The sequence below is a fragment of the Callospermophilus lateralis genome, chromosome 1, assembly GCF_048772815.1.
Source record: "Callospermophilus lateralis isolate mCalLat2 chromosome 1, mCalLat2.hap1, whole genome shotgun sequence".
Classification (NCBI taxonomy): domain Eukaryota; kingdom Metazoa; phylum Chordata; class Mammalia; order Rodentia; family Sciuridae; genus Callospermophilus; species Callospermophilus lateralis.
Genome location: NC_135305.1, coordinates 209,694,521 through 209,760,915, shown reverse-complemented (window position 1 = coordinate 209,760,915; position 66,395 = coordinate 209,694,521). Strand labels below are relative to the sequence as shown.

Here is a 66,395-nt window from a genome sequence, read left to right as displayed (position 1 = left end):
TTCTTTTGTCTTTTAGTATAGAGATGGACATGGGGCCGTGTGGTGCTGGGCAAGGGCTCTGCCGCCCAGCCCCCCCTCTGTATTGTATTTCACGCAGGATCTCACCAAGTGGCTGAGACTGGCCTCAAACTCACAATCCTCCTGCCTCAGCCTCCCAAGCCTCTGGGATCACAGTCGGGCGACCGCCCTGGCCCTGCTGCCCCATTTCTAATGCCCCTACACCGTGGCCCTGGGCGTTCTCACCAGGGGGGACACACACAGAACTGCCCCAGCTACTCCAGGGACCTCCCGGGGCACCCGATGCCAACCGCCGCCGCCGCCGAAACTGGCATTCCCGGGCTTCGTCCGTCTCCAGGGGACACAGGCAGGACTCTGGGGAGGGGCGCCACACAGGCCAGACGTCAGTCCCACGGGGTCACCCAGCGCTTGGCACTAGTCGCTTAGCTCTCGTGCACTTAGGAGCTCCAGCTGTGTACACAGCCGGGCACTGGACTCAGGGGACGGCAGGAGCGAGCCAGGCCCTGTCCCCTTGGGTTCCTGGGTATGTCCACCTAGCCCCTGCCCTAGGTGGGAGCTGGCCCACCTCCCCTGGGGATGGGACCTTGGCCAAGGGCTCCTCAGCGCCCCCCCCCAATCCCAGTCCTCGCTTTGTTTTTTCACTTGCAAAATGGAAACAATCCAACGTCGAATTAAGGGAGGGGGCGACGGCGCAAACCCCAAGGAAGGAGGCCTGGCCTACAGTAGGTGCTCAATTAAAGTCTCCCTGCAGCGGCTGCCTTTGCTGCTGTCATTACTGTCATTCTCACCTAGGCCCGAAGCATCCTGAGGTCCACAGTCGCCCTAGAGAGAGGCCACGTGACACAGTCTTTTTACACTTCGGTGCTGAAAACTTTAGCTATTTAAAAAGGAATTGAGGGGAGCACCAGGGATTGAACCCAGGGGCCCTCGACCCCGGAGCCACATCGCAGCCCTGTTTTCTATTTCATCTAGAGACAGGGTCTCACGGAGTTGCTGAGGCAGACTTTGAACTCGTGGTCCTCCTGCCTCAGCCTCCCCAGCTGCTGGCATGGCAGGCGTGCGCCACCGTGCCCGGCTGGGGCTGGGGCTCCCGCACGCTCAGCTTTGCCCTGCCTGGGTGGCAGCGGCCGGTGTTGGAGCCCTGCCTGGCCGGATGCTCAGGGGCCTTCCCGAAAGTGGTGGCCTGAGAGCGGAAAGCTGGAGGCTGTGTAGGCTCTGCCTGGGCTCAGGTGACAACGAGAAGGCCCAGGAACAGCAGGTGGGGAGCGCGGATCCTGGGCCTGAGGAACCCTGAGCCTGGCCAGAGGGGGGCGTGGAGAGCGGGCGGCACTCCTGAGGGTAATAGGGAGCCATGGTGGGCGTGTGAGCCGGGGAGGTGGCAGCCCGCGGGGGGAGTGTCGGAAGGACCTTGGGGGCTGACCTGGGCAGGGTGGAGGCCAGGGAGGGGCGCGGCTGTGGAGATGGTGAGACCCAGGGGAACTTGAGGGTCCCCGAGAGAGGCCTGGGTCCACTCTTGACCCGTGGAGGAAACTCACCCATTTCCACGAGCCGCTGGGTGTGCGGTGCCGGAGCTGCACCTCCGCCCTGTCCTGCTGGGCCTCGGCCTTCTCCTGCCGGGTCGCCCACTCCCACCGCGGCTGCCTGGACACACTGGACACCCTGATGTCGCCCCCCGGGGGAGGCTGGTATCGGACTGGAAGCAGAAGTGGAGGTTGGGAGGAGATGGCCCCACGTGTGTGGCTCCATGAGTCCCCCCTCTGCCCGTGGCTGGCCCTACCCGGGCCATCAATGGGTCCCCCGGTGAGAACCAGGGTTGCCCACGCCCCCTCCTCTGTCCGGCCCACAGGCCGCCTCCCCTGGGCTCACGACCTCAGGTGCCCTTTGGAGACAGGGGAAGCGAGAAGCAACCTAAGTGCCCAGCAAGAGGGGATTTTAGTGAGGGCACCGTGAAGACGGCCATGTCACCATGCTCCAGAGTTGGATGTCACCGCTGGCACTATCGTGTGACCCTGGGATCCCCCTCCAGGTCTAGGCTTGGAGGCTGGAGAGGGTCTGGGAAGAGAGCAGAGTGCTGACCCCACGTGGAGAGCGTCAGGGAAACGCTGGGCGACTTCTCCGACCGGTTCCCCGCCCGAGACTCCACCCAGAGCGTGACTTCCCGGAGCACAGGCACCCCGTCCTGGTCGGAGAACTGCAGCCTGGTGTCCCGGCCCGCGGGGAAGTAGCAGCAGCACCCCTCCTGCCGGCTGCAGGGAGGAGAGTGTCGGTGCCGAGTCTGGGGTCCTAGTGGACCTGGGCATCGCAGCCGCCGCGGCAGGCCCCGTGCACCAGCTCCTAGCACCCTTCCTGTCCCCCTGTAATTCCACTTCCCTCAGCCCCGGGGGTTATTTAGGGATCGACTTAGGACTGGGGGCTTAGGGGGACCCCAAAATCTCCCGGCATCTCACTACTGAGAGCAGGAATAGGGGCGGGGCAGTATCGGTGACGGGAGCAAGGGCTGGACATGGGCCAGGGTTTGGGGACCTTGGTGGAGTCCTCACCGGCACCACAGGAAGTGGCTGACGCCGTCTGTGGGACCCCTGTACCGCCAGGAGCACTCATAGACACTTTCGCTGTCCACCCGATAGCAGCTCAGGTCGGTGGGCCCCGAGGCAGAGCCTGCAAGAGACCCCGGGGTCTGGGAAGAACCGAGTAGGCGGCAGGGGGCGGAGCTTCCCCCCAGGACCCGCTCCCAGGCAATGAAACTCCGTCACAGTGTCATGGAGCAGACACTTCTGCCTAAACCTTCTGTGGCTCCCAGCACCCTCCCTGAGTCCTTCCCATCTCCCCACCTCAACCTGTCCCACCCCACTAGCCTCCTTTCTGGACCTCCAACATGCCAGGTTTGCTCCCACCTCAGGGCCTTTGCATATGCTGTGCCCTCTACCCGGAAAGCCCTTCCCCCAGATCTTTTTTTCATTAGCGGGGATGGATGAGACTCAGCCGCTGGCACATGCCAAGCAGATGCTCTACCAGGGAGCCACACCCTGCTCCTTCCTGCTCCTTCCCCAGATCTCAACAGTCCAATTGCTCATTTATGTCACCTCCTGGACCACCAGCTGGCCCACAGCAGCCTCTCCCTCCCTCAGCCGCCTGTTTTTCCAGTGTGTGCCATCCGTGCAGTACGTGCACTTGTTCACCTGTGCTCTGTCCTCCCCGAGGCTGTCCTGGGAGGACAACTTATTCCCTACATCTGGAACTGGGTCTGCACATAGTAGATGCTCAGTAAAAAAAAAAAAAAAATTGAGATGGAGTCTTGCTCTGCTGCCCAGACTGGCCTCAAACTCCTGGGCTCCAACGATCCTCCTGCCTCAGCCTCCTGAAGAACTGGGACTCCGCAGTGTGCCTCCACTGCCGGCCGAGCAGATAATCTTCAACAGTGGAATGGACGGTGTGCCCACGGGGCACCGGAGCCTTTGTGGGTACTTAGTGAGCCTGGGACAGCGACACCTACTCTGGGGACACTGCAGCTTCACCCGGGCACGCCTGATCCTCCCATGGGGACAGTCAGTGACCAGCCTGGTGACACAGACACCAGTCCTGCCACCCTGCTGGGGCGGGGGGAGATCAGGCTGAGGATGGGCCGGCGGGGGGTGGCCAGGGTCCCCGAGACCCCAGGTGGGGCTGCTGTGGCCGGGAGAGGCGGAGCCCAGCGCCACGCGGTCCTCAGGGACCCACGGCCTCGAACCTGAGTCGGTGTCCGGATCCGGCAGGTCCTGAACCGAGCACTCGGTGGCTCTGCAGGCAGCTGGGGGAACAAGAGAGGATGACACCTCTGGCCTTGCACGTTTGGGGACAGGGGCTCGGCTTGGGGGTCTACATCCGAGTGATCACCACCTGTCCATCCACCCCCGCCCACCCGCCTGTATCTGTCTAGCTACCCGCCAACCCACCCATCCATCTACCACCGTCTGCTGATGCTGAGTCTGGGGTCCTAGTGGACCCCCTTCATCCGTCAAGCACCGGCCATTCTGTCCACTCACCCCTCCGTCCACTCGTCCCTCTGCCCACCCCTCAGCCCTTGGTGGCTGGGTGGAAATTTCACAGTGGACACTAAGATACGCAGTTGGGGTCCGTGAGACCCAGAACCTGGCAGGCGGGACGTGTGGGGGGCGCCTGAGGCAAAGCTGGTCGGGAGGAAGGAGGGCTGGGGGGAGCCAAGCGGGGCTCCTGTCCCACCAGCAGTCAGGGCTGTGGTGTCCCTGGAGGTGGTGACCTCCTTCAGCGTCCGCCAGAGGTAGAACCGGACGAGACGGGCGGAGTCGGGGAGCCTGGCACCCACACCCTGACACAGACCCCCCACCACCACCCCCGCCCTCCCCGGGGCTGACCATCCAGGGCCACCACCAGTGAGCGAATCCCAAGGAATCCCGGCCCCGGGTCCTCCCCTGCCCAGTTCTCTGCTGACATCTGGCTCCTGAAGTCCCCGCGGGGCACATTCAGCACCTCAACCTTGAGTGCTGAGTCTGCACCCTGCTGATCCCCAGTTTACAGAGGAGGAAACGAAAGCCCAGAGAGGCACAGGATCTGCCCAGAGTCACACAGCAGCAGGAGCAGAGCGGGGCTCAGAGTCCGAACCCAGCCACCCCAGCGGCCCCTCCTCACCTGATACGTACATGACTGTGGGCACACTGCCACGCGCCTGCCCTGCGCGGGCTCGCTCTCCACCGCTCCCCTGGGTGTCCCCTCAGCGAACTCTGGGGGGTGGGGAGGGTCCAGTCCACAAAAGAGAAAAGCAAGGCCCGGGAGGAGTCTGAGCCCAGAGGCCAGGGTCACCAGGTCCCTCCCACTCAGGGCAGGACCCTCGAACCCGGGCCCGCAGCCTCCACCCACCAGTCCCAACCAGGAGCAGCGGGTGGCGCCTGGGGACCGTGACTCACCCCGGCTGGACAACAGGAGGAGGAGGACCCGCAGCACAGCCACCGGCCGTCCCATCGGGGCCACGAGGAGCCTCCGGTTCCAAGCCGCTTCTCAGCACCAAGGACGGTCACCACACTGTCCCCTCCCGGAACTCACTGAAGCAGATCCGTAAAAAAGAAAAGAAAAGAAAAAAAAAAAGCGTCACAGGCCCAGTCACACTGAAAGAGAAACCCAGGAAGTCACAGCGGTGACCTCACCCGCAGAAACCCACCTTGGGCACGTTGGGCCCTGAGGCTGGGCCCCGCCCTGCTAGCCCTGGGCCCCAGCTGGACACCCGGGGGGTGGCCCTGCGAGTCACCTGCAGCTCTGAGCCCCGACCCCGAGTCCTCTCTAACCCCCACCTCAGACCCCCGGGCTGGCCGGGGGCACAGGGTCCTGGGGCAGGTTTTTTTGTCTTTTTAATAATGGGGATCAAACCCAGGAGCATTCACCAGTGAGCTGCCTTCTCGGTCCTTTTATTTTTTGAGACAGGGTCTCTAAGTTGCCCAGGCTGGCCTCCCACTTGCCATCCTCCTGCCTCAGCCTCCCGAGTCCTTGAACATCTTGAATTCTTTCATCCAACACATAGCTGTCAGGCACTCGCGGTGCGCCACGTCCGGCAGAGCACCCGCTCCCCGCGTCCAGATTCCTGCCTCGGGTGCCCTGGGTCCGGGCTCCAGAAAAGTCACTTTACGTCTTTAATCTTTGGCTCGGCATGATGGTGCACCCCTGTCGTCCCAGCAGCTCGGGAGGCTGAGGCAGGAGGATGGCAAGTTGGAGGCCAGCCTCAGCAACTCAGTGAGACCCTGATTTACAACAACAACAACAACAAAAATCCTGGGGATGTGGCTCTGCTACTGGGAAGTGCCCAGAGCCGGCGGTCCCCAGAGCCACGGAGCAGGTGCGTTGCTGGGGGCTGAGGGCAGGGAGTGGGGCTCATGTGTGCAGTCTCCTTTGGGGGACGGGAATGTTCTAGAACCAGGTGGAGCTGCTGTTGCGCCCCCCTGAGAGCGAGCTCCACGTCAACCGCATCGTCCTTTCTGAAAAGGTGGATTTGGGTCGTGTGACCTCCCCTGAAGGGACATGTTCCCGGGGTCCCAGGGCACTGACGGGGGGAGGGCCCTTCCTGGGACGGGGCGTCTGGGGAGACCGAGGCCGGGAGAGGGCGCGGCCCAGCCCTGGCAAGGACGCCCCCCGGAGGAGGAGCCGGGGGAGGCAGGGCCGGCCGGGGTCAGGCGGCCCAGAGACGGTGAGGTCAGTGCCTCGGGGACAAAGAAGCAGTGTCCTGGTCCTGGCACAACGGGGACGGAGAGCCCGTGACCCCACACAGCAGCCTTCACTGGCCACAGGACCCGGCCAGGGCTGGGGGGGAGGGGCAGAGACAGAGACCCAGAGACACGGAGAGATAAGACCGAGAGACACAATGGACAGAGGGGTTCCAGCAGCGGCCTCCCAGGCCTGGTGTCCCCACCCTGCAGAGCCAGGCCTGAGGGGGGGACGGCGCCCACCCGCCAGCCAGGGACACTAGCCCTTGTCACTGGTGCCCCCCAGTGGCCTCTGTCCTGCTAAAATGTCTTTCTCATCCCAAAGTCAGAGCGGCCACTGGATAGGCAGGGAGGCAGGGAAAGAAGTGGAGGCAGGTTCCCCAGCCCCTGGGGCGGGGGCAGCCGAGTGCTGTAAGGTGGGGAGGGAGGGCTTCCTGGAGGCGGAGGACTGAGCTCAGAGGCCCTCGGCCACTGAGCCACACCCCAGCCCTATTTTGTGTTTTATTTAGAGACAGGGGCTCACTGAGTTGCTCAGGGCCTCGCTGTTGCTGAGGCTGACTTTGAACTCGCCATCCTCCTGCCTCAGCCTCCCGAGCTGCTGGGATGACAGGCGTGGGCCACCGTGCCCGCGAGGAGGGGGCTTGGAGCTGGGTTTCCAGGGGTAGATGGCACTCGGCCGAGGCCTCCTCCGGAGGAGACGCTTTGAGGAACAGCAGCCCGACACAGAGGGTCTGGGGCTCTGTGTGGGGAGGTGACACTGGAGGCCGCAGGGGCCTGGAGAGCCAGGTGGAGGGGGCTTGCCTTGCCCAAGGGCACTGGGGAGCCGTGGGGGGCTGTGAGCAAGGGGTCCCCAGCCGCATATGAGGTGGCATTTCTACCCTCATCGGGGTCACACTGAGCTCACGATCTCACCTTCCCGGTGCCACATCTGGGCACAACCCCCTCCCTCTCCCCCTCCTCCCCCCAGGGGCCCTTGCCAGCTGCAAGGGAAGAAGCTCCCAGGGACGCCCCACTTTCAGACGCCCCACAGACGGGGGGAGGGGAAGCAGGAAAGAATAGGTCACAGGAGCCGGAAATCATGACAAGAGGAACGGCAGAACGTCCCCACCCCCCTCTGTCTTCCTGGGGAAAGTGGCCTTAAGTCCCCTCCCTGTGGCCAAGAGACCAAGGTCCCTAAGGGTCATTAAAGAAGGGTGTTGAGGGGTGAGTAGGAGTTTGCCAGGAGAGAATCTACTCACTCACTAGCCACCACATTTATCGGTGCCCTCGTCCAAAGGAACAGCCCCTACCACCAACGGGGACTTCTCAGCCTCCAGAGCGACTTGGGGGAGGTCTTAAAGAGTAACAGGAGGGGCCGGTGGAGCTCATTGGTGGAGCGCATGCCCAAGGCCCCGGGTTCCATCCCAGCACCACATAAAAATAAATAAATAAAATAAAGGTATTGACATCTACAACCAAACAATAAATATTTTTAAAAAAGAAAGTACACAGAAGGTCACCAGAAAAAAATCCAGTCAACAAGCCCACTTCCTGGGGTTCCATGTGGAAATGTTTGAAGAGAACCTTTGTCTGTCTGTGTGAGTTCTGAGGAGTAAGCAGAAGGCGCTTAACCACCGAGGTCTGTGTTTTATTTAGAGACAGGGTCTCCCTGAGTTGCTTAGCGCCTCGCTGTTGCTGAGGCTGGCTTTGAACTCGAGATCCTCCTGCCTCAGCCTCCCGAGCTGTGGGGATGACAGGCGTGGCCACCGCCACCAGCTTTGAGGAGAGTCCTGATGACGCTCTGGTTTGGCTCTGGAGTGTCCCCAGGGCCCACGTGTCAAAGGCTTGATTCTCAACCGACAGCACAGTTGGGACCTTTAGGAACCAGGACCTCGGGAAGAAAGGTGTGGGGTGCATACTCTCGAAGGGGATCGTGGGACCCCAGATCTTGACACTCTTCTTTGCTTCCTGGCCACCAGGAGGAGAAGGGGCCCTGCCATGTGCTCCCACCACCGTGGAAATTGCTGCCAAGGCCCAGAGCCACGGGGCCCAGCAACCAAGGACTGAAATCTCTAAATCCATGAGCCAAAGGAGACCTCTCCCCCTTTAGGCTGATTGTCTCAGGCATTCTGCCACAGTAGGGAAGGCCGAGATGGCTGTGTGAAAGGCCACAAGGAAAATGTATTTTTTCACTCAAGAAATGCCCTCCATGGGCTGGGGATGTGGCTCAAGCGGTAGCGCGCTCGCCTGGCATGCGTGCGGCCTGGGTTCGATCCTCAGCACCACATACAGACAGAGATGTTGTGTCCGCCGAAAACTAAAAAAAAAATGTAAATAAATTTTTTTTTTAAATGCCCTCTGAAGGACCTAGAGAATTTGAGTGGATTTTAAGAACTCATAGGACTTCTTCAAAACGGAAAAATTGGGGCTGGGGTGGTTGGTGGCTCAGTGGTAGAGCGCTTGCCTAGCGCTCCGGAGGCACTGGGTTCAATCCTCAGCACCACATAAATATAAAATAAAGATACTGTGTCCACCCAAAGTAAAAAATAAATATGAAAAAAATGGAAAAAACCACATTCAATCAATCAGTCAATCAATGAACACTCCCTATTACCTCCTGGGACGTCATTTGGAAGAGGGCACTGGGTAGGAGTTCTCCAGATGAAGCAGGGGCTCCTAGGACCTCTCTGGTGACTCCCTGGGCAGGTCCCCATTTACTGCCCACCCCAACAACCTCTGGCTCCTGGACACACGCTCTCTCTCTTTCTCTCTCTCTCCTTTTAGCAGTGTGCTTTTTTAAAATGATTTTTTTTGGATGTTGGTGAATCTTTATTTTATTCATGTATTTATATGTGGTGCTGAGAATCAAACCCAGGGCCTCCCACAAGCGAGGTGAGCGCTCTACCCCTGAGCCCCAGGTCCAGCCCCAGGGAACCTCTCCTTTCCCAGGATTCCAACCAAAGTCTCAAGAAAGGCTGTGATTGGCTGAGCGTGGGGGTCACAAGCCCACCTTGAACCAATCACAGTGACTGATAAAGGATAAAAGGCTGGGGGGTCAGGTGGGGGTCCTGCTTGAACTAAAAGTGAACTGGGAGACAGAACCAGCCAGATCAGAGCAGTTGTCCCTTACAGGAGGAGAACTTCCAGTCCCTTGGAGTAAGCAGGCTGCAACCTGCACTTCACCTGTCCACGGCTGCTCAGTGAGGCACAGGACAGCCAGTTGAGCTAGAATTTCAACACGCAATGTTTTAGCGTAACTATGTCCCAGCTATTACAGGGGACATATTTATACCGAAAAATTATACACTGTTTGTTGAAATTCAAGTTTAACTGGGTGGCCGCTTTGGAAAACAGTCTGGCGGTTTGTCACAAATTTAAAACATAGAATCAACATATGGCCCAGAAAGTCCACCGCGAGGTACGAGCCCAAGAGGATTGAAACATACATCCTTACAAAGGCTTCTAGGCGAACACAGACGCGGCTCTATTCCAAAATTTAAAAAACCCTGATGACGGTCAAGGGATGAGCAGATGAACAAAATGTGCCCCAACCATACCACAAAATGGTATTTGAGCATAAAAGGGAATGAAGTACTGATTCCCCACAATGTGGATGAACTTGGAAAACATGATACCAAATGGAAGAAACCTTCCACTGTGGGGAGGACCACAGGGTCTACGACTGCATTCATACGAAGTGTCCAGAAATCCCCAGGCTACAGAACAGAAAGCTGACTGGTGTCCCAGCAGCTCGGGAGGCTGAGGCAGGAGGCTCAAAGCCAGCCTCAGCAACTTAGCAGAGATCCTGTCTTTAAATAAAATACAAAAAAAAAAAAAAAAAAGAGCTGGGGATGTGGCTCAGTGATTAATGCCTGTGGTTTCAATCCCCAGTACCAAAAAACAAATAAATGAGGGGAGAGAGAGAGAGAGAGAGAAGCATGGGAAGCCTCAGCTAATGAGGACAGGGCTTCTTCTGTGGATGGGGAAGCCGCCTGGATGAGATGGTGGTGGCGGTTGTGCAACTCTATGAATATGCTAAAAATCCCTGCATTGCACATTCTAAACGGGTGAACTGTCCTGCTCTACCACTAGGACACACCCCAGCCCAATTATGCCAATTTTAAGGAGAAAACTAAGTATTCCCAGCACCCCATGTTTTTATATGCTCCATCAGGATACCATAAATTGGTTGCAATCTTATAGCACCCTTGAGACATTGGGCCCAATGACACTTCCTAGGATCCCCTACAGCCTGAAAATATATTCCAGTGTCCAGTTTGAACAGGGGACTTGGGGAGGCAGAGACGGTGGTGGCAGGGAAAGAGACTGCAGGGGTTCTCTTGGGACTTGGGGCTGCTCGCAGGCTCAGTTTCTCCTTCTGCAAAGTGGAGAATTCCCGTGAAATGCCTGTGAGAGCCGATGTTCCTGAGGCAGGCAGGCAGGTGCTCCGGCAGCCATGACTAAGGCCACAACCTCAAAGAGAAGCTGGAGACCACAGTGGCCCTCTATCTGTGTATATAATTTGTTGGCTAGGGGTGGCAGGGTGGTACAAGGACACCTGTCTTTAAAATGTCGATGTTTTGTTCATCATGAACATCTTCATTTTGATTTTTAAAAAAGATCTCCAAATATTATTTCAATATTTTTTAGTTGCAGACGGACACAATATCTTTATATTTTTATTTATTCTTATGTGGTGCTGAGGATCGAACTCAGCGCCTCACGCATGCTAGGCGAGTGCTCTCCCACTGAGCCACATCCCCAGCCCCAATTCCAAATATTATTGATGAGTTTTGGGGGAAGGCTTAACTTTTGCGAGTGCCAGTCTTGCTGTGTGCTCTGGGCACATTGATTAACCTCTCTGAGTCTCAGTTTCCTATCTGCAAAATGGGAATGAATAATGCTCACTTACTTCGAAGAGGATTCATTACAAAATATTCACTTGGATGCTTTGTGGCTGGGCTGGGCCTGGAGGGGCGGGGCCGCTCGCCCGCTGGGGGCGGGACCCTTCCAGATGGGCTTCCCAGGGAGGGGTGGGGTCAGATCACGTCAGCTGACCGGCCTGGCCAATAGCGTCCGGGGGCGGGGTCTGGCAGGCCGGGGCGGGGCCGGGGGCGGGCCCCGCGGCTCGGACTCGCTGGCCATGGACGAGTCGAGCCTCCTGCGGCGCCGCGGGCTCCAGGTGAGGCCTTTGCGCGGGCGGGCGGAGGGCGAGGTGCGGCGGCCGCGGGTGGGTGCCGGGGCGGGGCCTCCGCCGGCTGCGGGGAAACTGAGGCAGAGGGCGGGGCGCTGCCGGGTCGCGCCCTCTGCCCGCCTGCATCTCAAAGTGCGTTTTGCCTGCTGGGAGGGGGCTGTCCCCATTGGATTCATGGGGAAACTGAGGCTCCAGGAGATGGCGTGGGAGGAGGGGACTGAGGGTTGTCCCCTCCCCACCAGATGCTCTAATAATAATAGGCTCCACAGCAGCCCGGGCGCCGAGCTCGCCATATGTTCACCGTTGTGTCAACCCCGTTACTACTGACATGCGACTGTCATTAGTATATATCGTACCTCTCTGGGTCGCGGCTGTGCCACTGTACCCCAGACTGAGGTCACGTCTAGAGCCGGTCGGGGAGGGGGGACTGTCCATTTATCAGGTAAGGAAACTGAGACCCAAGCCTGAGCCTGGCAAAGTCACTAACCAAGGTTTGCCCAGCCGGGATTCATTCCGCGCCCTTAAACAGCTCTCTCTGGGCACAGTCCAGACATTTGTGTGACCTGGGAGGACCCCGATTCTCCAGGCCTCAGTTTCCCTGTTCACCATAAGAGCCCTGCTTTCCCAGCCTTTGGCACCATGCCTGTGTTGGGTGGATGTGTGACCCGTGGTAAGAACAGGGCTGTCGGGACAGCAGAGCCCTAAGTTTGAACCCACCCTGGGGGTACATGACCCCAGGCGGCAACTCCTTTGACCTTTCTGAGCCTCAGTTTCCCTGTTTATACCATCTGTAAAACGGGGATTCAGATCTGGCTATTTCCCTCCTGGCTCAGACCAAACCCTTAAGAAGCCACCAGATTGCAGGCGAGGACCTGGCAGTTATCATTTACCAAGCCAACAGTTATTGAGCACCTACTGTGTGCCCAGCTCTGGCAAGGTGGCAACCTCCAGAGGTGCCCTCCTGGGCCACGCAGGCTGCTGGGAAGGTAGATGCCTGAGCAGCTCTGACCCCACAGAGTGGTCAGCTCTAATGGGGGACTTCCAGGCTGATACTGGGGTTGTGGGGTGACCTCAGAGCATTAGAGGCAGCTGCGGGTGGCAGGGTGTGGGGGTGGGTATTTGGGGAAATGAAAAAGGCTGAGGAAAGCTGGAACCAAGGGAAGACAGAGCAAGTGGCAGGAGCGTCCAGGGGCCAGTGTGGGAGCCAAGGCAGGCAGGTCCCCAGGCCTCCAGGCTTCAGGACTGGGAACTTGGCAGAAGGTAATGAGAAGCCACGTGGGGGGTGGGCCAGGAGGGGTGAAGCAGAGCTGGGGACAGAAACACTGCCCTCCCAGGGCATGGCGAGGAGGGTGCCGAAGGGGAAGGGAGGAGGCCAGGGAGACAGGACCTGGGGACCTGGACAGAAAGGAGGGGGCGGGGTGGGACTGGCCGGCAGTGGGGTGTTGTGGGGGTCGGGCAGGCCCTGCCTGGAGCTCAGTTAGATGCCAGCCCCGCCCTCGGCCTCTTAAAATAGAGAAACCGCCTCCGGGTAAGAGAATGGGGGCGCTGCTGACGTCAGGAAGTGGGACCAGTTCCATGGGGGGCAGACATTCCTGGGGGAGTCCTGCAGTTACCAAAGGAGAAACTGAGGCTTCGGGAAGAGTAGCTGCCATCCCAGTCTCCCAGTGTAGGTGACAGTCGGACTGGAACCCAGGCAGGTCCTGCTCCCCCTGCAGAACAACCCGGCATTGGCCTGCATCCAGGGAGGTGAGGCCGGGAGAGCAGGACGATCGCCTGGGTGCATGGGCATTCCTGACAGCGGGCACAGCATATGCAAAGGCCCAGAGGTCAGAAGGCAGTGCTGCTGTTGTGCGGGGAAATAAACTAGAAGTCATTTCCTAGCACTAGAACCAGAGGTGCGAGAGGGGGTGACTGACAGCAGCACTGATTCTTAAGAGGTTAGACTTTCCCTCTAGGGTAAGGGGACCATCGGAGGAGCTGGAGAAGGGGAGGACACAAATACATCTGGGGTCTGAAAAGACTCCTCTGGAGCCATGGGGGGGGCAAAAAGGGGAACAAAAGCCAGGAGTGAGACTGGCCAAAGTGGGAGAAAGTTAAAATAATGATAAAATAATGATAAAATACTAATAACTGTTCAAATTAACAGACTAAGCACTGTTCGTGCCTCTAATTCTCCTGAGAGCTGGAGTGGTTGATGCTATTATTAGTCACATCTTTCAAAAGGGGAAACTGAGACTCAAAAAGGGAAAATAACCCGTCTGGCGCGCGAGCCTGCCGGAGCTCAGGGGCTTTGCTTATTGATGCTGTCAATCTCCCTCCTTACCTGGAACCCCTCTTAAGGGCCAGGGTAACGTCTCAGCCAATCCGGCGGCAGGCTGCTGATGCGAGCCAATCAGATTTCTAGGAGGCCAAACATTGCCGAAGGTCAAAGAATCAATTCATAAAATCTACACGGGAAGTTCTGAGGACTCAAGTCGGGCGCTGATTGGCCAGATCAGACAATAGCGGTGGACATCCTGTCCAGTTAGATGGTGGCCAGGCGGGGGCACGAATGGTCCTATAAGCAGTTTCTGACCCGGCCCTCGGGAGCAGTGGGACAGGGCAGGAGGGGGACGGGTTCAGCTCAGCCAGTGAAACTCAGCAGTTATTGCTGCTGCTACTATTAGTATTTCGCCGGCTCCTCTGCGTCACACACGACAGAATTTCAAAACACCAGATCCCCAAACAGAGCATCCCCAGGACAGAAAATGTGGCCACGACCTGTAACTGGACTTTGTCTCCCTAGCTGCTGGGGAGACTCCCTAGCAGGTCCATCCTTCAGGGCGACTCTGCTCCCCCAGGCCCACAACACTGGCTCTCCTCCTCCAGGAAGCCCTCAGGCTGGAGCCACGTGAGCCTTGCCGAGTTTGCATTCATGCGCTTCATCCCCACAGCCACCCCCTTTTTGGGGGGATTGGTACTGGGGATTGAATTCAGGGGCCCTCGACCACTGAGCCACACCCCAGCCCTATTTTGTATTTTATTTAGAGACAGGGCCTCCCTGAGTTGCGTAGCACCTCGCCATTGCTAAGGCTGGCTTTGAACTCCAGATCCTCCTGCCCAGGCCTCCCCAGCCCCTGGGATTGCAGGCGTGGACCACCACCGCCACCCTTTTCACATGCACACCCAGCCCAATCCAAGATCACCCTGCTCCAGGAAGCCCCTTGGGTCCCCTCTCTGAATGCCTCCAAACCCTCCTCTCCCTCTGCCCCCCCTAGACCCTCCAGTATGGGATGCCCCAGTCCTGCTCCTTCTCCTCCAAATTGGGGGATCCTCAGGTGATGAGGCTTGAAGAAGCAGCATCACTCAGCCAAGCGGATACCCCAAATAATAAGTTTTAAGGGCAGTTCCAGGGTCGCGGTGGGAACCACGTTCGGCAGGAGCCATTCCGTCGGGGAACAGCCGGCTGGGAGGGGGCTGTGGGGAAGCAGACGGTGCGGGAGCGGAGGGCCCGGGGGAGGCGCCAGCGGAGCGGTGTGGGTCCAGCTTCCTGCTGAGCCTTCCAGGGGCTCCTTTCTCTCCGCCACTGCGCGTCTTTTTGTACCGGGGATGGCATTGAGGTGGTGATTATTATGAACGTCACCGATCACCCTCTGGGCGCTGCGGCATCCAGGTCTCTCCTCCCAGCGCAGACCCTGACTTGGCTGCTCCTGGATGCTTCCCAGACTCTACAAAGCGATGCCTCCCTTCTCTTTCTCGAGGACACTGAGGCACAGAGGGGTTAAGTTGCCTGGCGCAGGCCGCACAGTGCAGGAGTGAGGCGGCTGGCCTGGGGACCACAACTGTCAGAACTTTGGAAGGAAAAGGCTGAGATGGGGGTGGCAGCAGCTGGGACCCGGGGTTCAGATCCCTCGGTTTCAAGCCAGGCGGTGGGGGCGAGGTGGGATGAGGTCCCACAGCGACTGGAGGAGACAGGAAGGAGGTCTTGGTGGCATTGGCGGTGGCGATGGCTCCTGGATCTGGGACTGCCTGCCCTAACGGTAGTGAGCTCCGTCCTGAGGTTCGGGGAGACCTCCGAGGGGCAGCTCATTCTCCGGTTCTGAAAGGTTCGGTTTCGTGAGAGCAGCGTAGCTGGGAGCAGGCCTGAGGGGGACCGCGGGAACCCCGCACCCCTCCTCCCGTTCCCCCGCGGGAGACCCTGCCCCCCTCCCGGCCGGGTTGTCCAGCCCCTGGCAATTTCCGGCCCCCTCCAATTGGCTGCGGGGGCCGATGACGTCATTGGTTGCCATGGCGAACACCCCGCATCAGGACGTGGGCAGCCTGGAGCCCACCGAGGTAAAAATAGTCCTGTGTCCCCAAGCAGCCGCCCCAATGTGTGTGTTTGTGGGGGGGTGTCCCGAGACCCAGTTTCCCATCTCCCCCTCTCCCGAGACGTGGGCACCTGGCTTCCCTCAGTTTCCCAGCCTGTAAATCGGCCCCTGCACGGGCGGGGGGGGGGGGGCATAGTAGACGCTCAGTAAATGGGAGTCCGATTTCCCAGGATTGTGGTAGCTTCTGCGTAGGCCCTCGCTGAGCTCAACACACAACAAAAATGGTCATGTTACCCCAGAGTCCTGCTGATGTCACCTCCAAGTTACAGATGGGAAACTGAGGCACATCATCACAGATCACTCTCACCACCGGAAGGAAACACAACAGAACGGGAGGCAGGTCTGAATGTCCCTAGATTCTGAATTTGGGCCATCCAGCCTCCTTTTCAGAATAAAAAAAAAAAAAAAAAAAAGAAAAGAACTCTTGGGTAGGATCTCTCTGAAGGTGGACCCTGGAGTCACAGTGGACCCCAGACCCAGGGCTTTCTAGCTGCCTGTGGTAGAGGCACCCAGAGTTGGTGCAGGTCAGTTTGTTGAGCTCTAAAAGGGAAGGTGCAGCCGGTGTAAAAGCCCTGAGGCAGAAGTCTGAGTCCAGTGTGTGGCGTGAATGGAAAGGAGGCATTGGCTGAAGGGGAAATTGAAGGAATGACTTGGGGTGTCGCTGGATCAAGGGCCAGAGTTCAAAGTGCTTGCTTTCTAAGGATGATTCCCCCCCCCCCCTTTTTTTTATTTTTTGTCATTTCAGAAGGAGCTGAGCCTGCCTCGCCGAGGACGGGGGTGAGTTCATCTGGGGCCGGTGGTCCTGGGTACAGAGTGGTGAATTTAGGTAATAGTCACTCCAAGGCTTCTCACCGCCAGCCTGCCCCGGTGTTTGGAGTGCTTCCTGAGCACGTGGGAGGCTGGCCCGCAGCCCGGAGGCCCAGCCTGTATGCAAATGAGGGACCTGAAGCGGGGCGGAGCTTGGTCGCTGGGCCCCGGCGGAGCTCCGAACGCGAGACCCTGCTCTGGAATCCGGAGTCGGATCTGGGGCGCCCCAGCCCCGCACACCCAGAGCAGCCCGAACGCCCCCCGCGGCGGGCAGCTCCCCTGCGTTCAGGGATGCGCGTCGAACATTGTCTTCCTAAGGGTCACACCCGCGTTCCTGTAGGTTGGCAGTTTGGGATCCCCAAAGCTCAGGAGCCTCTTGTTCAAAGTCTCGCCCCACTTAAGGTGGGAGAACCGGAGCCCCGGAGCGGGGTCCTTGCGCTCCCGTCTGACGGCGTGTGAGCGCGGGCACGCCCTCTTGGCGGGAGGCCCTCGCCCCAGTCGGGGCTGGGAATCGCTCAACAGACATTGCTGGGGCACCTGCTGTATGCCGGGTCCTGTTTGGGGCACAGGGGACCCAGAAACGAGTGAACCGCAGACCTGCCCCCAGAGCTAGTGCTCTCGGGGAGGGAAAAGGGAAAGTGACGGTGCGGCAGAGAAAGAGACCGAGGGGCTGGCGGCAGCCTGAGATCTGGGGGCTTCTAGGAGGAGGTGGCCTTGACCCTCGATCTGGAAGGGGAGGAAAGGCGGCCCCTGGGAGGCTGGGGGAAGGGTAGAGGTGAGCGGTACGGGCAAAGGTCCTGAGGTGCGGAGCAGCTGGCGTTGGAAGACAGCCGGGGGCAGGGCGGCTGAACCGAGAGGCGAGGGGAGGTGGAGGGAGAGAAGGGGAGGCTCTGAGGACGGGGTCAGAGTGGCTCCCTAGGCCAGGCCATCTGCTCTTGTTGGAGTGGGGATGGCGCAGCTGGTGGGGAGGGGCCTTAGGGGCCCAGGAGGGGAGGGACTCGGACATTGCCCGGAGGGCGGGCACTGTCCCTGGCCTTTGCCCAAGCTGGAGGCAGGGTAGTGGGCAGTGAATCGACCGCGAAGGCCGAAGTCCGGGGCCCTAGGGCAGGACGGGGCCACAGACCCCCGAGGATTTGCCCCCTCCCTGCCCCCTGCCTGACAAGGTCCACCCTGGGATCAAGGGGTCGCGGGGCGAGACACCCATCCTCAGATCTGTGCGGTCGAGGCTGAGAGGAAGGGACAGCTTGGGCTGGGAGCGCCATAGGGGGGCGGTGCGGGGACAGCTTCGCGGAGTGGGGTGAACTCGGACGTGGATGCCGAGGAGGATGTTTCCAGCAGAGGCAGCCGCGCGAAGGAAAGGCCTGGAGGCGCGTCCGGGCCTCTGGTCTGCGTGGCGATGCTGAGAGCCGGGACGCGGGCGGGGGACGCGGTGACGGGGCTGGGCGGAGCGCGGGCATCCTGGGTGCCGGACACCGGGGCCAGGCGAGGGCGGAGCCGGCCGGGAGGAGGGGCGGGGTCGGGCGATGGGGCAATCGCGCCGCGCAGGCGGCAGTGACCGCCCTTCCTTTGGGGCCACGCAGCTGGGGACCTGGGGACCCCGCGGCCTCGGAGCCCTCCAGAGAAGGGGACGGCGCCCACCGCTTCCTTCTCCCCGCCGCGCGACCCCTCCTGCCCGCGGGGCTGGCGCGCAGGTGCCGCGCTCCGAGTCCCGCCCCGGGGCGGAGAGAACCGCCCCCGGCGCCCCGGGCGGCCCAGCCTCCGCGCCGGTCCGCCGCACCCGCCAGGCGCGCCGCCCCTCGGTCCGTGTCTGTCCGTGCGACCGATCGCGCCACGATCGGGGCTTGGGGGCCGCCAGGAGGACGTCGTGACCCGGCCGAGTAGACGCGGCCCCAGCCTCGGCATGAAGTCCCGCAGGGACAAGCTGCACATCCCGGCGCTGACCCTCGAGTGAGTGCCGCGCCGGGTGGGGAGGGGGACCGGCGAGGACAGGATGACAACCACCCTCCCAGCCACCCCGCGTCTCGGTTGGTGTCGCCGCCTCCGGGGAGCCTTCCTGGCCCCTCCCTCGCGGCCTTCGCTGAAACCCAGAATCCCCGGCCTGGGGCCCCTCCTCGCCCGGAGAACCACTGCCTTGGTCTGGTCTCCGGATCCCGCCACACTCAGGGGCAACCGCCAGGTTCACCGTCCCCGGCCTCTTTCTTTGCAGTCTGTCTCCGAGCAGCCAGAGCCCGTCGCTGCTGAGCCCCAGCAGCCCCTGCAGCCCCTGTAGCCCCTCCCTGGGCCTGCACCCCTGGAGGTAAGTGACCGCTGCCGGCACCCCAGAGCCTTGGAAGGCTCCAGACCCAGCTCTCCCCCCAGGGTACTGTAAGCTGGTGACATCACCTCTCAGGACCTCAGTTTACCCCTCTTTATAATGGCTGGGCCATGCACACTGGGGCCATGATGGGGAAATTCCATTTACAGGCCTGGCCAGCAGGTCCTCATCTGACAGGTGGCCAAGGCGGGCCAGAACTTGAGCTGTTGCCCAAGGACTTCCCCCAGACAGGTGCTGGATTCCCAGGCTGCTCTGGGCAGCGACCTCGGGGACCTACGTGGAACTCTCCTCCCTCTGAGCATACACACACACCCAAGCCCCAGAATCCACCACTAGAGCCCAGGCTTGGAGCCCTGTGCACCAGGCTGAACCAGACAGAGCGGTCAGGAGGAGTACCCAGCCTGCCGGAGTGCCAGGGCGGCTCCAGGCCCGCATTCCCTCCCTAACGCTGGCAGGAGGTCCGTGCTTAACCCCATTTCCCAGCTGAGGAGATTGAGGCCCAGGGAAGAATCCTATTCTTCTTATTTAGTGTGTCTGGGGACCAAGGATCAAGGCCAGATGTGCCACCAGAGTCTGTCAAGGTTTGAGTACTCTCTGTGACTGGGCAGGTCTTAGGGTCTTGCCACTGTACCAGGAAGAATGTTATGGACCTGTACCCAGGGGTGCTTAGCCAATGGGCCACGTCTCCAGACCTTATTTATTTATTTAGAGAAAGGATCTCATTAAGCTGCTTAGCGCCTTGCTAAGTAGCTGAGGCTGGCTTTGGACTCATGATCCTCCTTCCTCGGCCTCCTGAGCTGCTGGGATCACAGGCGTGGCCACTGCATCCAGCCTTTCCAAAAGCTTTTCTTTTTTAAAATTTACTTTTTAGTTGTAGGTGGACACAGTATCTTTATTTTTATGTGGTGCTGAGGATCGAACCCAGCGCCTCAGGCGTGCTAGGTGAGCGCTCTACTGCTGAGCCCCAGCCCCGGCCTCCACATGTTTTAATAAGAGAGAACAACATGGAGCCCACACTGGGTGCCTGGCAGTAGGCAAGTTACTGTCATTCAATCAGCAAGTGCTTATTAGACACCTACTGTGTGCCTGGTGCTAAAGGCATAAATGTGAACAAGAGGAACACATTCTTTCCTCCAGGGAGTTCTCAGCCAGCGTGAGGAGATGGCGATGAGCAAGCGTGTGGATAAACAAGACCCATTCAAGTGGGGAACTCATGGGGAGTTGCTGTTTGAGCCCAGGCATGGACAGATCTAGGCAGAAATTGGTACAAGGCAGTGGGAACGGGATATGCAAAGGTCCTGAGCAGGATGAAAAATTTTAAAGCTTTTGTCACTGCCTTGGGCAGGGAAAGATATTCTGGGGACAGGCATGGATGTGGTAGAGACAAAGAGGTAGGTAGGGCAACATTTGGACAGAAGAGAGTAGGGCCTGGAGCAAGTTGAGAAGCAGGGACTGCTGTCACCCCGTAGAGGAGAGGAATGTGTTGCCCAGAGACGCCCTGGGAGAGCGTCAGGACAGATCTGACTCTGAGTCCTTGGCCTCCACCCCAGTGAGGACAGGAGGGGAGGGAAGGAGCCCTGGGTTGGGCCTGGCAGAACAGACTTACCAGAGGAAATGGAGGCAGTTTGGGGCCAGAGGGGAGGCCACCAGGATGCCTCACTCACCACCAGGGGGCAGCAGAGCCAAGGTACCTCAGGCCATGCCAGCAAATGGGTCTCTGCCTCCTGGTGGCCCAAGCACCCTAAGAATAAGCCTTCATTTGTCCCCTTAGCTCCCAAGGCTCTAGAGGCCATGGTCCCTGTGTCCCTGCCCCCCACTTCCTCCCCAAACCTCTCTCCATCGCTCAGTCTGTTCTAGTCAAAGAGTTTGGGGGAGCTGGCCATCCTCAATGCAGGCTGGTGAGGCCCCAGGGCCTTTGGAATCATTTTCCCTCTGCCCAGAGCCCTGTTCCTTCCAGGTCTCCATGACGCCCTCAAACGGGCAACTGCGCCCACTTCTTTCCAGATCCTGGCCACACTGTTATGCTGTGTCCCTCCCTCTGTCCCCACCAGGAGTGTGACCTGCACGTCTTCTTGTGTGGTCCAGTTGTTTTTCTCCCTCAGAGGTTTGGGAGCCCCAAACCTGAACCTGTTATGATCATCTGTGTCCTCAGGGCAGGGCCTGGGATCCAGCAGGGGCTCGGCTCGGCTGATGCTTGTGGATGGGTGAATGGGGACAGCGGGAAGGAGTGGAGAGGTGGTGTTGAGAAAGATATGAGTGGGACCCCTGTGGACAAAGAGGCTGTTCCAGGCAGGAGCAGCACCGGGAGGCCCTGGGGCACCCCTGGGACCTCAAAGGCCAAGGGCAGGAAGAATGTGGCTTTTGTATCTGGGGCACTGGGAGCCCTACAGGATGTGGGGTTGGGAGAGGCACAGACGGGGGATGGGCCAGTGGGGAGGGCAGAAGGGCTGTCAGGGGGAGGCCTGGAGACCCACTTACCCAGTCCCTAGCACAAGCCGATAGAGGCAAAGGCCAAGGTCACAGAGGGGATGAGGCACCTGGGTAAGATCTGAACCTGAAGAGGGATCCATTCAGGGACTGTGCGGTTCTGCTCCAGAGCAGTGAGGAGCCGTGAGGGTGTGGGCACAGGGGAGGCCCGTCTGATGGACGGCCAGCGGGGTCAGAGCTCAGCTCTTCTGGTTTGTCTTTTTGCGGGGGGGATGGGGAGTACCGGCGATTGAACTCAGGGGTACACAACCACTGAGCCCCAGCCCCAGCCCTGTTTTGTATTTAATTGTGAGACAGAGTCTCACTGAGTTGCTTAGCACCTCGATGTTGCTGAGGCTGGCTTTGAACCCGCGATCCTCCTGCCTCAGCCTCCCGAGCCCAGCAACCCTTCTGTTTTTATGGGGCTGGAACCTGGGGCGCTCTACCACTGAGCCACATCCCCAGCCCTTTTTTGTTTGTTTGTTTTCAAGACAACCTGGCTAAGTGGCTGAGGCTGGCCTTGAACTTGTGATCCTGCTGCTTCAGCCTCCTGAGAGGCTGGGATGACCGGGGCCTGCCGCTGCGTCTGGCCAGAGATCAGCTTTTCAAGGCTGGCCTTCTCTGTTTCCGCGACAGCAGGCCCTGTGCTGAGGGGGGAACTGAGGCCAGATGGGCCTGGGAGAGGCCGCTGCTGGGGAGGCCAGGGCAGTGGGCAAGTGTGATGGGGCGTGGGGGTTGCTGGATGTATCTGTGGCTGGTGACAAGGAGCATCTTGTGTACCCAGCATATGCAGAGGTGTGTCCGGGACACATGGGTGGGGCGGGTGGCTCAGATGCAGAGACAAAATGTGGAGTCTGTGGCTCCATCCCTAGAACCGGGAGGCTCTGTTCCCTGAACCAAGCTCAGACCAGATGCTGGCCTGGGAGCTTAGGCGGCCCCCGCCACCCCCACCTCAGGACTCACCGCTGGCCCTCAAAACAGGTCCCAATGCATGGACTTCTCCTCCTGGCCCCACCGTAATCCAGACCCCAGTGGTCCCTTCCCACATGCCGTCCATGTCTCCTGCTGGCCTCCTGTCCCTTCCTGTCCTGTCCCCCCACAGCCCCTGCATCCCATGGAGGACATGGTGGATTCACAAACACAACCCAGATGGCGCCCCTTCCCGGCTCCCCGCAGCTCCCCGCTGCTCCTTTGCCTCCTCCTGCAGCTGGGAGCTGTGATCAGCCGCCAGCCCCTTCCCTCGCTCCTGCGTGGGATGCCCCTTCTCTGTGGCTGGCTGCTCTTCCTTCTCAGTGTCTCTGCTGGCCGCAGTGTGACCCTCTCTGAGAGATCTCCCAGCTAAAGCCACCATTGGCCAGTGTGGCACCCGCACTCGCTCTTTTCCTTTCTCCACTTTGGCATTTGACATAATATTGTTCACTTCATCGTTTCCTGTTGTTCTCTGCACCCCAGACTGGGAACCTCTGAGGACAAGGAAATTGTATGGCCTGGTCCCCACTGGGTCTTCAGAGTTCAGCACAGGAGTAGGCATAGAGTAGGTGCTCAATAAATGTTTGCTGAGTGAATGAATGACCTGATACCGGTGTCTGAACTCCAGGTCTGGGGAGCCTGGGGAAACATCCAATAGGTGGGGCACCTAGGAGTGGCACTGGGGATAGAGGGGCCCTGGCAGAGGATCTGGGAGTGACTTGTGAAGAGGGATGAGTCAGGACTATACACAGGGCATCAGCGCCCACCTCAGCCTCAGTCTCCTGGTCATAGATATGGAGTCTGGCTTCAGCCAGACCTCAGCTGAATTCCAAATGGTCCTGGCCCAGGAAGAGACCGCCCTCAGAATGGCTTCCTGGTTTCCAACACCTGGCTTCCTGGGACTGTCCTGAGAGGAGGAAGGAGACATCCCTCCACCTAGAGTGGCATCCAGAGTGAACACACATAGAACCCCAGCCTCGTGCCAGGCCCTCCCTGCGTCTCCAGTGCAACCCCGTGTTCACCCTGGGGCGTGTGACACACAGGAAACAGGCCAGGAGTTAGTGTGATGCTAACAGTTATGGGACTTGTGTCGCAGGGCGAATGGGAAGCTCTGTGGGCGCCACCTGCCTCTTGGAATCCTGGTGACAGCCCAGCTCTCTCCCGTTGTGCAGGAGACTGAGGCTGGAGAAGCTAACTGCTGACCGTGAATGTAGCTGGGCCGAGGCCCTCTCCCATTACACACGGGCATAGGAGGCCAGGTGCTCAGGTTCCATCTGCCCAACACTCCCCCTGGTAGCCAGTGGTGGGAGACGCTGGGACCCCCAGGGGCCCCCAGCCAGAAGTCGACAGGGCTGCCAGGGAAGGGAAGCTGGGTTTGCCACGCTGGATTCCAAGCAGTGGAGCCAGCACGAGCCCGGCCAGGACGCTTGGGTGGGTCTCGAGTGCCACACCCAGAAGGGCTTAGCGCGGCGGGAAAGAGGAAGGGGACAGTGATGGGATTTACGTTGGGGGAAAATAGGCAAGATCCCCCGCTCCCACTTGTGGAAGTGCCGCCAACGCCCCGCCCCCGACGCCTGGGGCCCTAGCAACGCCCCGCCCTCGCCGCCTGGGGCCCCAACGACGCCCCGCCCTCGCCGCCCGCGCCCCTGGAAACGCCCCGCCCCGCCGCCCTCAACCATAGCAACGCCCCGCCCACTCGCCGACACGCGGGTCCGCCGGCTACGCTTCCGTGTCTCTCGCCCCGCCCCTCCGGGCCAGGCCCCGCCCCCGCACTCGCCTGGGCGGGGTTCCCGCCGCGCTCCCGGGCGCGCGCTTCCTCCTCGCCGGCCCCCCGCCCGCGGCCCCGCGGCGCCCCCTGCCCGGCCCGGCTCCGCGGGGCTCCCGGGGCTCTTCCCGCCGCGGAGGTGCGCGCCCCGCCGTCGCCGGCTGCCCCCGCGCCTGCCCAACCTCGGGCGGCGGCGGCCGCACAAAGGGAAGCAGCATGTCCGACCCCAGCTACTGGACGGCGGTGGCGGCTCCCGGCCATCGGAGCCGCCTGGCCAAGGGCGCGCTGCTGCAGCGCTCCAAGAGGTAGGGGCACCGTGCCGGCCCAGGCGCGGCGGGGACCCAGCAAGTATGAGTTGCCAGACGTGTGACCCGGCGGCATGGCAGGGGCCATGGAGGGCCATCGTGGGAGCGGGGGCACGTTTTGAGATCAACGTATTCTCTAGGGTCCCAGGCAGCTTCCCTTTGCTGTCTGTCCCTGGGTATCTTTCTGCCCGGGTCGCAGCTGGGGTGGTGACAAAGGCAGCGGCAAGTTGGGACCGAGTCAGGATTCGAACCTTGGACTCTAGGTCTGAGCAGAACTGTAGAGGAGCTCGGAAAGACTGAAGCTGCTCTGTCCCAAGGACCCATTCAATGGAAATGTTGGCTCAGAAGCAAATATCTACTGCAGGAGGCTGGTGTGTGGGTGGGAAGTCAGGACCAAATAGCTGGGTTAACCCCAGGCAAGGCTGGGTCTCTCTGGAGGGAGCTGTGGACTCTAAGGATCTGGGTTCAAGTTTCAACTTAGCCATCACCTGGCTGTGTGACCTCATGATGATCTCTAACCCCTCTCGGGTTCCTCATTGGTGTTTCTGTTTGTCCAGATAGGCAAAGTCTGGGCAGTGGGACCAGCTGCTGAAAGACCTCAGTGCTGAGTTCAGGGCTTAGACTCTCCTCTGAGATCCTGGGGGCACCCTGGAGTGTGTCTGGGCCTGGCAGAGACTGGGTACAGGAAAGTGGCCTCAAGGCCTTGTTTCCTGCCAAATCCTTATTCTGTGCTGTGTCCTGGGCTCCATATGGATAGTTACTGGTCCTGAGCCTTCTCCAGGGAGGGTTGTGTAAACAGTTGGCTTTCGATAGGTGCTCAGAAAGTGAATGGATGATGCCTAGTTCTCCTTTGAGACTCGGATTTGGCTGTGGTTTCAAGGCCTTGCCTGGGAGCCAGAGGGAGGCCAACCGAGTGTTTTTTTCCAAATGCCACTGGAAGCAGCAAAGGACCCCAGCAAGCGCTGTGGGCCGCAGCGCTGGGGTGTGAGGATGTGGCGACTGGTGGGTGTGTGTGTACATGGGGGGTTGGCAGGAAGTTTGGCAGAAACCTACCGGTTTCACTTTTGTCTCTGTGCCTCTCAGGCTAGAGGACATCCCTGAGGCTGTTGGCGTCTGTGGGCCTCGGTTTCCCAGTCTGGGAAATGGGTGCAGCTTATCTCTCCTCCTCTTGGCCTTGTCAGGATTGGTAGAGTTGGTGTCATGCCCCCTAGGAGTCAGGGACCTCAGAGTGGTGTCTAGAGAAAGGCAACATGATAGGCACCCACCCCCCTGGGGTCCAAAGCTGAGCGCCGTGTGTGGGTCTCATGGAATCTCCCCCGATCCTTCGAGGTACACGGATGGGAAACAGGCTCCAGAAGGAGCTGCGCGTGGGCCCCTCTTCCCTGCCTGGTTGTCGCCTATGTTTACGGATCATGCCATCAGGTCTTGGCCTGCAAGGGCTGTGCCTCCTGCCTGGGACTCCGTCTCGTCCCTCTAGAGGCCCCAACCCTTGCCTGCCTCCCTGCAGTTCTCCTGCTGAGCTGCGTTGGTGGCTGCGTGGGGGCACCGCACATGGGAGCAGAGCAGGGCCCGTTGCTGGGCGACTGCTGGGGGTGGGGGGCAGGGAACTTGTCACTCTCGATTCCCTCTGCCAAGGCGGGGGCTGGGCCAGGGCCCAGGTGGGTGGAGGAAGGCCAGGCAAGGTGAAAGAGGCTGTGCCAGGAGTCTGGTGGCCAGAAGGGACCCGCGGTGAAGGGAGGAGAGAGGGGCGGTGGGCCAAGTGAGGCATGCTCACAGGAAGCCAGGTCGCCGTCCTCTGGTTCTTTGTCATGTGAGATTGGCATTTTAGGTGGATCCTGGGGGAAGGGGCTTGCCCACAGGTGGGGGCAGTGGCCTGGGGCGCGTGCGCAGGCACAGTGGCTGTCTCAGGCCAGTGGGGGCTCCAGGTGTCCCCTCTGCCTTATCTGCGGGTCTGCCTGGCAGTGGACGTGGCCTGGGTGGAGGGTGGGCAGCAGCTGCAGGCACAGACGCCTGAGGCTTGGCTGGGTCCCCTGGCCACGCACAGTGTCCACGGTGAGGCCGAGGTCCAGGCCCAGCACCTGGGAGAAACCACCCGGGTGGCGGGTGCAGCGGGAGTGGTCGGGCCCACTTCCGTCCTGCCGCCAAACTGGCCACACTTGTGCTCCCGGCTGGACATGTGGTGCCCTGCAGAGGCCTGGGCGGGCCATCTGACTCGTCCCTTGCTACCCCGACAGCTGCCGCAGCGGGAACCGCAAAAGCTTGGTCGTGGGAACACCGTCACCGACTCTATCCCGGCCCCTGTCACCACTGTCTGTCCCAACCGGTGAGTGTGGGGGGCCACAGGCAGGTGTCTCTGGCCTGTCTCTGTCCCCTGACTCAGTGTCCCCGCCCCCCTCAGCAGGCAGCAGCCCCCTGGACAGTCCCCGGAACTTCTCCGCTGCATCTGCCATTAACTTCCCCTTTGCCCGGAGGTGAGTGGTCGCCAGCCGCAGGGGACAGTGGCCGCAGGGGACAGTGCCCCGCAGGGCCCAGGCTGGGTGGCTGGATTTGCTCCTCATTCGCCTTCTCCCCTCCCCTCCCCTTGCCTGGTGATGGTGTCTCCCTCTGGCTCCTGCCCCTGGCAAACAATCGGCCCCCGGCAGCCACATCCACCGCGTGGACAGGTAATTGCAACGAGCCCGGGGAGGACGAGGGGCACCTGACTTCAGAACCAGTGAGGCCCTAAACAAGTCACCAGTTCACTCATCAAGAGCTGACTGAGCACCTGTAACATGTCAGGGACTTGAATGTCACTTGTTCATTCAACATTTATTGAGCCCCTGCTGTGTGCAGTGAATGGGAGGCTAGATTCTGGCCCTCAAGGAGTCCTTGATCTGCCAGAGGCAGCCAGTGTGTCCCCTAGCAGCTACAACTTAGAGGTCAAGGCTGAGATTGGGGGCACACTGGCAGCTGTAGTCAGGGAAGGCTTCCTGGAGGAGACGCCTGGGGTCAGGAAGAAAGCACACGCCGCGGATTGGCCAGCCCATGCCCCTGGCTCAGCCTTCCCAAGGTCCTTCTTCCAACGGAGCTATTTTCTGCAAGCCACAGTACCGACCTGGAGTCCCCACTGGCTACCAGGACTGGGCCATGATGCCATCTACTGCTGTTCCTCTTTCCAGGGCAGACGGCAGAAGATGGTCCCTGGCGTCTCTCCCGTCTTCCGGCTATGGAACCAACACGCCCAGCTCCACCGTTTCGGTACCCAGGGCTCCTCCTTGGGGGGTGCACAGGCGGGTGCCCCATGGGGAGAACACACCTTTGGTACTTTTTTAAGGTCTCAGTTATCCAGGAGGCAGACCTCCTGGTTGTCCCCACAGGCCCCATTCTGGTCAGTGGAGGGGGCCTCTGAACAGACCTAACATTGACCCCAAATAGCCCCCAATCTGGGGGACCCAGAGATTCCAGGCCTGTGAGGCCAGCGTCTGACCTGAGGGAGACTTGGGAATATAGGCAGGGAGGGCTTCCTGAAGGAGGGGGCGTGGGCGTGGGGTTTTGAAGGATGCCTAGGAGGTAGGCGGGGTGTGGTCCTGAGCGGAGGCACCCGGGCCCTGGCTCTAACCCTGACCTTCCCCTCCCGACAGTCAAGCTCGTCCTCCAGGGAGCGTCTCCACCAGCTTCCCTTCCAGCCCACGCCGGACGAGCTCTGCTTCCTGTCCAAGCACTTCCGCAGCTCAGAGAGTGTGGCTGATGAGGAGGGCCACCGCTCACCGCGCCTGCGCCCCCGCTCCCGCAGCCTCAGGTAGGCCTGACCTCGGCCCCAGGCCCAGCCCTTTCCTGGGCTGGTGTGGGGACCCACACTGTCCCTCCTCCACCTCTGGCCCCCACCTTTGGCCCAGAGCCAGGCCCCTTGCCTCCTCCTCTGGGCTGGGTCTCGTGTCCCATGTCACAAACTGTCCACCCGTCCCCCTTCCAGTCCTGGGCGCACATCAGGGACCTTCGACAATGAGATCGTCATGATGAATCACGTGTACCGGGAGAGGTTTCCCAAGGTGAGCCGCTTGGTGGCTGGGCCGGCCCAGTGCCGTCCTCGCGCTGTCCACCCCAGTCTGTGGGTGTCATGTCGTCCTTGCCTGTCCCTCCGTCTCTGACCTGCCGCCTCCTGCGCACGCTGCTGCTCTGCCCATCATCCCCTCCGTGGCATGGCTCGCTCTGTCCTGTACCGCGTGCATATGCCATTCCCCAGCTGCCCTCTGACCGGGTCCCCTTGACATCCAGGCCACGGCACAGATGGAGGGCCGCCTGCAGGAGTTCCTCATAGCCCATGCGCCGGGCGCACGGCTGGCCCTGGCGGATGGCGTCCTGGGCTTCATCCACCACCAGATCGTGGAGCTAGCCCGAGACTGCCTGGCCAAGTCTGGCGAGAACCTGGTCACCTCCCGCTACTTCTTGGAGATGCAGGAGAAGCTGGAGCGGCTGCTGCAGGATGTGGGTGGCCCGGGCTGGCCGCTGGGGGTCGATGGGGCAGGACGATGGGGCGGAGGGGCGTGGCCTGAGGCTGACGCCACGCCCACCTCCCCAGGCGCACGAGCGCTCCGACAGCGAGGAGGTCGGCTTCATTGTCCAGCTCGTCCGCAAACTACTCATCATCATCTCGCGGCCCGCCCGGCTCCTCGAGTGCCTGGTGCGTCCCCTTTTGCGCACAAATGCAAGGTCTCTGGCTGTGCAGGAGGACCGCGACAGTTCTCCCGTTGTGCAGGACCCAGGGTGCCACCTTGCTCGGGTGGGAGACCTGGGGAGGGGTCTGGAACTGCAGGAGCCAAGTGTGGGAGCCCCGCTGACCCCCTCTCCGCACCCCAGGAGTTCGATCCGGAGGAGTTTTACCATTTGCTGGAGGCGGCCGAGGGCCAGGCCCGGGAGGGCCAGGGCATCAAGACCGACCTGCCGCAGTACATCATCGGGCAGCTGGGCCTGGCCAAGGACCCGCTGGAGGGTGAGCCCGGCGGGGCGGGGCAGGGAGAGGGAACTGCCCAGGGAGCCGTCCGAGCGACCTCTAGACCCCACGCCACCCTGCCCTTTTTGTGCGGGCAAGTGCCCCAGATTCTGGGGTCAGTTCACCTCCGTGTCTTTGAACGCAGCATCAGCTGAGCCAAGGGCAGGGGCGAGACTCAGTGGTAGGCGCCTGCCTGGCACTGGATGCCCCGGGTTCCATCCCAGCACTGCAGGGGCAGGGCGAGTTCCTTTTAGGCCGCTGCGGTGGTGGGCACCTGGAGTCCCAGCTACCTGGGGCGTGAACCGAGATCTAGTGCCACGACAGCATGGGACTTGGGCCTGGGCCAGGCCCGAGTGGTCCAGGAGACTGGGAGGAGGTGACGGTGTCCAAGCTGAAGGGTGGATCCCAGGGAGGTGGCCCCCTGCAGGCGTCGGGGGCGCAGCACAGGCAAAGGCCCAGGGGTTGGACTCTGCCCGGTGAGGAGGGAAGGGGACGGCAGTGAAGGTGCTGGCAGGGGCTGGACATGGTCATGACGGTGGCAGCATTCACCAGCATCGTTGCTATGGTAACCCCATCATTGTTGCTATTAAAGCTGGGGAGACTGGGGCTCTGGGAAGATGAGGTCAGGCAGGTGTCCACCCAGGTGTGCCTGGGACCAGACCACCCGTAGACTGGCCATGGCTGCCCCCTGGACCTTGGGGGTGGTGCTGTGGAATGGAGATGCTGCAGGTAGCAGTGAGGGTCTGCCCCCGTGGGGGTGGCAGCGAGTGGCCCAGGCTTGTCTACTGAGCACCCTGGAGTGAAGGGACCGGGAATAAAAAGGAGCTAACCTGAACCCAGGCCTCGTCTTGGAGGCTCAGGTGCCCCGGCCAAGCCCAGAGGCTGAAAGTCACGAGGCCTCCCCGTGAGCAGTGCCCGAGTAGAGGGGAGGGGTCTCAGCCTGAAGCTCAGAGTCCTGAGCCATCTGAAGCCTGGGCTACCCATTGACCTTCTAGAAGGTTCCTCAGTCATTGCTTAGTCCAGCCTCTGGGTTTGGCTCAATGATGGTATCAGGAGCCTGGTCAGGATGTCCCCAGCCCGGCAGCAGCCCCACAGTACTCTGGAGGGAGCAAGGGGCAAGGCGTGAGGCTGTTCAAGCCTCTTCTCTCGATCTGCAGAAATTGAGCCTCTGAGTCACCTCGACGGAGGACAGCCCCCAGCACCCGAGTCCCCAGAGGTGAGTCATGCAGCACCAGGGTCCCCTCCTATCTGCTCTTCCAGAGTAGGCCAGGCAGACATGAGAGGGCTGGACTTGGGGGGGTCTTGGGTGTAGTAGGTGCTTAATAAATACCTGTGACTGGGGAGAGGTGGCAGAAGTGGGCCTGTCCCCCATGAAGGCTGGGGCAGGGCAGGCTGGGTGGGAGGGGGCACTGAAGGTGAGCCTGGAAGGAGGAGTAGGAGTTTCCCACGGGAGGGGACCAGCTCTGCAGGGGGCAGGGTCCTGAGCCCCTCCTGACCCTAGAGCCGTGCCCTGGTTGGCCCATCCCGGAGGAAGCCATGTGAGAGTGACTTCGAGACCATCAAGCTCATCAGCAACGGGGCCTATGGGTGAGTCCTCGGGTCCCTGACCCATTTCTCCTATGGGCAGAGGGATGGCTGAGGCCCTGGAAGCCCCTGTCCCTTATCAGCAAGACTCTCACCCTCATACTGGACGGGCAGACAGGGCAGCTGAGGGCCGCAGGGACACGGAGACACAGGTGCCAGGTGACTGCTTTGGATGGGCTCTGAGCAGCCTTTACCTGCCCCAGGGTAGAGGACTCTAGGGCTTGGGAGGCTGGTTAAGGAAAAAGATGACCCCATGCATACAGCAGGCAGTGCAGGTCATGTAGGTGGCCCGGACAGCTCTGCACAGAGCCGGGTCCCTTGCAGCTGAGACCCCTGGACACTGTGGTCTATTTCCTTCCTTCCTGATTGAGCAACATCCCCAGCTGTGAGACAGGGTCTCCCTCAGTTGCCTAGGCTGGCCTCTAACTTGCAGTCCTCCTGCCTCAGCCTCCTGAGTTGCTGGTGACACCACGCCCAGCTGGAGGTGACAGTTTAGGGTGTTACCATGGAAAAAGGGCGGGTCAAGGGGACTGCCAGGGAGAGGGGTGCTGGAGCAGGGCCTGTGTGTCCACCTGACACTCTGGGTCAGAGGTGCAGAGAGAGGCAACAGCTGAGGCCTCTGTACCTTTATCTGATCTGTGGTTGGGAGCTGGGCTGGCCACGTGGTTCTCAGTGGCTCTCAGTGGCCCTCAGTGGCCCTCAGTGGCCCTCGCTCTTGCTTGGGCTTGTTTCAGTCCTCCGGATGTTGTCAAAGTCTGAGCTGGTGCCAGTGGACCTTGCAGGAACTGGCGAGGCAGGTGTGAGAGAAAGCCAGCAGGGGGCGTGGAGGCAGGGGGAGGCGTGGGCAGGTCCGCAGGTGACAGTTAGATAGGAGCAGGGAGCCCCCGGGCCTCTGCACTGTGGGCGGGGCAACTTACAGCAGTTTATTATTATTTTATATACATCTAAAGACAGAAGAATATACATTTAAGTATTTAATTTTTTTAATATCTCCATTTTATTTTTATGTGGTGCTGAGAATCGTACCCAGTGCCTCACGCATGCTAGGCGAGCGCGCTACCACTTGAGCCACATCCCCAGCCCATAATTTTTTTAAGAGAAGAGCTCTAAGGCTCCCAACACAAAGAAATGATCAATGCGCCCAAGTGCGGTAGCTCATGCCTATTATCCCAGCAACTTGGGAGGCTGAGGCAGGAGGATCGAAAGTTCGAGGCCAATCTCAGCAACTTAGCAAGACCCTGTCTTAAAATAAAAAATAAAAAAGGGCTGGGGATGGAGCTCGGTAGTAAGCAGCCCCGGGTTCAATCCGGAGCACCACAATAAAAAGTATAAAAAAATAAAAAGTACACAATAAAAAGTAAAAAAAAAAAAAAAAGAAAAATGCTGGCTGTTCAAGGAGACGGAAGTGTCCCCATCCTTACATGTCCTGTATGTGCGTCCAGTGATCACACTGTGCCCCATAGTATAAGTACAATTATGTGTCCATTAATCATGAAAAATGAAATGAATAATTGGGGCCAATACACAGGGGCCATCATTGGCTCATTTGCATGACAGCAGGGGAGGGTGGCAGCTTTGGGAGGGGCGGTGGAGAGCGAGGGGCCTCCAGGAAGGCACCGCTGGGCAGGCTGGGTTCTGGGGCGGGGCGGGGTGTACCCACTGGGGCCTGGGGTTCAGCCAGTGCCCCACCCCCAGGGCTGTCTACCTGGTGCGACACCGCGACACGCGGCAGCGCTTCGCCATCAAGAAGATCAATAAGCAGAACTTGATCCTGCGCAACCAGATCCAGCAGGTGTTCGTGGAGCGCGACATCCTCACCTTCGCCGAGAACCCCTTTGTGGTCAGCATGTTCTGCTCCTTCGAGACACGGCGCCACCTGTGCATGGTCATGGAGTATGTGGAAGGTGGGGTTCCCGTCCCCCGCTCCCGCCTGTTCAGGCAGGGGCTCCCCCACAGCGCCTGGGACGCAGATGTGGCATCAAACTGACATCCGCCCTGTCCCCTGCCGGCTCCAGCCTGCCCTGGGGGACTCTCGGGAACCCCTGCTGGGAGTGCAGTGGGGGTGTCGGGAAAGGAGTGGGGGGGGCACGCAGCTACTGCGCATGTCCGTGCGGCCTGCATTGCTCTGGAGCCCCACCTGCCGGAGGGGTACCTGCATTACAGCGCCTCCAACCCAAAGCTAGGGAGTGTGCGCTGTGGAGTAGCTGGTACAGAGCGGAGAGCAGCACTTAATAGGCACCTGCAGTATGTACGTGCACCCCTCCCCCAGGCGGTGACTGCGCCACCCTCCTGAAGAACATGGGCCCGCTGCCCGTGGACATGGCCCGCATGTACTTCGCGGAGACGGTGCTGGCGCTCGAGTACCTGCACAACTACGGCATCGTGCACCGCGACCTCAAGCCCGACAAGTGAGTGCACGCTGGACCCCAGCCCTTCCCTGTGTGGGTGGTGGGGCCTGTTGGCCTGATGGCCTGGGGGCGGGGCTTGCAGCCTGGTGGCCTGGGGGGCCTTGTCCTGGGTGGTGTGGTGGGGTGCAGGCTCCCTTGCCCAGGGGCCTGCCTATCTCAACCATGCAGCATCATGGGGCCCCTCCTGGCAGGAAGGCAGAGAACCTGCACATGTGAAGTACCTATTGTGTACAGAGAAGAGGACAGACACTTAATAGGCACCAGCTGTATGCAGGGGAAGGCTAGTGTGCTTATGGACATGCTGGCAGTCAGGGAGAGGGGATATGCACTGAGGATGCACAAACTGGGTAGGAGATACCATGCACTCAGAGCCTCAACCACACAAAAGGAGAGAACATGCACTTATGAGGCGCCAACTATGTACAGGGAACAAGGACATGCACTTTGCAAGACTTTTAAGTGTAAAGCAAGTGACCAGATGGGTTGGTCTAGAGAAAAGAGGCAACATGTTCCCTGAGAGTCTTAGGATAGTTACATTCTGGTATCTAGTAAGCACCTACTGCATACCAGACTTCCAAGAGTGACTGGGAGACACAGGACTTTTTTTTTATTATTATAAAAATCTTTTTATTTATTATTTACTTTTAGTTGTAGTAGGACACCACTTTTATCTTATTTATTTATTTATTTATTTTTATGTGATGCCAAGGATCGAACCCAGGGCCTCACACGTGCCAGCCAAGCACTCTACTGCTGAGCTACAACCCCAGGCCCAGGACTACCTTCTTTGGAACCCCTGTATGATTTTTAAAGCACTCATTGAGCACCTTTGCATTTATTGAGCATCTGCTGAATACAGAGGAGAGAGCCACCTACTTATTGATTGCTTTCTCTATGTGAGGCAACAATCACGTGCTTCTCAGATACTTGCTGTGTGGAGATGTGAACGTGAGTGCTGAGAGCAGTGTTTCCAGCCATCGCAGTTTGTGAAACAAAGCAAATGTGATTTGACATCTGCTCTGCATCTGGCCTGGCCTCTGTGCTCTAAGGAACCCAAACCAAAGTAGAAGGGACTCTGCCCCTAAGGGCTGGGGTGTCATTGGCGGAGCACTTGCCTAGCACGTGCAAGCCCTGGGTTCATCCCCAACACTAGAAAGAAAAGAAAAGGCACCAGGCACGGTGGCACACGCCTGTCATCCCAGTGGCTTGGAAGGCTGAGGCAGGAGAATTCCCAAGTTCAAAGCCAGCCTCAGCAAAAGCGAGGCCCTAAGCAACTCAGTGAGACCCTGTCGCTAAATAAAATACCAAATAGGGCTGGGGATGTGGCTCAGTGGTCAAGGGCCCCTGAGTCCAATCCCTGATGTTCCCCTAAAAGGAAATAAAAGGAGAGCAACAGTGATGTTCATAGTAGGTGCACACAATTGCTTTATAGAGCCAGGGTACACAGATGGTAACAAATAAATGCTTCACTAAATGATGAACATACAGCATGAACTTTCCAGAAACTCATTTTTTAAATTGTTTAAAATCATTGATAGATCTTTGTTTTATTCCTTTATTTATATGTGGTGCTGAGGCTCGAACCCAGGGCCTCACACGTGCCAGACAAGTGCTCCTCCGCTGAGCTGCTTCCTCTGCCCCAGAAATTTTTGTTTGTTTGTTTTTGAGAGCAGGTCCCGCTGCATTGCCCAGGCTGGCCTTGAACTCTTGGGCCCAAGAAGTCCTCCCACCTCGGCCTCCTGAGAGGCTGGGCCTACAGGTGGGCAGCGCACGCCCAGCTCTAGGCAACTGTCCTGAACAGCAGGGCGCGGCCAGGCCTGGTGTCCCCTGGAGCTTGAGATCAGGGTCCCTACAGGTACCCAAATCGGCAGAGTCTCAGCTTCCTTTTATAAAATGCAGCATTTTCAAAATAACCCTCACACGTCCTCTCTGGGCCTTACCGGGCCTGCAGGGCACCTGCCGTCGCTGTCCTGCGTTGTTCAGGGACTGAGGGCCGGAGCATGTCTGTGTGTGTCCGGTGCAGACACATATTTTAAAAATATTTTTCAGTCCACAGTCGGTTGTCTCTGTGGATGCGGAACCATGAGTACAGGGGGCCAACTGTATACAGTAGGTGTTCAGCAGTGACACAACCTGTTGGGCCACAGAGACCCTTGTGACACAGCCTGGGACCCCTGCTCTTCCAGTAGCCCTGGGGGCAGGTGGGGGCAGGCCTGGGCCCCCTGGGAGCTGCGCCGGGTGACAGGCAGGTGACTTCGCCTCGCCCACCTGAGCGCTCTGCCCATGCCCACAGCCTGCTCATCACCTCCCTCGGCCACATCAAGCTGACCGATTTCGGCCTGTCCAAAATTGGCCTCATGAGCATGGCCACCAACCTCTACGAGGGCCACATTGAGAAGGACGCCCGCGAGTTTGTGGACAAGCAGGTGAGCAGGTGGCGCACGGCGGCCCCTGGGCGCAAGGCCAGCCCCAGGGATGCCGGAAAATGGAGAAAAGTGACCCCTGGAGTTCTGCCCACCCCATGACCAGCCTGGTCTCCCCCTGCTCCCTCCTGGGTCCGTCCTGGGCTGGGCCACCCTCAGCTGCCCGCTCTGCCTGCCAGGTGTGCGGGACCCCCGAGTACATCGCCCCCGAGGTGATCTTCCGCCAGGGCTACGGGAAGCCGGTGGACTGGTGGGCCATGGGGATCGTCCTCTATGAATTCCTGGTGGGCTGCGTGCCCTTCTTCGGAGACACCCCTGAAGAACTCTTCGGCCAGGTGGTCAGCGGTGCGTTCCCTCCCCGGCCCTGGTCTCAGCCCTCCTGGGTCCCCCCTCGGGTTGGGAAGTAATGGCCCTGCCTGAGGATTGACCGCTGACACTGTGCCCTGGGGACACGGTCCAGGGTGAGAGGGATGGTCGGCTTCACCATCGTGGTGCTCCCTGTCCAGCAGGCAGATGGACAATCAGAGAGAGGAGCCAGGCGCGGTGGAGCAGCCTTCCAATCCCTACAGCTTGGGAGGCTGAGGCAGGAGGATTGCAAGTTGGAGGCCAGCCTCAGCAATGTAGCAATGTCTCAAAAAAAAAGGCTGGGGTGTGGCCGAGCAGTAGAGCGCCTGCCCCGCTCCTGAGGCCGCTCCACCCAACACCCAGCACCGCACAAAAGAAAAGGCAACTCTAGAGGCGGAGAGTGCCCAGGAGGGCAGCAGGGCAGCCCCGGGGGAGGCGGCTGTTGCGGAGGAGCCGGGAGAGCTGCGGGGACAGAGACCGAAAGGCTCGGGAGGAGGGCTCCGCTGCGGGGTGCTCGTCAGGCTTAGGGGCACAAGGGAACCCAGGGCCAGGAGCACAGCGAGGGGGGGTGGTGGAAGGCGCCTCACCCCTCCCTTGTTTTAGATGAGATCATATGGCCCGAGGGGGACGAGGCCCTCCCGGCCGATGCCCAGGACCTCATCACCAGGCTGCTGCGGCAGAGCCCCCTGGACCGGCTGGGCACCGGTACGCAGGCGGGGAGGGTCGGGAGGGTGTCCGCTTGGGACTCGGGGCCCAGGGACCGGGAGTGGGGATGGGCCCGGGGCGAGAGCTGTCCTGGGGCAGCTGCCTGGAGGGGGAGGCTGGAGCTGGGGTTTTGAGGGTCGCGTAGGAGTGCGCCAGGGCAGGTGGCCTCCGAGAGCTGTGGGGTCGGGGGCTCACAGGGGACGCTGAGGCTGAGGAAGGATTTGGGGCTGTGTCCTGAAGTCCTGGGGGGTGCCACCCAGGGAATCCGGGATCCAGCAGGGACAGGCGCTGGAGCGGGGCTGGCCTGGGCCGAGCCGACTGTTGGCTCCGCGCGGTGGGGGGTTCCTGGCCTGGGTTTCCAGTCCTGCCTGGGCCGCGTCACGTTCAGGCTGCGGGGGCTGTGGGGCGTGGCCGGGCCCCGGGCTCAGGCCGCGTGTCTGCAGGCGGCACCCACGAGGTGAAGCAGCACCCCTTCTTCCTGGCCCTGGACTGGGCGGGGCTCCTGCGACACAAGGCCGAGTTTGTCCCGCAGCTGGAAGCCGAGGACGACACCAGCTACTTCGACAGTACGTGGTCCAGAGGGTCCCCGGGGTGGGGGACAGTCGAGGAGAAGGGGACACCCTGCTGAGTTTCCGTGGAGGGACTCCTCAGGGAGGGCTGAGGGCCTGGACAACCCTTCTCCCCATTTGAGGCTGCTGCCAGGCACAGAGCAAGGGCGCTGTTTCCCGCACCTTCTCAGAACTTACTGCATGTCAGAGGTCTTCTCTGAGCATCTGTTTCCTCTTTGGTGAATTGGGGAAAATCCTTTGCATTTGAAAGACAGTTTTACCTAATTCTGGACGACCCATTTCAAGGATGAGGAATCTGAGGCTCAGAGACAAGAATTCCTGTCCAGGGTCCCTAGACCCACCGGGCAGGGCCTTTGTCCTGGTGTGCCCTCATCCTGCCGTGCCTCTCCCTCCCACAGCACGTTCAGAACGGTACCGCCACCTGGGCTCTGAGGATGAGGAGACCAACGACGAGGAGTCCTCCACTGAGATCCCCCAGTTCTCCTCCTGCTCCCACCGGTTCAGCAAGGTGGGCCGGGGCCGGGGTGTGTCTGTGCGCAAGAAGTGTCGCCAGGCGTCTGTCTGTCTGCTAGCTTTTCTGGGTGTAGGGTTTTTTGGTCGTTGGTTTTTGTACCAGGGATTGAACCCAGGGGCACTCAACCACTGAGCCCATCCCCAGCCCTGTTTTGTATTTTATTTAGAGACGGGCTCACTGAGTTTCTTAGCGCCTCCCTTTTCCGAGGCTGGCTTTGAACTCGTGATCCTCCTGCCTCAGCCTCCCGAGCGCTGGGATGGCAGGCGTGCACCTCTGTGCCCGCTATGTGTGTTTTTTAATTTGCAATAAAACACATACAACAAAGCTCACGTTTCAGCCACTCTGAAGTGCACAACTTAGTGGCGTTGAGCACAGTCACAGTGTGTCAACCCCAGCCCTGCCCAGCTCCAGAGCATCAGTACCACCCTAAAGGAGACCCCGTCCCTGCCAGCACCCCCAGCCCCCGATCTGCTTCCTGTCCCCATGGACACGCCTGTTCTGGACATTCCACGCCACGTGGCCTTTTGCTGGCTTCTGTCACTCAGCGTCATGTTTTCGGGGTCCATCCACCTTGTGTTCTGTGTTGGTGCTTCTGCCCTTTATGGCTCAGAGGGCTCTTCTGTGTGGCTGGACCACGTTCCGTTGGTCAGCCATCTGCTGGAGGACACTTGGTGTGCTTCTTCCTTGTGGTGACAGCCCTGGATGCTGTGCTGGGTGCTGTGCTGAGTACTGGGTGCTGTGCTGGGTGTTATTCTTCACCCCCACAAGCTTATGTTAAATGCCTCCCTTTATTTAAAGTTTGGTCAGAAATCTCTCTGCTCTGCTTTGGGCTGAGCCCTGGGTGAGACTGACCCCAGTGGCCAGGCCACGCTGAGCCTCAGTTTCCTCATCTGTACATCAAGCTAAAGACCATTGTCTTTGGGGATGTGGCGACGGAGGGAGTTAAATGGAGGCACCTGGTGTCGGAGACGCGCTGCCTGGCCGGGCCCTGGTGCGGCTGCGGCTGCGGCTGCCCTCGCCATCCTCATCCCTGTGGTCTTTCGCCGCCTCTCAGGTCTACAGCAGCTCTGAGTTCCTGGCCGTCCAGCCCACGCCTACCTTCACTGAAAGGAGCTACAGTGAGGACCGAGAGGAAGGGTGGGAGCGCAGCAGCGAAGGGGAGAATGGCCGTCGGCCGAGCACTGAAGTCCGGTAGGTGGCCCAAGGGTGTAGGCAGATCCAGCCTCCCAGCCTGCTGAGGTTGAAGGAGCTTCCCAGTGGCCCAGTAGAAAAGGGTCAGACACATTTGCCAGATTATCAGACCCCTCCTAACCTCACTCCCTTTGGCTCTGGATTCCTAATCGCACCAAAAATTAAAGCAGCTGTGCACCATCACACCGCTGGGCTTCTGCTTACACTGTTCCTTCTGTTCAGAATGTCTTGTTAACAGACTCCTATTCATCCTTCAAAGCCCAGACCCCACAGAAACAATCAGTGTCTGCTGGAGAATGGGCGTTGGAGGCTGGGTTTTAAAGGTCAAATAGGAGTCCTCCAGGCACACAGAGGCCTCCCCTGTATTGCACCTGTATTGCCTCAGCCTCCAGGCTGAGTAAGACGTGGCCAGGAGGGGCCACCTATGCTGCGGTGCAGGCACCTGGTCAGAGGGACGCGGCTCTCCCTCCCGGCAGGCTAAGGTCCTGGACGTCCTCCGGCTCCTCCTGTCACTCCTCTTCGTCGCAGCCTGAGCGGGGCCCCAGCCCATCCCTCCTGGGCACCGTCAGCCTGGACACGATGCCCAAGTTTGCCTTCTCTTCAGAGGACGAGGGAGCAGGCCCAGCCTCTGGGGACACTAAGAAGCCCGTCTTCATTCTGGGGGAGCCCGACCCCCCTCCGCCAGCCACCCCAGTGGTGCCCACGCCCTCAAGCCTTTCCGGTAAGGGGCCCAGGGGCAGGAGGGCTGTTGGCTGGGGGCTTTGGGGGTGCGCAGGAGTCCCCAGGGGGGTCTCAGGCCCCCGGAGCCGCGGTCAGGAGGGCGACAGCCCCAGCTTCACAGGGTCAAGATGGGGTTGGGGAGCCCCGAGAGGAGACAGAGGACCCACTGGGCGGGAGAGAGGACGCCTCCAGGAAAGGGAGGGGACTCGGCGCAGGGACAGGGAACCAGGCGGCCGCTGTGTGTATGCCAACCGGAAGGAGGGGCGCCGGGTGACCTCGCCGACCCCCTCAGCTGACGCAGCGGCCCTGAGCCACGCGCGCCTGCGGAGCAACAGCACGGGCGCCCGCCACTCCACGCCCCGGCCCCTGGATGCCGGCCGGGGCCGCCGCCTCGGGGGCCCGAGAGACCCAGGGCCCGAGAAGTCCCGGGCCTCCCCCAGCAGTGGTGGGGGCAGCGGGGGACGTGTGCCCAAGTCAGCGTCCGTCTCTGCCCTGTCGCTCATCATCACAGCAGGTAACAGCTGAGGCTCCATCTTGGCCCGATGCTACCCAGGTGTGTGTCACCAGCAGGCCCAGGACAGCTGTGGCCAGGGACTCGGGAGCTGGGAGGGGGTCCCAGCGGGTCCCCTTGGGCTGAGCCCTAGAGGAGGAAGCGCTGGCCCCTGGGGACCAGCTCCAGGCCTGGGGGCGTCTGTGCTGCTGAGCCCGGGTTGCAGGCGGCCACCGTGCCCACCGTGGGGGAGGAGGCTGCCCCGTGGGGACCCACAGGGAGTGATCCCCCCGATGCCCACAGATGACGGCAGCGGCGGCCCCCTCATGAGCCCCCTGTCCCCGCGCTCCCTGTCCTCGAACCCGTCCTCCCGAGACTCCTCGCCCAGCCGGGACCCGTCCCCCGTGTGCGGCAGCCTGCGGCCCCCCATCGTCATCCACAGCTCGGGCAAGAAGTACGGCTTCAGCTTGCGGGCCATCCGCGTCTACATGGGTGACAGTGACGTCTACACCGTGCACCATGTTGTCTGGGTGAGTGGGGGGGCACCCAGGGTGAGTGGGGACAGCAGGGTGTCCTGCAAGTGTGGCTCCCACCAGTGGCAGAGGCAGCTGGAGTCGGCGTCTGTCTCCGCCCAGCCCCTGGTCACCGTGGCAGGGGCGCATGGTGGCAGGGGCGCACGGTGGCAGGGGCGCAAGGTGGCAGGGGCGCACGGTGGCAAGGGCACCTGTGCCCCCCACTGCCCAGCGCAGGGAAGCCGAGGCCTGTGAGGGCAGCAGCTGGAGCCCTGGGACGTGGGGTGGCCAGCCCTGAGCCGTGTCCCCCTGTCCCCAGAGCGTGGAGGACGGGAGCCCTGCCCAGGAGGCGGGCCTGCGCGCTGGGGACCTGCTCACGCACATCAACGGGGAGTCGGTGCTGGGGCTGGTGCACATGGACGTGGTGGAGCTGCTGCTGAAGGTGCCCGCGCAGCGTCCGCTCTGGGCCTCGCGTCCTCCCTCTGCCCCCTTGTGACCTGCCAGAAGCCATCCTGCCCCCTGGCCACCCTGTGTGGCTCCCCCAGCTCCCTGTGGCCACAGGCAGCTGACCTAGGACCTTGTGCAGGACACGGATGAGCATCGGGAAGGGGCGGAGGCGGGTGCTGCTGGTAGCTCCCGGGACCACATGGAGCGGTAGATGGCTCCAGGTGGCGGGGCTGTGTCTTTGACCCTGTGGGTGGCAGACCATGAGGTGAGGGGTGTGTGGACAGGGAAGGGGGGACACTACGCAAAGGAATGGACGGGGGGGGGGGGGGGGGGGGGCTCGGTGGCCCAGCGCCAGAGCACAGAGGCCCGCAGGCGACCCTGCCATCTGTCCACAGAGCGGTAACAAGCTCTCCCTGCGGACCACGGCCCTGGAGAACACGTCCATCAAGGTGGGCCCGGCGCGGAAGAACGTGGCCAAGGGCCGCATGGCGCGCAGGAGCAAGCGGAGCCGCCGGCGGGAGACCCAGGACCGGTGAGCGGCGGGCTTCGGGGACACGGGGTGCAGGCAACCACTTCCGGTTGCTCATCGTGTCCCCCGCACTGTCCCAGGCGAAAGTCGCTCTTCAAGAAGATCTCCAAGCAGCCCGCCTCCGCGCTGCACACCAGCCGCAGCTTCTCCTCCGGCCTCCACCACTCGCTGTCCTCCAGCGAGAGCCTCCCGGGCTCGCCCACGCACAGCCTCTCCCCCAGCCCTACCACGCCCTGCCGCAGCCCCGCCCCCGACGCCCCAGCAGGTGGGTGCGCACCCAGCCCCCAGAGGGCTGGTCCCCGGGAAGGAGGCAGCAGGACCTGGGGACAGGGGTGACCACCTGGAGCCTTCCCGCCTCCTAGGGCCCAAAAGGCAACCTGGGGTGGCCAGAGACAGATGTGGGGGTCGGGGAAGGGGTGTGCAGCCGAGGAACACCGTGAGCCGTGGAGGAGAAGGGAAAGCAGGAGGCGGCTGCTGGCGGTTTAAGGAACAGATCCCGCCAAAGATCTGGGTTTAAAATGGGGGGCGACAGGGGGCCATTGGGACTGAACTGGGTGGGGAGGGCCGGTCTGGGTGTTGGGAAGATTGTTGAGTTGAGCTGACCTGGGGAGCCCCTAGTCTTGAAATCTGGGCTAAGTGGCTCACACCTGTAGTCTCAGCTGCTCAGGGGGCTGAGGCAGGAGGATCACAAGTTCAAGGCCAGCCTGGGCAACTTAGCAAGACCCTGTCTCAATAAAATTAAAAAGGGCTGGGGGTATGGCTCAGTGCTGCATCATTTGCCTAGCATGCGAAAGACCCTCGGATCAGTCCCCAGTACCATTTTTTTTAAAAAGTCTGTGCCATGGCACCTGCCTATAATCCCAGCAGCTCTGGAGGCTGAGACAGGAGGTTCACAAGTTGGAGGCCAGCCTCAGTAATTTATTAAATCCATAAGCAAGTTTGTAAAACCCTGTCTCAAAAAATTAAAAGGACCAGGGATGTGGCTCAGTGGTAGAGCACCACTGGCTCAATCCCCCAACCACCCCATATCCCCCACCCCCCACCAAAAAAAACACGCCACTGGGAAAGGGTCAGACCTGAAGGAGGGAGAAACTGAGGCAATTCAGAGGGGAGGCAGGGAAGGCTTCTTGGAGCAAGGGGTGAAAGGGCTGGGCTTTGATGGATGAGTAGGAGTTCGCCCAATCTAGGCCAAGGGAAGGGCCCTGTGCAGATGGGTGGCACCGGTGAAAGATGTGGGCTTTGGCAGGTTTGGTCAGTCCCAGGGCCCCACCTGCAGGCTGGGGACATTGAGGCTGGTGGCTCTGACCTGTGCCTGTCACCCACAGATACCGCATCCCCACCCAGCGTGTCCCCGAGCTCCAGCAGCCCTGCCTCCCCAGCCGCTGCTGGCCACACCCGCCCCAGCTCCCTGCATGGCCTGGCTGCCAAACTGGGGCCGCCACGCCACAAGACTGGCCGCCGCAAGTCCACGAGCAGCATCCCTCCCTCCCCGCTGGCCTGTCCACCCGTGGCTGCAGCCCCACCGCGCTCGCCCTCGCCCCTGCCCGGGCACCCCACCCCCCGGTCCCCGCGGCTGCGTCGGGGCCAGTCAGCCGACAAGCTGGGCACAGGAGAGCGGCTGGATGCGGAGCCCGGGCGCCGCAGCCGCGGGCAGGACTCGGAGCTGGTGGTGATGCGGCGGCTGCACCTGTCCGAGCGCCGAGACTCCTTCAAGAAGCAGGAGGCGGTGCAGGAGGTGAGCTTCGACGAGCCGCCGGAGGAGGGCGCTGTGCTGCTCGCCGCGGTGCCGCAGATCGCCGTGGAAGGCGCCGAGGGCGCGCCCGGAGCCCCGGCCGCGAAGGACTGAGCCCAGCCGCCGCTCCCGGGCCTCGAAGCCACGCGTTCTTCGTGCTGTCTTTTCCCGTCAAGTCACGCCTGGATGGAGACTGACACATCAGCCTGCGACACCTAGAAGGCAGAAGCCATCTCGGTCCTTGCTGGAGGGTGGAGACAGCGCCTCCCTCGTATTCTGGTGGCCGTGGGGCAGGAGGAGCAGGGATGGGGGCTGCGGGCGACGTTGTAAATAGCAGAGAGTCCTTGCAACTAATTTATTACTTTTTATAAGCAATAGTCAGACTGGCCGTTCCTCGGAAGCGGCTGCCAGGTCTTGCCCCAGGCACCTGAGACCCGACTACAGACCCTGCCCTCTGGGCTGAGAAGGAAGCACTTTGGACAAGTCGTGTGTTTGTGTTTTCTAGTTTGTCTGTACTTTCAAAGTGTGTGTATGTGTGTGTGTGTGTGTGTGTGTGTGTGTCCGTCCTGATCCCATTTCCAACCCAAGATTGATTTGAGAGGATGCAACCAAGCTCACTGGTCCAGGCCAGGTTTGGATATGACCTGGAGGGTCCACAAATTGTGCTTCCCCCAAAACAATCTAATCTCAATGATGGACTGGATTCTGAGGGTCACTTCCCACTGTCACAGCTGCCATCCCCAATCCATCCTTGCTAGAGTCTGCCTCCAATCCTGCAGGCTCCAGCCTGGAGGAGGTAGTGGGTGTGGGAGCTGGGGCTTTGATGGATGAGTAGGAGCTCACCAGGTCTAGACAGAGGTCTCCTACTCCACTGGCAGGTGTCCCCGATGCCCTGGGAGGCACAGGCCTCAAAGGCTACTGCCAAGGAGGGGGTGTCTACTCTGGACAAAATCCCATGTCTTCAGGGTCCACCAGAGTGAGCCCTTGACCATGATATGTCTGAAACATCCGTCAGCAGGGCCTTCAGTGTCAGCCTCCCTGGGAAGAGGTTCCAATGAGGAAGGCCAGCTGAGGGCAACAAGACCCAGGTTTGAATTTCAGCTTCACTGTGTGGCTCTGGGAAAATGGCTTTCCCACTCTGTGCCTGAGTTTCCTTGTGTTTACAAGACTAATCCCAATGACTATTTATTAAGCACCTACTGTGTGCCAAGCGCTTTTACTCATGGCTTCTCCCTCTGCCGGCCCTTAGAAGGCTGGAGGTGGTATTGTGATCTCTGTTGTACAGTCCAAGCAGCTGAGGCCCAGCATGGCCCAGGGAGGGTCCTGGTAGAAGAGAGCATCTGCCAGGCCCTGTTGCAGGCAGTATCATCCAGAGAGCTTAAACGATGTCAGCTACAGCAGATTCTAGCCTCAGTTCTTTCCCAGTGATGCTGCGGGTGACCCGCTGTGCATCTGGGAGGCAGCTGGTGAGACCGCTCACACCCCCTGGTGAGGGAGATTCCCGCGCTGCAGCCTGCTCCGCATTCCACCCTGAGCCCTCGCGCTGCCTGGTGTCGAAGGGCAGACCTCGGCTGTGCATGACTCGCCCCTCCGTCCATCCTGGAGCTGGCAGTGAATAAAAGCCACACTTACAAAGAGGAGGTCTCATGTCTATTTGTGAGGGGCTGTGAAGGGGGCAAAGGACGGGAATGGGGAGAAAACTGACTCGGTTCAAAGTCATGTGAAATGGGTTATGGAGACTGAAGATGCCCTTGATTCTCTCCCTGGCATCTTCTGGCCCCCTGCTGCCCCCTCCCTAGGAGTGCCCATCATGGGAACTGAAGCCAGATTTAAAGTTAGGTAGTCAGTGTAGTTAGGTAAATCGGGTCTAATATCGAGTGAAATCTAAAATGGAGGCCATGCTGGGAATGACTCAGGGAAAACTCAGGACAACTCATGGAGTGTTAATGAAGTTCTGTAAAGGCCCTAGGCCAAAGTCCACCTCAAAGAAATGTTAATGGGGGACTGGGGATGTGGCTCAAGCGGTAGCGCGCTCGCCTGGCATGCGAGCGGCCCGGGTTCGATCCTCAGCACCACATACAAACAAAGATGTTGTATCCGCTGATAACTAAAAACTGAAATATATATATATATATATAAAAAGAAAGAAATGTTAATGGAGCCCAGGAAACAGCCCCAACAGATTTGGAGATAGCCCATCCCAGAGAAGTGATAATCCCATCCCAAAAGGTGATAATTGGGCCCACCTGTGTCCTAACCCTTCCCCCTTGCATTCCATCACCAAACCTATAAAAAGGGGAACACATTTGCCCGCCAAGGGGTTCCACCTCTTGGGTCCCCTTCTTCCTCTGGGAGAAGTCTTTTCTGCTGTCCTTTAATAAACTTCTAATCTCTACTCTGACCTTGCCTCGGCGTGTGCTTTTCTGGTGTTATTCTTCAACATCGGGGAAGCAAGGTAACAGAACTACCCTTAAAACCTTCAGCCTGCCAGGTGCGCGTAGTCTCTGCTACTCTAAGGGGCTGGGGCAGAAGGATCCCTTGAGCGAGGAGGTTCCAAACCAGCCTGAGCAACACTACGAGACCCGGCGCCCTCCCCCCAAAACAAACAAAATCTTCGAATACTCGTCTAGAGTCCTGAGCTATGTTAAAAAAGACATGCCATCGTCGTGTCCTTTGTATTCTGATCTTTGCTTGGGCTGTGCCATGCACTGTGCCCCACCCCGAACCCAGCCCGAGTGCTGTCGGCTATTTCCGGAGCTCTCGACAGTCGGAGAAACATCCTTGGCCACGCCCCCAGTTCCGAGTGTCTTCAGCTGTTTCCGGAAACAATCGTGGATGTGTGCCCAAGTCAGCCACGTTCTTCCTCCGGCCAGGACTCGAGATTTTTCGGCTGTTTCCGGACGCTCCGGGTTACCATGCCTCTAACTCCGCCTCTTTCTCGGAGGCGGTCGGCTGTTTTCGGTGGCAAGCCCTTCCCCCGTTCCGTTGCCCACTTTCCTGAACCTGAGTCCCCCTCACCCGCCGTCTAGAACCGTCCATGCTTCGGAAACTTCCGGAATCTGACAGTAGCCTCTGGGCCTAAATTCCCAGAGTCTCCGTTTGGGACGAAGCACGCTTGGTTCTTTCCAGCAACTCAGCCTCTGTTCCACCAAACCAGCTGGAGCGCGTTCGGCTATTTCCGGACCCGCTCGGGGGTCTTTTGCTCCTGCCGAGTCCAGCTTCCACCGACCCGATCTTATTCGGCTACTTCCGTAACTGTTCGGCTGTCTCGCTGTAACCTCCAGCCGGCCAGTCCCGCGGGAGTACGTTCGGCTCTTTCCGGAATCACTCAGGCGTTCTCCCCGCCCCGGCTCCGCCTAGGTCTTGGTGAACTCGCCGGCCCGAATGCGCTCGTCCATTTCCGCCGGGGGCGGGCCCGGCCGCTCGGAACCGCGGCGGCGGCTGACGAGGGGATCCCGCGGCTGCGGCGACGGCGGCCGCGGTGGAGCCACGGGGCGGATTCGGCTCAACGTGACGGCGGCGGCGGCGGCGGCAGCGGCGGTTGCGGTCGCGACCAGGTGAGTCCCTAGTGGCCGTCGTGGCAGGAGGGGCTGGGAGTGCACTGAATGCGGGGCTCCTAGGCAGATTACAGGGCCCCTGTGGAAGCCGGACTACGGGAGCGGGCTGCATCGGGCCCCGCGGGAATTGGGGGGCCGCAGGGAAGGGGAGGCGTTGGGCTCCCTCCGCAGCCGTGCAACCTGCCCGGGACGGTCGGGACGGAACGGGGGATTTCGCGGCGGAGATCCGGGGCCGGAGCCGCGGTCCCCCATGCAAGAAGGCCCCGTCTGGAGTGTGGCCTCGAGCGGTAACAGGGGCGCCCAGCACTGGGGCACAATGGGGTGCAGGAGGGTCTGGGGTCGATCCCACTTCCGGTCTCCTGGCCGGGCTGCGGGGTCCACGCAGGCCCGAGTGTGCGTCTGCGTGAGCACGCAGGCAGTGCGTCCACCCGCGGAGCCCCTAGCCCTGCTGGGGCTCCCTCGCCTCTCGAATTCGGGGAGCGCCGTTTCCCCAGCATGTGCAAACGCGTGCACACCCGGGCGCGGGGGCGGCCAGGCAGGCGGATCCAGGAGGTTTCCTAGACATTTTGTATCCGGGCCTCAGTTTCCCCACCTGTAGAATGTGGGTGACCAGGTTCAGAGAGCTGGTTTATTCGGGCACCTGAGAATGTGGAGCCCCGGCTCTGTGCTCAGACACCTCCTGACAGTCTCTGTGGCCTGGGGCTAAACCCCAGACCCTTAGCGCGAGGCCCTTGTTGGATGGCGCCTTTTCTTCTAGCCACCTGAACTCTTGGCAAGCGACTTGCTGCTGCCAGGCCTTCGCATGTACCTTTGCAGAGGCTGGGAGGGGCCTGGTGCGCCCTCTTAGCTCTGAGGCAGATTCTCTAGACTGCACACCTCCGCCCCGGCCCCGGCCCCATCCTCACAGGAGAACCAGATCTGCAGGGCTGGGGCTGGGAACATGGAGGCCCCATCTCTGCTTCCTCCAGGCCTGAGCTCCTGGGGGACAGTCATCACTCAGCACCTGGCATCTACCTCCCTTGGCGGCCACAGTACCCTCCTCCTATCCACCCTCTCCTGGCTCCCTCTCCTATCCTGCAGCTAAGGTCTGGCTGGCTCTTTGCCACACCTCCCCCCCTACTTTTTGCACCTATTGTGGGCCCCAGATAGCCAAGCTAGGGACACCCCCAGCCCCCTGCCTGCTCCCCTGCAGAGACTGGAAGTCCCTGTGCTTGGACTTACCTCTGCAGGTGCTAAGGGCTTTCCCTGGCCCTCCCGCCCTACCCTGTGCACCCTCTGCTGCCTCCTCCTCTGCTCCACCGGCTCCCAAGTACTTTGAGTGGCTCCCATTTCACCCTGCTTGCTCTGAGCGTGCTTGCTCTGAGCGCCACTGGCCATGTGACTGCCACCACCTCAGCTCCATCTGGGCCTGGGTGTGAGTCCTCGCTTCTCCCTGGCCCATGGAGTGGCCATACAGAGACCTCCCTGCTCTGAGCCTGGTTCCCATCTCGAACGAGGATGAGGAGCTCGCTCAGCTGAGCATGAAGTTTGTCCAGCTCCACTCCCCACAGCCCTGAGGGAGGGCTGCTAATGCACCCATTATACAAACGGGGAAACTGAGGACAGGAAGGGCACCCAAGTCCACCCAGCAATTCAGGGGGTTCGGGCCCAGGAATTGGATTTGGGCCCATCTCTGTGTCAAGGGTATGCATCATCTGACTGTCACTGCCCTGTCCACCTGCAGGTCAGCGACCCTGGCCAAGCATGGTGGCAACCTGTGCCCTTGGCTCCCCCGGCTCCCTCACCTGGTACAGCTGGAGGAGCTGCCAGCCTCGGGCACTGATGGCCCCTCTCCTGAGGGAGTGATCTGCCTGCTCCAGTGCCCCTCTCCCATGGGGAACGCAGTGACCAAGTGAACTGCGATCACTGCACCAGCCCCCGCCCTGCAGCTGGCGCATGGTGGACACAGCAACAAGTGGCCGTCACAGAGTCATGGAATGATGGTGCGGAGCCAGGCATGAGCGGCCCCCAGGGTCGCCTTTGACTTCTGCTGGAATTCGAGGCCTGAGCACCCCAAGCCCACCCAGTGGATGGGGCCGTCAGGGCCCCGAGCAGCTGCCTGACCATCCCATCACACCGCACCCAGCCATGGCCGACGGCTTCCAGTACCGTGCACTGTACCCGTTCCGCCGGGAGCGGCCAGAGGACCTGGAGCTGCTACCCGGCGACGTGCTGGTGGTGAGCCGGGCTGCGCTGCTGGCACTGGGCGTGACGGAGGGCGGTGAGCGCTGCCCACAGAGTGTAGGTTGGATGCCTGGCCTGAATGAGCGCACCCGACAGCGAGGTGACTTCCCTGGCACCTACGTGGAGTTCCTGGGGCCCGTGGCTCTGGCCCGGCCAGGCCCTCGACCACGAGGCCCCCGTCCACTTCCTGCCAGGCCCCGGGATGGGCCCCCCGAACCAGGTGAGCAGCAGGCAGAAGCCTTAGGAAGAGGATGTCCACTTGGACCCTCAGTCTTTTCTTCTCTGCAAGGAGGCACTGGAGTCTCTCTCAGGGGCGGAGGAATAAGGATATTGGTCGTTTATTAGATGTGTGTATGGGGCGCTGCTGTCAGCTCAGCACTGGACACAAAGCCTGGCCCTGCCCTCACAGGACTTCTAATTCAAGACGTGATGGGAAGGTGATAATTGGTGGTAGAGGCTGTGCAGAAGGCTTGCAGGGAGGAGCTGGGGTTGGAGGAATGCAGGCAGTGGGCACAGCAAGGGTGAGGGTGGTGACATAGCTATGGCACTTCAGGGGACGCTGGCAGGCTCAGACAGTGAGGAGTGCTGAGGAAGGTGGCCCACAGGGGGCGTGGACAGTGAGTGTTCATAGGATTCGGAGGCCCCATGTAGCTTCATTCTATAGTTTGCAGATGGGGTTTCTGGTGGAACCCCTTTGATTTTACTTTGTTTTTAAAATCAAGGGAGCCAAAACCCAAGAGAGTGGGGTGCTCGGTAGAAAGGAGCCATCCCCACTTCCCAGGAGGGTGCCCAGAGCAGAGAGGCCGGGGCACTGAGCGATTGTGGGGCAGGCAGGGGCTGTGGGTTCCGGCCAGGAAGCGGAGGCCCCGGTTGTGGCGAGGAGGTGCTGAGGACCAGCCTGGCCTGATCCAGCCCTCCCGGCAGCCAAGGAAGCCCCATGGACAGGTTGAGACCAAAGTACTCAGGGTCAGTCCCCAGGGAGGCCAAGGCCCCAAGGGACACCAGGCTGCTCTGCACAGTCCCCAGATGCTCAGGCCGGAATCCCACAGCAGGGGGCAGAAGGGGGACGCAGAGGTTTCCAGCTTGGCTTGGGCCTCACAGCATCTGGTGTCTCCAGGGCTCAGGCCTGCGTCCTGCCTCGGCCTGAAGGAGCAGGAGGCGGCCCCATCCGGGCTCCAGGCCAGACTCTGCCTCTCCCCCTGGTAACAGCCGCCTCCCTCTGCCTGGCCTCGCTCCAGCCCCCACACCATCTCCACTCGGGGCAGCTGCCCAGTCTCGCCCTCCAACGTCCAGGGCCGTGACCTGCCAGGCTGCCCTCCGCAGAGCTGGGCCCCCCTCAGGAAATGGCAGCACTGGTCTGTGCGCCCTGGGACCCCCGGGAGCCAGTGGAGGCAGGTTTCCGCCATCAGCCCGATCAGGGCACTGAGGCGGAGTCCCAGGGCCTCCTGGGCCTACCTGGCCAGCGTCCATGGGAGGCCCCAGCCTCTCTGAGCCCAAGTTCCTCATCTGTAAAATGGGGGCAGGGCCTGATCTCCGGGTCCTCGGGCTCCATTTGCACACGGGTCCCTGGTGGTCTCTGGGTTGAATTTGCAGAACCAAGGCCCAGGCAGTGCCCGCCGCCTCTCCTGCTGTTTCTTTTTTTTTTCTTTCTTTCTTTTTTTTTTTTTTTTGGCAAATTCCACGCAGCTGGGCCTCTGCCGGTTCCAGGCCCCACCTGGCCTGTCACTCAGCGGCCCCACAGGCCCCAGCTTGCCCCTGCCCTGTGCCAGGGCGTCCTGCCGAGGGCCAGAGCCGCATCAAATGGTGGCGCAGCAGCAGGAGCCTGCTGAGGCGGGAGGCCAGCGCACAGGGGACACCCCCCACCGCCCCCGCCCCCCAACACAGGGTGGGGGGGTTGGCCCCAGACCCTGGCGCCTGCCCGCTGGGAGGGGTTCGAGAGCCTTTTCAAAAAGGAAAGAGAATTTAGAAGCAGAATGACTTAGAAGGTGAGGAAGGGTCGCTGAGCGGGTCAGACGCATGCTTTCCTTCTCCTTTCTCAATCACTTGTTTTTCCCATTTATATCAAAAAAGGAAAGACGGGCTGGGGTGCGGCTCAGTGGTAGAGAGCTCCCCTAGCACGTGTGAGGCCCTGGGTTCCATCCTCAGCACCTTCAAAGAAAGAAGACTCCCCTAAGGGCAGCCACTGAAACTCAACAGCAGGTTTGGGGCTCTGCCGCAGTTGCTGTGCAACTCTGGGTGCCCGACCTGCCTTCTCTGGCCCTCGGTTTCTTCAAGGGAAAACAGGCAGATGGGGTAGGCTGCTTTTCTTTCTCTGACTCTGGACAGTACAAATGCCCTCTGTCATGTTTCTAAAACCCAGGAATCCAAAATCAGGGCCTGCTCCCTCTGCAGGACGTCGCGGTGGTCTCTTCTTGCTCTGCCGCCTCCTGGTGTCTGCAGCCATTCCTCGGCTTGGACTGGCTCATTCCAGTCTGCAGCTGTCTTCACGTGGCCTTCTTTAGCCACCCTAGATCCAGGACAGTCTGCTCTGGGCCAGATTTCCCTTTTATTCTACCTGCAAAGACCCTACTTCCAAAGAGCTGCAGGTCCCGGGGTCAGGGCTTGGTCATCTTTTTGCATGGCCACTCTTCAGCCTGGCCTCTGAAGCTGTGTGACGTCTTGATGTCTCTTACTCCAGAAAATGGCCTCCCATAAGTTCAGCCCTCCCTGTGCCTCTTCCCCTCCGGCCTCCCCCGGGTGGTCCAGGTGCTGGGTGCTTGTCTGAGCTGGGTCCTGCCTGGAACCATTTGAACCGAGCTCCACTGGGCAGAGGGACAGGGTCCTTCCAGGGACCTCACCAACCTGCTGTCCCCTACCAGGCCTCACCCTCCCCGACCTGCCTGAGCAGTTCTCCCCACCTGACGCGGCGCCCCCCATTCTGGTGAAGCTCGTGGAGACCTTTGAACAGATAGGTGAGCCTCAGCCTGGCTCTAACCCCTGCTTGCTCTCCTCCCCATGGGCAAAACCCCACACAGGGCTCCCCGGCGGCTGCGCTGAGGAAGCTGAGCCTGGGAGCACTGGGCTTGGGGGGGGCACCTGGGTGGTGCTGGACCCAGAGGTGGCGCATAGTGCCCTTGGGAGGTCTCCCTCCTTACCCCCTCTCCTCTTAACCGGATCTCTGGGCTCCAAAGCCAGTCTGCTGGGGTTGAGTGGCCACCCGATCCTTCCGTGGGGTCCGGCAACATATAAGAGCTGACTCACTTGTCCCCTGACCCTCCAGGGCTGGACAGCGAACCCCACTGCAGGCCCGAGCTGCCGGCCCCGCGCACAGGTGAGGGGAGCCTCCGTGGGCAGGGATGGGGGGAGCCGGCGGCCGTGTCCCTGCGGGCCCCCACCCCCATAACAGCCGCTGGGCATGTACCCCTGCACCCGCAGACTGGTCCCTGAGCGACGTGGATCAGTGGGACGCTGCTACCTTGTCGGATGGCATTAAGGGCTTCCTGCTGGCCTTGCCCACACCCCTAGTGACACCTGAGGCCTCAGCAGAAGCCAGCCGGGCTCTGCGGGGTGAGCCTGCCTGGGAGCCAGGGACAGGGAGGGGACTGGTGTCGGGTGGGTAGTTGGTCGCCTGCCCCGGCTCACCCAGCCCTGGCCGTCTGTTCTCAGAGGCTGCGGGGCCCGTGGGGCCGGTGCTGGAACCCCCGACGCTGCCACTGCACCGCGCTCTCACGCTGCGCTTCCTACTCCAGCACCTGGGCCGTGTGGCCCGTCACGCCCCAGCCCGGGGCCCTGCCATCCGCGCCCTGGGGGCCACCTTTGGGCCGCTGCTGCTGCGCACGCAGCCACCCTCACCGCCGCCAGGGGGCGCGCCTGACGGGTGAGCAGCAGCGCCATAGGGGCGGGGCTGAGTGGAGCAGAAGGGGCGGGGCTGCGCCTGAGCCTGCGGGAGGAATCCAGGAAAGACCTGGGCGGAGGGCGAGGAGACAGGTCTGTGCTGGTCAGGTGCTGTCTCTTGAACTTCTCTGTGTCCTTGGGGACTGCACACACTAGGCAGGACTTGGCCTTGCCTACCTGGGGTGTCACCTACCCCTCTTCCCTGTGCATACCTTAGTGTATAATGACCCCCAAGTGTGCGAGCACCAGAGGGGGTGTGCGCACTGCCATGTGAGGCCAGGACGCCCTCCCCGGCCCTCACCATGCTCCCGTTCCCCCAGGAGTGAGTCCAGCCCCAACTTCCCCGCACTGCTGGTGGAGAAGCTGCTGCAGGAACACCTGGAAGAGCAGGAGGTCGCACCTCCAGGTAACACCCCCCCCTCTTTTAAAAATGATTGTCAGTTCATACTCCTGGGGGACCATGATTTCGGATCTGGGGCCCTGCCGGTATGAACAGGCCCCATTGCAGTGGGAGACCGCTGCAGTATACAGTTGGTGCTTACTGTGCATTTGTTTTCCTGTCCCCTAGCACTGCCACCTAAACCCTCCAAGGCAAAGCCAGCCCCCACAGGCCTGGCCAATGGGGGGAGCCCACCTTCCCTGCAGGACGCAGAGTGGTACTGGGGGGACATCTCCAGGTAGGGTCTCTGGGGTGGGGCTGGGGACCCAGGAGATGCCACTTGGGGTGTAGGGTGTCCAGATTGGCAGCTCTTCCCTGGATGTCCCCACAGGGAGGAGGTGAACGAGAAACTCCGGGACACCCCAGATGGAACCTTTCTGGTTCGAGATGCATCCAGCAAGATCCAAGGGGAGTACACACTCACCCTCAGGTGGGCCTGTCCCCTCGGGCTCTCTAGGGGTTGCACAGGGGCTGGGACACGCATGGTGTTGGCTGGAGGGTGAGGGCAGGGCTCGGCTGGGTCCTGCTGGGTGCCGATGGCTCACCCTCCCTGCTGCAGGAAAGGCGGTAACAACAAGCTGATCAAGGTGTTCCACCGCGATGGCCACTACGGCTTCTCAGAGCCGCTCACCTTCTGCTCCGTGGTGGACCTCATCACCCACTACCGCCACGAGTCCCTGGCCCAGTACAACGCCAAGCTGGACACGCGGCTCCTCTACCCCGTGTCCAAGTACCAGCAGGTCCGTGCCAGGCGGAGCCAGGGTGGGCAGCGCCTGGCTGGTTCCAGGGCCTCTGGCCCCAGGAGTGGCCTCGCCAAATCCTGGGGCTCCCCTGACCCCGTGTTATCTCCAGGACCAGGTGGTCAAGGAGGACAGCGTGGAGGCGGTTGGCGCCCAGCTCAAGGTCTACCACCAGCAGTACCAGGACAAGAGCCGCGAGTACGACCAGCTGTACGAGGAGTACACGCGCACCTCCCAGGTACTCCTGCGCTCGGGAGCCAGGGCGCCGGCCGGGGAGGCCAGGAGCCAAGGGACGACCGGAGGCCACGAGGACAGGTGGCCTAGCATGTAGTTAAAAAAAAACAGAAAAGGAACAGATGAGAAGGGAGCAGCAGGCCCACAAAGTGGCCGTAGCAGGACCTGGAGGTCTCGCTGAGATCCTCCGAGCCTCTCTAGGACTGGGTTTCCCCTCTGTGCTGTGGAACCCAGGACCTTGGTTACTTCCCAGTGCCCCTTAGCCAGGGTGTGACTCTGGACGGTAATAACCTGATGAAGACCTGGGCCCGAGGGCAGGAGGTCACAGGAATGGGGGCATTTTTTTAAAAGGAGGTTTTGTCACTCAAGGACTGTATCCGCGGGGGGATGCTACGGGTTGAAACCAGGGGCACCTTGCCACAAAGCCATGTCCTCCGCTCTTTTTACTATTATTTTTTGAGGCAGGATCTCACTAAGTAGCATAGAGTATTGCCAAGTTGCTTAGGCTGACCTCGAACCTGCAGTCCTCCTGCCTCAGCCACCCAAGTTGATGGGGCTGCAGGCATGCACCCTGTGCCCGGCCCAAGGGCTGAATTAGTATGCCTCTTTCTGCAAGTTGAGAGAACAGATTCAGATAGAATGTCCTGTCTCTGCCAAGTGAAAGACACGCATAGAAAATGCGGAGTGCATGGGCTCGGGCTGCAGCGGTGGAGCACTCGCCTAAGGTGGGAGGCCCTGGGTTCAACCTTCAGCACCACATAGAAATAAATAAGTAAAATAAGTAGATTGTTTCCAGCTACAACTAAAAAAGTATTAAAAAGTCCAGGGGTTTTTAAGGTGCCCAAAGGAAAGGGGAAGTTGGGGAGTGAGGGCTTTTTTGTTTGGTTTGGTCTGGGGGTGGAACCCGGGGCCTGTGCATGGGGGGCCAACTGAGCTGTCTCCCCAGCCAGGAGGAAGGTTTTGAAGGCTGAATAGGAGTTCGCGTCCTCCACTAGACTAAGTATTCCAGGAACGCGTCCCGGTAGAGAACAGTTTGAGCAGGGTCTCCGTGTCAGAGATGAGGTCACCCTTCACCCTCATGAGGAGTCCCTAGAGGCGCTCTGCCTTGCCCCCTCTCCAGGAGCTGCAGATGAAGCGCACGGCGATCGAGGCCTTCAACGAGACCATCAAGATCTTCGAGGAGCAGGGCCAGACGCAGGAGAAGTGCAGCAAGGAGTATCTGGAGCGCTTCCGGCGCGAGGGCAACGAGAAGGAGATGCAGCGGTGAGAGGCAGTGGTGGGCGGGTGGGGTCTGCTGAACAGGCTTTGGAGGATGAGCAGGAGTTCGCCAAGGGACAAGGGGGCGGTATGCTGTGCGCAGGCTTAGAGGCTCGCAGTGTAGCCTGGCGCACAGAAGGTTCTCAAGAGCCCTGGAGCCACCTGACGCCACTGACCCTTCCCCCGCCCGCCCCCAGGATCCTGCTGAACTCCGAGCGGCTCAAGTCCCGCATAGCGGAGATCCATGAAAGTCGCACAAAGCTGGAGCAGGACCTGCGGGCCCAGGCCTCGGACAACCGCGAGATCGACAAGCGCATGAACAGCCTCAAGCCCGACCTCATGCAGCTGCGCAAGATCCGCGACCAGTACCTCGTGTGAGTGGAGTCCCCAGGCCTGGCCTGTGCCCTTGCTCACCACAGGGCCCCACCTGGCCCCTGAGGACCCCTCCCTGGCCCCTGGGTCCCCTCCCTCTCGGCCAGCCGGGCTGCTGCTCCCTGGGCCTCTGACCCAGGAGCCTTGGTGTCGCAGGCGCTCCACTCTGCCCCCTGGTGGCAGCCCCAGCCTCTGTCCAGCTCCCACCTCTCCAAGTGCCCGCCAGGCGCCCTGCCCAGCACACGTGCATATTAGCGCATTCATTCCTTTCCAAGCTCTTTGCCAAGTTTGCCCTTAGCTGGGGAAGCCAAGGCACAGGGCAGACAGCTTTGCTGGACAAAGGCCAACAGCAGTGCGGCGGCCCCCAGGACTGAGTCTCTCCGGGCGTGGTGATAAGGCCTTAGCCAGGCCGGGGGGTTTCAGGGCCTCCTAAATGTGAAGGTCAGTGGACAGGAGAGGCGGCTAGCAAGCAGCGCTCGGGGAACCAGCGGCCCTTGACCAGGTCAAGGTCACCTCCTTATGGGATAGAATTTATCCCGTCTCCTAGCCGCTGCCTCCCACGGGGCTGCCCGGGCCAGCTGCGCACCCTCCGTGTTTCCCGCCGAGCAGCAGGTGCCCACCGGCCTCTTTCTTCTTGGTCCTCAGGTGGCTTACCCAAAAAGGTGCCCGGCAGAAGAAGATCAATGAGTGGTTGGGGATCAAAAACGAAACAGAGGAGTGAGTGACTACCTGGAAGAGGAGGGGAGGGCTGCTCCTTAGAGCAGGGGCCTGTGGCGCAGGCTGTGAAGGAGGAGTGGGAGTTGGCCAGGGAGGAAGCACTGCCCCGGCTGGTGCTGCAGATGAGTGAGCAGGCCCCGTCCCTGCCCTCCCCACAGCCAGTACGCTCTGATGGAGGACGAGGAGGACCTCCCCCACCACGAGGAGCGCACGTGGTACGTGGGCAAGATCAACCGCACCCAGGCCGAGGAGATGCTCAGCGGCAAGCGCGACGGCACCTTCCTCATCCGCGAGAGCAGCCAGCGCGGCTGCTACGCCTGCTCTGTGGTGTGAGTGCCTCGCGCGGGCCGGGAGAGCCCTTATTGAGCACCTACTGTGCGCCGGGCCCTTAGAGGACAGCCCCTCAGTTCCCCAGGAGGAGGCTGGCCGGGGGCGTGGGAGGAAGGGGCCCCGAGACGACAGGGGAAAGGCAACGGCGCTTCTTGACCGGCCCTTGTCCCTCTCAGGGTGGACGGTGACACCAAGCACTGTGTCATCTACCGCACAGCCACCGGCTTCGGCTTCGCAGAGCCCTACAACCTGTACGGGTCGCTGAAGGAGCTGGTGCTGCACTACCAGCAGGCGTCCCTGGTGCAGCACAACGACGCGCTGCCCGTCACCCTGGCCCACCCCGTGCGCGCCCCCGGCCCCGGGCCGCCGCCCGCGGCGCGCTGAGCCCAGGACAGACCAGCCCCCCAGGGTCCCCACCCCGCTCGCTCCACCCCCTTCCCAGCCTCCCTCCGGTTCCTGGTCTCTGTCTCTGTTTCCACGTTGGGGGTCCTGCCCCTCCACCCCCTGTCCCTGGACGGCGCCCCTCGCCCCGCCCCCGCAGTCCCCGGAGCCCCTCCCGGCTGCACCTCCATGTTTACAGAGGCCCCCGGGCTGCGCGGCCCCGGCCTGGGCGCCCCGATTTTTTAAGCCATAGACCTGGGGTCAGGGCAGGAAGGAACTTCGCTCGGCTGCTTCCAAGAACCTCGGCCGCCACCCTCGGGGCCGGGCGGGACCCGCCCCACGGACCCCAACTTCCCCTCCCGACACTGAAGTGAAACCCGTCGCCTGACAAGGCCGCGACAAGAGTCAAAAATAAACTGGTGAGCGCCTGCCCGGAGCCCAGGCCTCCAGGGCTGCGCCGCCGGGTGACCGCTGCGACACTGCCCACGGTACCTCCACTGACCAGGTTCAGGCTCCTCCCGATCATGTTGGGTTTCGATTTGTTTTTCCTCGACTGTAAGCTCCCCCTCGGTCTCTTGGGACGAGGGCCCTGTTTTCTACACTGCCCGGGACCCCGCTGCCCGCCCACCAGGCTGGGCGCAGCTTTTGTACGGTACGTTGTTACGACATGGAGATAAAACATTTGAACATGGGGCCGAGTGTGTCCTTGATGCCTGGGATTCTCTGCAGTCCCCACGTGCAGGGGGACCCTGGCATGCATGGGTCACTCACAGTGGCCAGGACTGTGGGTTTAACCTCAGGCCACCTCCCAGTACCAAGGCCTTCACTCCCCCACACTGGGCCAGAGTCCAGAGGACTCCACACGCCCACCTAGTGCCCCCGGGAGAGCCGCCCACTCAGCCCCCAGCTCCTGCTCAGGGGTACCCGGGGCCTCCTCTGGCTCTGACCAGCTTCCAGGTTTGAGTCCCTGCTGGGCCACAGCTGTGCCCTGGGAAGAAGTCACCTCCCTTCTCTGATCTGCAGCTTCCTCCTTGTCAAGTGGCATCAATAGTAAGGACACTCCTCATGCCACCCAGAGGGTGCCCCATGTCCTCAGATGCAGCACATAGCTATGTGAGGCCCTCCCTGGCCCCTCTGGACATTTGTTCAACACTCGAGGACCATGACCCAGGGCAGGTCCCAGGGGTCCTGCATCTCTTGGACCTGGACTTCTAGTTGCCACTCTCCGGGGAGCAGAGAACCCCCCTAGCTCCCCCCAAGACCTCACATGCAGCCGGTGGCCCACGCCTGTCATCCCAGCGGCTCAGGAGGATCTGGAGTCCAAAGCCAGCCTCAGCAACAGTGAGGCGCTAAGCAACTCAGTGAGACCCCGTCTCTAAATAAAAGACAAAATGGGGCTGGGAATGTGGCTTCGTGGTTGAGTGCCCCTGGGCTCAATCACCACTACAAAAATGAAAGAAAAAAGAAGCCCACATGCCTGGGCAGCTTGGAGGAAATCAACCAGAAACCCCCGCCCAGGCGACTGCTGTACTCTCAGGACAAGACAGCGTCCTCTGAGTCCCCAAGCCTTTCCAAGCTCCTTTCCTGTCACGTGCCCAGCTGGAGATGATCCATAAGTAACTCCAGCCTGTAGGATGCCTCCTGTTGCTTGTGTGGTCACAGGACAAAAGCCCTCTGCCCACGCCCCAGCCAGACTGGGCCAGGGGTAGGAGGTGCTTGGCAACAGCCTATGTGGTCTTTACACTCAAATCACCATGCAGCTTGCTGTGCATCTTTGGCAAAGTTGCCTAACCTCTCTGATCAACAGCTTTCTCAATACCACATGGAGTCTGTAGTTGCTATCCCTGGCCACGGCTAGATGCCTCTGAGGGTTCAGTGATACATTGAGTTGTAGCCCCAACCTGGGCCTGACACCAAGCATACAAGTTAAATGATGAGAGTACTTAACATAACTTCTTCCATTAGGGAAGACACCAAGGAACCACAGGAAAAATTGTAGCAATTTTATTTATTATTGCTTCAGTCTCACGCAGCACAGGCTGAGGGCATAGTAATGTCCTGAAGACGAAGTGCTGAATCTTGGGAAGAACTTAAGACATAAATAGCAGGCACAGTGGCGCATGCCTGTAATTCTGACTTGGGAGACTGAGGCAGGAGGATCACAAGTGTGATGCAGCCTGTGTAACTTAACAAGACCCCATCTCAAAATGAAAATGGCTGGGGTGTGTGTGGCTATTTTAGAGTACCCTGAGTTTGATCCCCAGTATCACACTAAAAAAAAGGAAATGGGGGGGTTCAGGTGAGGGTCAGTGGCTGAGCAGGTGCTCAGCCTGGGCGAGGCCTTGGGGTCCATCCCCAGCACCACAAAAATGAAGAGGAGGAGCTAGGCTTTGTTACTGGCTTGGTCCTCCTAGGGACAGGACACGGGGTCTCTGTCTCTGGGGCTTCAGGGAAACTCCGGGTCCTGAATCTGCCACTGCTTCATGTAGCACGTGGAGGCTGGGACCTCCCCAGCTCTGAGGAGACCGGCTGAGGACCTGCACGCTGAGCTTTGTCTCCTAGCAGGGTTTGGTGTTTCTTCCTGGGACTGGGCTCCGTGGCTGGCCAGGCCTCGGGAAGCCTGCAGCATCTGAACCTGTTATGCTGGAATTCGGGACCCCCAAAAGACCACCAGAGACTAAGACCGATGAAAACAGCAAAGAGGTGTTTATTGCGAGCTAGCTCGGCCCTCCGCGCACACAGCAACTGGTGACGCCTAGAGGCCCCGAGCCCAGGGTTTGCAGCAGTTTTGTACATTCTTTGGGGAAGGCAGGGACTTCACATACAACATAGCATCTCTTAGCAAATCATCACACACTGCGGGAAAATCAAATAACAACTCCAAAACATGATTAGCACATTCACTGGCCGGAACAAGTTAGGTAGGGGGATTGGTCACTACAAGAGGGGGATTCATTTGAACTGATTGGTTTAAGCCAAGAGGGGTGTTCATGCTGACCTATATAGTTTCCCAACACGTTATCAACCACCATAAACTACTGAGAGGGTCATCTGGCATCCCAGGTATTTCCCTTGTCTCATGCTGATTGGTGGCTGCTAGGGGCTTGCTACGGGTCCCCACCTAGCCTGACTGAATCAGGGACACCTGGCGCAGCAGATCTCTCCTGTTATTTGTAGATAAACAACTTAGCAGGGTGGGAATGTGCCTAGGAGCGCTCTGTGAGTCTTTCCAAAGACAAAGGTCATGTCCCTTCTTTGGACAGGCTTTGCTCTGAGGTAGAGGCTGGTTTTTCAAACCTCGTGGTTATTCCAAAAAAAAACCCCTCCAGCCCCCATCCAGGCCTTTTGTGGAGGCCACACTTTGTCTGCATTGCTGGGGCCGCTGGAGTGGCCATCCTGGATGGCCCCTTCCCAGGCTCACGGGACCCAGCTGTACCCTCCTGAGGCCCAGCCTGGGATGTGTTCTTCCTGCCTCTGAGGGCTCTGTGGTGGCTTTATCCCCCAAACCTCTTTCCTTCCCGTCTTACAGATGGGGAAACTGAGGCTCCCTTTCCCTAAGGGATCAGTGGTGTCCAGGGAGCAAAGCGGGTGCCAGACTGACAAGTCCAACCTCCTCCACCCACCCGCCTTGTACATGGCAAACCGCTTCCCTGCAGGGCCAGGACATCCCCACCCCAAAGGTTAGTTGCTCAGGAAAGAAGGAACCCAACCCTCCTGTCCCCCACCCCAAAGTAGGGGTGGGGATCCCACTGGGTCCCGGCTTCTGCTTTTTGTTGAGCTGTGGCCAAGCCTGGATCAACTGGTGGCGGTGAGTCTGGAGCCCAGGGCCCGAGGCGGGAGGGGGAGGGGCCAGTCACAAGGGTTAGGCGAGGAGAGGGGGTCATCTGGGCCTGGCCGGAGGGAGGGGACCCAGGCTGCGCAGCCCCTGCTGGCTTCAGGCACAGAATCTCATCAGAGCTCAGGAGCGCCCTAGAGTGGGACCCAGAGGCCATGGACAGGCCTTGATTACCCTGGGGATCCCCAGAGTGTCCCTGACTCACCCGGGCTCACAGGGCTCTGGACCCCGAGCCCGCATGACTGGGTGCGGCCGCAGGCCCAGCAGGAGCTAGGAGGTGACCAACCGCCTTGTCTTGATCTGGGGCGCAGCGTCTGGAGAGGTTGGTGGCGTGGGCAGGTTGGAAAGCAGGCCCAGAGAAAGAAGGAAAGCTCCCAGCGACACTTGGCCTGGGCCCCGAGGGGCGTGGGCACCCGAGGGTGGCCTGGCCTGGGGGCGGGGCCACCGCCGGGATAAAGACGCCTCCTTCCCGCGGGCGGCCGCTCCAGCCGCTGCGCCTTTGCCCCCGCCGGTATGGCCCTGTCGCCACTCCTGCCGTCCCTACCGCTGCTGCTGCTGCTGCTGCTACTGGAAGTCCCCGCTGTGACGCGGGCGTCCTCGTTGGCCTCCCAGAGGGTGGCCGCCTGCAAGGTAGGGTCGGACGGCGACGCGGCAGGCGGGCCAGAGGGGACCGCGCCCTAGCGGGACAGGCGGCTCCTCTCCTCTGCCCGGACTTTGCTTGGGAAGATCAGGTGGGGACTCCCGAGGGGACGCCGTCCCAGCCGGTGGCCGCTCTCCCGCCCCATTCATTCCCGTCACCGTGGTCACACACTCGCCGAGTCGTTTTGCTTCCCCATCGCGTGTCTGAGACCCGCAGCTGTCACCCGCCCGCCCCTCCCGATTGTTCGTTAAGCACCTACGGTATACTTCTCGCCTGGGAACCCGGGCCTTCTCCTGGAGGCAGAGGTGACCCGATGATCTAAGGGCTCCCGCCGCCGCCCGCAGGCGCTCGGGCCAGTCGGGCGCGCATTCCAGCCGGGAGGAGCCTGGCGCGCTTCTGCTAGGGAGCAGCAGATGCCCCGAAGGCTGAGCGACTGGCTCCTGGTCCCGGAGACCAGACCCGCCTGCCACCCTTCTGCTGAAGCCGGAAGTCAGCACATATTAGGCGCCGCCTCTGTTTAGTGGGGCATGGGTGAGGTTCACGTGGATCCCCGGAGAGGAAGGATAAATAAGTCCGCGTGGGAGTCCGTCCTTGCTTAGCTCAGGGCCCATGATCTGGGGAGGGAAGGAGTGATAAGAAATGAGCATGCATTAGGCTCCCATGGTATGCACCTCCAAAAAAGTGGAGCTGAGGCTCGCCATGGTGGCACACGCCTGGAATCCCAGCAACTTAGGAGGCTGAGGCAGGAGGATCATAAATCTGAGGTCACCTCAGAAACTTAGCGAGGCCCTAGCTCAAAATAAAAAGAGTGAAAAGGGCTGGGGTGAGCTCCGCGGTTAGCGCTCCTGCTTCGAATCCCCAGTACAGTGACCAGGAATACAGGTGCCTGACCCTTCACTGTATCCAGCCCTTATGAGTGAGGGGGCATTACCTCACTTGGAGGGAAGCAAGGCCTGTGCATACACTGAATGCCTACTGTTTGCACCACTGTTCTGCCTGATTTGTAGACAAACTGAGACTGAGGACCGTTTGAGGGTACAGTAAAACTTCTGATGGCTGGAGGACTTTGGTGGTAGAGCACTTGCCTCGCCTGTGCTTGACCCTGGCGTCCACCCCCAGCACTGCAGAATCAACAGAAAAAGAAAAAGCCTCAGAGGCAGAGTCCCCCACCCCCCACCCCCACCCTGCAAGACCTGGCCCAAGTTCAAGGTGCACCTCTTGCTTGCCCTTTCCCTTCTCCAAGAATCCCAGCACGACCCCAATACACGGGGAGCTGCCTCAGGGGCTGCACCTGCTCACACACGCCCTGTGCCCTGCTCCTGGCAGGTACACGACCTGTGCCTGCGGGAGCCCCTCAAGAAGTCCCCGGAGCTGCTGGTCAATGTGAGCCTCTACTACGAGTCCCTGTGCGGAGGCTGCAGGTACTTCCTGGTCAGAGACCTCTTCCCAACGTGGCTGATGGTCATGGAGATCCTCAATGTCACCCTGGTGCCCTACGGAAACGCCCAGGTGGGTAGGCGCCAGGGAAGACGGGGAGGGGTCGCCGGGGTGGTGACCCAGGCTCACTGGGCTCTCTGCTTGCAGGAGCGGAATGTCAGCGGCACGTGGGAGTTCACGTGCCAACACGGGGAGCGGGAGTGCCAGCTGAACAAGGTGGAGGTGAGCAGGGGCGGGGGGGGGGGGGGCACACAGTGGCTGCGCAGCCTGGGGCGCCCCGTAGGGAAAGACCGCTGCGGGCTCCATCCTCGGAGCCACCCGCCTCCGTGTTTGTCCCCAGAAGCCTTGGGGTGTCGGGACCCCTCCTGACGTTGGCCGTCCCCTCTCTGGTCCCAGGCCTGCCTGTTGGACCAGCTGGAGAAGAGCGCCGCCTTCTTCACCATTGTCTGCCTGGAACAGCTGGACGACATGGAAAAACATCTGAAACCGGTGAGCAACGCGAACCCTGGCCTCTCCCGGACCCTGGCCAGCCCAGGTTCCAGTCCCAGCTCCCTTCTCTGGGTCAAGGGGACACAGGCAGGTCCCTTGGGGGTGCAAGTGCATTAGGGAAGACGTCCTGGAGGAGGCATCTCTGAGCTGGGCATGGAAGGAAGCGCAGGAAGGTGCAGGGACATAGATGCTAGGATATGGGGACAACAGATAGGAGAGGCCCTACCTATTTCCCTGGGGGATTGTAAAACAAAAATAATAATTCCCCAAAGGGTGATTCCCCCACCCCTATCATGTATTCATTCATCAAACATCCAGGACACCCAAGAAGCCTCACCCCATCACTCCCCACCTTGCAGGATCAGAGGGGGGCTGGGGAGTGAAGAGGACAAGGGAGCACTGGGGAGGAGGGAGGAGGAGGAGGAAGGGTGTTCATGCGGTAGGAACAGCATGCACGCAAGCTCTGAGTATAGAGAGAAAGCAGCTGGTCTTAGCAGGGAGAGCACGAGGGGTGGGAGGCAGGAGTAGCCCGAACCCCAGCCTCAAGGGCCTCCATTCAGGCACATAATGAGCACCTACTGTTTATGGGCACTGTTGCATCGCTGTGGAACCAACTGTCCCCAATTGCCAGTGAGGAAACAAGCCTGGGGGGCGGGCAGAGGGGACCGTTGGGGAGATAACAGGGAGGAAGCCGAGCAACACGCTGGCCCACCCCTTGCCCCAGTGCCTGGAGCTCTATGCCCCCGAGGTGTCCCCAGACAGCATCATGGACTGCGCAACTGGGCCGCGCGGCACCCAGCTCATGCACACCAACGCCCAGCTGACAGACGCCCTGCAGCCGCCCCACCAGTATGTGCCCTGGATCCTCGTCAACGGGGTAAGACTGTGTGTGAGCGGCCCACAGGGGGACCCTGGGAGAGGGTCCGGGTGGTGGAGGTGCCCACTGGTCTGAGCCAGTCTTGGGAACCCTGGCAACCCCTTGGGGGCCCAGACCAGCAGAGCAGGATTGCGGGGCTGGTGGTCAGTGGGGCTGTTTGCTTTTCTCTGTGCAGAAGCCCTTGAAAGACCCCAGCCAGCTCCTGAGCCTCGTCTGCCAGCTGTATCAGGTAAGATGGGGGGAGCCGGGGATCCCGCCGGTGGGAGGGGCACCTCCTGCCAGGATTCCCACACCGATCCGGATCCCCACTCCAGGGTGAGGAGAAGCCAGATGTCTGCTCCTCCATGGCCACCACCCCCAGGGAGGTCTGCTACAAGTGACCAGGAGTTAGTGTCCCAGGACGGAAAGGACAGGAAGAGCCAGAACCCAGCTGTCACCCTGCTTCGGATCCCCAGCCCTCGGCAGATACGACTCACCAACTGGGGGACTTCTAGACATCCCACAAAGCCCAGACCCAAAATGCCACCCCATGATCCAGGGTTCTGCCTCACTGAGAATGGCGCAAGATTGAAATTCAATTAATCCATAATAAATTCATCTGGTTGTGATGATTTATTTTATGGTTTTGAAAATTTATTTTATACCATTTTTGTAGCCCTGGGAATGGAACCCAGGGCTTTGGACAGCCACTGAGCTACACCCCAGCCCCTTGGATAGTTTTCAAAAGTGGAGAAGTCAAGCTGGGCGCGGTGACGCACACCTGTAATCCCAGTGGCTTGGGAGGCTGAGGCAGGAGGATCACAAGTTCAAAGTCAGCCTCAGCAATTTAGCGAGGCCCTGTCTCTAAAATATAAAAAGGGCTGGGATGTGGCTTAGTGGCTAAGCATCCGTGGGTTCAATCCCCAGCACCAAAAAATCATCAGCAGCCGCAGCATCTCAAGGGTTGGGCTTGTGGCTCAGGGGCGAACGGTCTTGTTCTAGTCTGTGTGAGGCCCGGGATTCCACCCACAGCTCTGCAAAAAATGAAATAATAATAACAAACGCAGGCTCTGATTTTTCACTGTGCAGACCTGGGGATGGAGCAATGTGAGGACTAAATGCATCCTAGAGGGACTCTGGCCAAGTTAACATTTTAATCATTAACTGAATTTCTGGCTGCTAATGGACTATTTTTGCCTAATATCGCTTGGAACACCATCAGGACTCTGAGAAACAGCATGGAACAGAGAGGCTGCTGCAGCCCCGTAGTGGGGCATCTGCCCGACATGTGCAAGGTCCTGGGCTCCATCCCCAGGGCTGCAAAAGAAAGGTAACAGAGACATGAGGGCACTGGCCCAGCTCCCCTGTGAGAGCTCAAGTCAAGCCATTAGACACTTTCACGACATGTAAAATCCCAAACAGGTGCCAGGCACAGTAATGGGCACCGGGAGTCCCAGCTACTCAGGAGGCTGAGGCAGGAGGATCCCTGAAGCCCAGGTGTGGTTCGT

The 66,395-nt window shown here is 60.5% G+C and overlaps 4 protein-coding genes across 7 annotated transcripts in view; 3 read left to right on the top strand and 1 right to left on the bottom strand.

Moving 5' to 3' along the window:
• Nucleotides 1-4,992, bottom strand: part of Il12rb1 (interleukin 12 receptor subunit beta 1) — an 11,685-nt gene extending 6,693 nt beyond the window's left edge. The window contains exons 1-7 of the mRNA XM_076856888.2: nt 4,938-4,992; nt 3,746-3,805; nt 2,559-2,676; nt 2,095-2,264; nt 1,554-1,711; nt 777-840; nt 244-372 (exon numbers count right to left, since the gene is read on the bottom strand). Of these exons, the coding sequence (XP_076713003.2) occupies nt 244-372; nt 777-840; nt 1,554-1,711; nt 2,095-2,264; nt 2,559-2,676; nt 3,746-3,805; nt 4,938-4,992 (754 nt within the window). The remainder of the gene's footprint in view (nt 1-243; nt 373-776; nt 841-1,553; nt 1,712-2,094; nt 2,265-2,558; nt 2,677-3,745; nt 3,806-4,937) is intronic.
• A 19,230-nt stretch (nt 4,993-24,222) lies between these two features.
• On the top strand, nt 24,223-45,117 carry Mast3 (microtubule associated serine/threonine kinase 3). 3 transcript variants are annotated; one of them, XM_076846192.2, is made up of 27 exons: nt 24,223-24,369; nt 26,604-26,692; nt 26,768-26,840; nt 27,012-27,032; nt 27,528-27,606; nt 27,990-28,147; nt 28,322-28,397; nt 28,624-28,833; nt 28,928-29,029; nt 29,206-29,338; nt 30,496-30,554; nt 30,840-30,925; nt 32,618-32,826; nt 33,192-33,330; nt 35,624-35,756; nt 35,933-36,098; nt 36,702-36,803; nt 37,247-37,369; nt 37,771-37,880; nt 38,941-39,077; nt 39,554-39,798; nt 40,090-40,311; nt 40,591-40,817; nt 41,119-41,241; nt 41,642-41,778; nt 41,856-42,040; nt 43,101-45,117. In XM_076846192.2, exons 1-27 carry the CDS (start codon nt 24,281-24,283, stop codon nt 43,619-43,621), a joined length of 3,954 nt encoding a protein of 1,317 aa, XP_076702307.2. In that variant the 5' UTR covers nt 24,223-24,280; the 3' UTR covers nt 43,622-45,117. The 3 variants fall into 3 exon arrangements, with proteins under 3 accessions (XP_076702307.2, XP_076702316.2, XP_076702298.2); XM_076846201.2 differs by lacking the exon at nt 27,012-27,032 and having other exon boundaries at nt 26,771-26,840; XM_076846183.2 differs by lacking the exon at nt 27,012-27,032.
• Nucleotides 45,118-46,918: 1,801 nt separating this feature from the next.
• Pik3r2 (phosphoinositide-3-kinase regulatory subunit 2) lies at nt 46,919-58,314 on the top strand. 2 transcript variants are annotated; one of them, XM_076845697.2, is made up of 17 exons: nt 46,919-47,064; nt 48,033-48,149; nt 48,788-49,507; nt 52,146-52,238; nt 52,547-52,597; nt 52,702-52,833; nt 52,933-53,143; nt 53,481-53,566; nt 53,729-53,837; nt 53,931-54,029; nt 54,159-54,339; nt 54,452-54,577; nt 55,694-55,836; nt 56,028-56,204; nt 56,848-56,919; nt 57,078-57,248; nt 57,426-58,314. In XM_076845697.2, the coding sequence occupies exons 3-17, from the start codon at nt 49,192-49,194 to the stop codon at nt 57,631-57,633; spliced, it is 2,175 nt and encodes a 724-aa protein (XP_076701812.2). In that variant the 5' UTR covers nt 46,919-47,064; nt 48,033-48,149; nt 48,788-49,191; the 3' UTR covers nt 57,634-58,314. The 2 variants fall into 2 exon arrangements, with proteins under 2 accessions (XP_076701812.2, XP_076701802.2); XM_076845687.2 differs by lacking the exon at nt 48,033-48,149.
• Nucleotides 58,315-61,923: 3,609 nt separating this feature from the next.
• On the top strand, nt 61,924-65,528 carry Ifi30 (IFI30 lysosomal thiol reductase). The gene is made up of 7 exons (XM_076870312.2): nt 61,924-62,095; nt 63,432-63,614; nt 63,690-63,764; nt 63,939-64,031; nt 64,756-64,908; nt 65,084-65,137; nt 65,223-65,528. Exons 1-7 carry the CDS (start codon nt 61,979-61,981, stop codon nt 65,286-65,288), a joined length of 741 nt encoding a protein of 246 aa, XP_076726427.1. The 5' UTR covers nt 61,924-61,978; the 3' UTR covers nt 65,289-65,528.
• Nucleotides 65,529-66,395: the final 867 nt, after the last annotated feature.

Excerpts from the sequence above, each read along its gene's own strand:
- Mast3 (XM_076846192.2), top strand. The coding sequence starts at position 24,281 with ATGTCCGACCCCAGCTACTGGACGGCGGTGGCGGCTCCCGGCCATCGG. Across the intron at positions 28,834-28,927 it reads TGGAGCGGCTGCTGCAGGAT|GCGCACGAGCGCTCCGACAG; the intron begins GTGGGTGGCCCG and ends CCACCTCCCCAG. Across the intron at positions 37,881-38,940 it reads GCTCCCACCGGTTCAGCAAG|GTCTACAGCAGCTCTGAGTT; the intron begins GTGGGCCGGGGC and ends GCCGCCTCTCAG.
- Ifi30 (XM_076870312.2), top strand. The coding sequence starts at position 61,979 with ATGGCCCTGTCGCCACTCCTGCCGTCCCTACCGCTGCTGCTGCTGCTG. Across the intron at positions 62,096-63,431 it reads AGAGGGTGGCCGCCTGCAAG|GTACACGACCTGTGCCTGCG; the intron begins GTAGGGTCGGAC and ends TGCTCCTGGCAG. Across the intron at positions 65,138-65,222 it reads TCGTCTGCCAGCTGTATCAG|GGTGAGGAGAAGCCAGATGT; the intron begins GTAAGATGGGGG and ends TCCCCACTCCAG.
- Pik3r2 (XM_076845687.2), top strand. The coding sequence starts at position 49,192 with ATGGCCGACGGCTTCCAGTACCGTGCACTGTACCCGTTCCGCCGGGAG. Across the intron at positions 49,508-52,145 it reads GGATGGGCCCCCCGAACCAG|GCCTCACCCTCCCCGACCTG; the intron begins GTGAGCAGCAGG and ends GTCCCCTACCAG. Across the intron at positions 53,567-53,728 it reads GCAGGAGGTCGCACCTCCAG|CACTGCCACCTAAACCCTCC; the intron begins GTAACACCCCCC and ends CCTGTCCCCTAG.